This window comes from Medicago truncatula, chromosome 1 (genome assembly GCF_003473485.1).
Source record: "Medicago truncatula cultivar Jemalong A17 chromosome 1, MtrunA17r5.0-ANR, whole genome shotgun sequence".
Taxonomy (NCBI): Eukaryota; Viridiplantae; Streptophyta; class Magnoliopsida; order Fabales; family Fabaceae; genus Medicago; species Medicago truncatula.
This window is the reverse complement of record NC_053042.1, coordinates 40565082-40637170: the sequence shown is the minus strand read 5'-3', so window position 1 is coordinate 40637170 and position 72089 is coordinate 40565082. Positions and strand designations below refer to the sequence as shown.

The following is a 72089-nucleotide window of genomic DNA, read 5'->3' as shown; positions in this document are numbered from 1 at the left end:
TTAGGAACCAGATTTGGTACCAAAGATGAGTTCAAGGAAGCAATTACCAACTATGATATCTACAATAAGACTTGTTTGAAACGATTCAAAAACTAAAAGGACTTGTTTGAGACTTTTGAAACTTAAAGGACCACTTTCAAAAAAACGAAAAACTTAAAAGACCTTTAGATGCATTTGACCTAAATCTTATCACAAACCTATATTGTCTTGTTTAAAGGGTAGACGCAAACCTAAAGTTCATGCCCGCCTAAATATAGAAAAATAAATATAAGCAATCTACAAACAACAAAAAATAATCATACATCCTTAAAAAAAAAAAAACATACAAAAAAGCACACTAAAACATGCATATATAATAGAGACAGAACTGAACATAATTCTACAATTTCAATTTAGACTATCTTTAAAACATCTTCTATTTTTAAACACACACTTATGTACATGTAAATATAATCGAGTCGATTCATGAACAAAACAATGTGAGCTATATAGTTTAAATTCAACTTATTGAGTTAACGAATTTAATTTCAACTCTGGTTCAATTGATTTGGTTCATGAAACAATATTACACAAGATTGTTTTTAGGAAAACAAATTTACACATCCAAAATTTACTCTGTTGGATAAATGGTATTGAAAGACGCTCGTGGAGCAGATAAGTTTGTGTTTTAAGGTTTTAGTTGCTCGGTATGGAAGGAAGGCAGGCATGTGAAGGATGGAGGAAGGATGGAGTCAAGCCCGTGGAAAGAATTAGTGGATAAAGTGAGATTATTGTCTAAGTTATATTAGAAGTTAGCTGTTTCTGATTAGTTGTTGGTTGTTATATTAGTTACATCAGGATCACTATATACAATGATCCTACATTAACTCGTAATCAACAACGACAAACTATCAATTTTAAAATAGTTTTTCTATCACATTTTCCGCCTTTGTTGAACTCTATACAATGTATATGTTTGATTTTACTTTTAGAGGGACCATAATTGATTATGGAGGTGTAGAATTGATTTTGATATGTTTGGTTGTTGTCGAGTTGTATTAATTTTATCTTCAAAATGAATTCTACTTGAAGTTAGGATTTTGTAGCTTTTGATTATAGAATTGATTTTCGCACGTAATTAAATTACTTTTAACAAAAATCGATTATAAAAAACAATTGTATCAAAATCAATTTTTTTCAAAGCAGAACCAAACACACGCTATTATTCTCAATAAAATTTACATGTGTATATTTGCATATATACATATATATATATATATATATATATATATATATATATATATTATATATGTGTGTGTGTGTGGATATCACAAAATCCGCTAAGTAACTATAAGGCAAACATTACTCAAAAAAAAAAAAAAATTATAAGGCAAGCATAAATAATGGTTTTGTTATTCAACTGAAGCATGATAAATTCTTTTTTGGTCTTAGATGCACACATAATTGAACAAAATTAAAGAAAAAATAATTAAATGATATGACTAAATTCTTTTTTATTTATTTTCTCTACTTATGTGAGTGTGTCAAAACCCTTTTTATTTATATTTGTGCTCAAGCAAATTTTTCTCCGCCGAGTAAATAACACATTACTGCTATTTGTTGTAGATCCTCGTGTCATTCCAATTAGATTGTGTCAACGTGGTAATGTACCATGGGAACTTGAGCGCAATGTGTCATTTGGTAGGAACTTGACCATACTATCTTTCAGAGTAAATAGTTGTTGAAGAACATTTTTAGATGGTTATGTAGAATTAATCATAAGTTTTTAATGGTCGCAAGATCTCAGCAAAGGAAAATACTACTCCTCAGCAAAACATAAATAAGTTTACTTGACATTGCAGAACCTTTTAAGCTTTTTTTAACTTTATGAATAGAAGGATTAGTGTCTATTCTTGGCTGTAGAATTTGTTAGGAATGAATATAAACATGATGAGAAATGATATTTGATAATTTTTGCAACAACTTTTTTTCTCATACTTACATTACTTTTTACTTTATCTCTCTATTGCTATGATTTCCGTGTCAATATCACTTTTTTCTTTGTAAAATATGATTGTCAAATAAATTATCACCAAATTGATTGTTCAAATAACACTCCTCAAATACGAAGTTATTATGAATTGATGGAGTACAATGATTCTTAAATTATTATTACTTTTTAGTGTAACGTTTATAAATTCCTTGGGCTTATAAGTTAGGAGTGTTTATCGATTAATGTTCTGTTATGAAACTGTGGAATGAGAACATGTCTTGGACTTTCACAAAGGAAGCAAGACAGCATGAAACAGAAGAGTTGTCAGTCAAGGCTAAATAGTTATATTCTGAAACTTGGTTTTGTGTGTAATTAAAAAAGCAAGGAAACACAAAGGGACCTCTCAAAAACCCATCCCAATGGTGCTACTGACAAACTAATACATCCAATCACTAGACTCTAAAACAATACTGTACACACTTACTAGTAAAAGTATATGAAAACACTTGTAGAAACTCGAATACGTAGTACGGATGCAAATACAATACGAATATGTGGATGTGTGAAATTTGTGAAAGAGAAAAATGGGCAACTCATTCACCAAATCTCCCGCATATGTAGAGTCCGGAAAAAGGTCATATTATTATTGGATCAACAATCAAAAGAAATAACTTTTATATTTTTACTTTATGTGTTTAAATTACATTTTTAAGATGAATTTTCCTATTAAAGGATCTTTAAATAATATTTTTAAGACAATTGTGAATATAACCTTTAAAATTTTAAGTGAAAATTGTCTCCTCTCTTATCAGTCCTGAATCATTTTTTCTTTTCTTTTTAACTCATTCAAAATTAAAAATTTACGTAAAAGATATCTGTATAATCTTGAAAAGAAGAACCCCACCACCACAATGGGAAACACATTCCATAAAAATCCAAAGTTAATCAAAATGCTTTTAATTTTATATGATACAGGTTTGGTATTATATCATTTCTTTCACTTTTCTCAGCTCTCCTTTCTTTTTCTAACACACCTTTACTTGACTGACTATTCAGCTACTGTATAAGCTAATCAATCTTCGTTTTTGTAGCGCAACAAATGTATTATATGAATTGTAGTTTGTCTTTTTTCCTTTCATGTGGACAACTCCTTTTCATTGTTTGAACATGAACAAATTGTATGAAAGGAATAGAAGATTCGGGGATCAAAAGCAATCTATTTCCGTGGGTAGCTATACAATTTGCCTCTTGATCATCCTTTAATTAGGGCTGCTGCCACTCCACCAAGACATACAAACTTCTTTTTGAGTTTTTTATTTAACTCATGTCTTTGGATAGCCAATGATTGAACTTAGTATATATTTATTTTCATCGGTATGTATCATGAAAATTAGGATCAAGCTAACTTTTGTACTTGTGCTTGTTCTTTAGTTGTTAGGACACAAGTTAAGGATCTAAAAGAGGAATTAGAACATAATTTTCATATAAAATTGCATCAAGTAAAATAGTCCAACATAAGAACAACTCTAAATTTTGACAATCAACATGATTTTATATCATTTGTACTTGACACTTTTGACTTTCTAGCACCTGACGACCTTGTCTTTCTTCATAAAGTTCAAACAATCATGCAAAACAATATTAACTATTAAGTCCCCTAAACTTATGAATGTTGTACTTACAAAGATTTATGTTGTTATTCAAAAAGACTTAACGACGCAACATGTTGTTAGTTTGTCTTCCGCTTTTTGTAATTTTTTCTACATATATAAATTAATACATCTAAAAAATTAAGCTTGTTAATATGTCCTTAAAACAGAAGTTATCATCTTCCTTAAAATTATTAAGCTTGTTAATGGAGGAGGAAATTGAAATTGTCCCACATCCGCATCACCAATCCCCAAATTCAGATATTCCAGCTCAAATATCACTTCAGGCCGCATCTTTGGAGACTACCTTGGAGATGGATGCAGCGTCCCAATTCCAAGGGGACGATATTATTGACCACACAAATGACATCCCGGTTGTAACACCGACAATTATGGTAACTCCTATTTCTCATAGCCCTGCTATTACTTATAATACTTTTAGCATACAACTTGAGAATGTATCTGATGAGATAGCTAGAAATGATTTGGAGGAGAACCAAGAACATATTTTATCCCCAATCAAGGAAAAAACATTAGATGTCAGTAGTATTATGGCGTCGGATGGTGCTACTATAGACCCGGTGTTGCACAAAGACTTAGATTTTATGAAAACTTGGCTAGCAAAGGCTGCTGTGAATGAGGTGCCATTTAAAGAGGTAGTTTCTCAGAAGAAGAAAAAAAGAACCTCGCTCTCAGGGTCCTCTTCCTCTGTTTAAATGAATATTATTTTTTGGAACATTCGGGGGATTGGTAATAATGGTTCCCAGCTTGATACTACGTGGTTCACTACGTTGCCTTCTTCTTTGTTGGCGGATTTTACTAGGGAAAGGAATGGTATGCCTAATTATCGATTTCCTTAGCTATTTTGGTCCCTTGCTTTTCCTGTTTTTTTTTTTTTTTTTTTTTTGAGGGTTTTGGCCTAGTCCCCCTTATTGTAAATATTTTTTTTTTTTTTTTAATAATATTACGTATTGAAAAGGCGGTAGAGGATGGGGGCTTCTGTTGGGTGCCAACGTAGTTGGGATGCTTCTGATTCTCCCGGATGCTTAAGATAATATATCTATATATAATTTATGTTACATGATATTAAATAAAAATAGTTTTTTATGTTTAAGATAATATATCTATATATAATTTAAGATACGTCGTTGATCAATTCACCCACTTGAGTTCGTGAGATATTGGTTATTTGCCCACTTAACACTTTATTTGGTTTATAAAAGAAGACATGTCAAAGTAAAAGAAAAAAAATGGGAAGAGGGAAAAGAAATAAAAAGTTAGATGATAGTTTAATGAAAGTGAAAAAAAAAATAGAAGAGAGAAATAACATTAATGTATTTTCGCGAGAAAAAAAAAAAAACCAAGGCATTTGATTTGAGTAGAAAGGTAAACATACATTATCTATCAAGATTAGCGCAAACTTGTCCGTCTTTTTTGCTTTTTATTTTATTTTATTTTATTGTGCCAATGCTTGTAAATTATTAACGATATTTTTTATGAAATGTTGACTTTTATTACAAGAATAAAGACAATATGTTTCTAAATTTCAAACTATAACAAACTCGATAAATCATAGCATGTTTATTTACTAAACAACGTTAATTGCTTTCAAGGAAATTACATGCTGATATAAGATTTTCTTTTTGGTGAGAGAAACTCTGTCTTCTAAATTTTCTTCCTCTTTCACTCATCGAGGATCTAGAATCACCCCTCTGCATCTTTTTTCCCTTTCTTTCAATCTAAATAAATGATTTTCACATACATCAAGTTTTTCTTTCGTGTTTTTTCGTGATTTCTTCATTTTAGTGCGACGTTGTGTTGTTCGTCGTCTTGTGCAGTGTTGTTTGATTTCGCATCTTTTGTTGTGCGGTATTCGTTTGGTTCGTATTGAAAGATCGGCTTCAGACAATCACAAATTCAATCAATGATTTGGGCGTCAACGTTGCAGATCCAGAAACATGGGTATCCCGGTGATTTAGATTTCATCATATTATTTGTAGGCATTTTGCCGTTGTATGCTATTAACTTGGATGTTGTGAGTTTGTTCGCAGATTCACCCTATACGTTTTTAGCGATATTGATCATGTTATTGTCTCTGATGTATTCAATCAATTTGAATGAATGAATATCCTTTATTTTTGTCAAAAAAAAAAAAAAAACTCGATAAATCATGTTTATCTTTTTAAAAAACATCAATGATCTAACAAATATAATTTAAATTTTTATCTGTTTTAACGAAAGGAACAATATAACATTTTTCTAAGAAAGTTTGTTCAAAGAGCATAATTTGAATAATGAAAAAAAAATAAAATCCAAAGTCCTCTTATTTTTTTTTATATGTATATGAGTAATAATATTTTGACAACCAATTTCCAACAACTTTGGGTGACAACCTTTTTTCTCTTTTTTTATTGGACAATAACAATAGAAAGAGAAAAAGGAAGAGAGAGAATAAAAGTACAATAAGAGATGAGAGAGAGGGTTGTCACAAAAGTTGTTAAAAAATGGATGTTCAAATATCACAAAAGTTGTTAAAAAATGGATGTTCAAATATCATTACTCTATATATGTATGATAGAAAACGAGATGATAAAAATTATGAACCAACACTTCTAAAACATGTCATGTTAGATGGGAAAACACTTGGGTAATACTGGAGTGTCAATGTCATGTGATATTGACCAACCACAATGTTACAAGTGAAAAAAAAATAAAAAATTATGATTTTCTTCTCTCTCACTTACAAGGATTTTTTGTCTTTTTATACACTTGTGACATTGTGATTGATCAATGTCACCCAAGTGCTACCCCGTTAGATTTGACATTGTGGGATGACAATAAAGGTTGACACAACTTGTAGTTATTGTCAGCTATTTTATTTTAATTGAGTTAAATATGTTTTTGATCTCTATAAATATATAAACTGCTTGTTTTTTATCTCTAGCATAATTTTCAATCATCATTTTTTATCCTAACTTTTAATCTAATTGTTATGTAACTTTCAAATTTTTGAATGAAAATTTTCAAGAATGTATTGAATATTATGAGAATCTCTAAAAAAAAGAGTTTTTTTTTTTAACAAAACATGAATTAAATACAAATTTTTAAATTCGAAATGTTAAAAAAAAAATATTTAATTCATGTTTTGTTAAAAATGTATAATTTTTTAAGAGAGATTCTTATAAGACACTAAGGTATAGTGTGTTATATGAGGCTGAGTATGACCAAAATGGTCCCTCTTAAACGGAGGGGCTCTATGGCATGGTCATCTATATCAGTTCATGGTCCATTAAGCGTCAAGTTTTTTAAGATGTAGATGTTTTGTTCTTCATCAACCAATCCACATGTATAAGTCCTTAATGTAAAACTTGATTTGAAATTAATATTTTACTTACAAATTTGTCATTTATTTTTAATTTAGAAAGTATATTCATATTTTTTTCCATTATTTTTTCCACACTTGACAAATCCAAGCACATAAATGTATATAGTACTATGTTTGCAAGTTTGGACAGTGATCTTTGGAGGAAGGTTGTAAAGAGAAAAATAGAAAAAATAAACCATTAAAGCCTCACAAAGTCCTCTAATTTTTCCATTTGTTCCTTTTTTAAGGCAAATGCTAACATGTATTATTAAGGATACATGTTAAAAAATTCAATATAAAAAAATATATTTTAACAATTGTGCGTTCAATTTTTTAACAAGATGTAAAGTTGTTACATTTATATTCTTTAACGTGTGCTTTATGGAATAAGTTAATATACATTTTTTTTTAGTAAAGTCCGCCCATTTTAAGAGCATCTCTAATGTGGCGTCTTTTATTTAACGAGGACCTCAATCCATTAAAGATCCTTATTAGAGGAAGAAAAAAGTGGATTCCTATTAATTATCGGCAATTATATAAGGATTTTGATATTTCTCTTCAGCAACTAACGGGTTCACTGATTAAAGAATTAAAGTATATAAAAGTTGGTCCCATGATCTAAATGGAGGCCAAAATACTGCACCTAATTGATAGAGAAAAGCCAACGGGGATTTGATTTGTTGTTGAGTTGATGAACCCATGGTAGATGTAAGTTAGGCCGGAATTATGAGTTGCGATATAGACCAGACATTTCATGTGATAGCATATGTGTAACTAACACTACTGAAGCTCCAAAATAGTACAGTGCAAAATCTGACTTCTATTGGACGGAAAGCCTAAAGGGTGTAGCTAAATCTGCCACGCAACGCAACATTAGATATAATATAAACTCAAGATAACCGACTTTGAAAATATCGTGCATGTAACACTCGTTACCAAACTTAGGCACTACTACAGCATATTTAATCAAGATATAATCATTAATTTTCACACACCAAAATTGATTGTAACTCCTTTTAATCCGAAGATATTGATGTTATAGTGATTGGTTGTCGTTAGTACGTAGGATTTCACATAATTAAACTAAGAGTCAAATATAACAACAGTGTGAAGAAATGTGAATAACATCATATAATATATTTTTTATTTGACTAAGATATTATGTCATATAGGGAAATAGTGATGGGTGTTGAGTGGTGGTGGGCATAGAAAGTAAAGTGATGTCCATATCAAAAGGAATGAGGCACCTCTCATAGAGGAACATGTGTACTTGGGAGGCAAGCAAGGACTTGTTAGTGAAATCGGAAGGGTAGGGGGACGGGGACCCTAAGCAGAAAAGGTCAGGTTAGTACAGTGGAGTTGTTGGGTAATCACTTCACAGTTACAACAAAGTGCTTAATAATAATTTTATGAGAGGGAATTGATATTGAAGGGTCAAAGTGAGAAGGACCACAATACACTACACATAGCCGAAGCTAGCGGAATTGAATTATTGTACTCTACTGCTAACTGATAACCTCATGATACTGACACTATTTACATCATCAGGAGCGGTTTAAAGATTTTATTGGAGAGACTTTTCACTAGTAGAGAGAATAAACTCCCCTTAATATTGTACACAATATTTTTTAGGGTTAATTAAGTAAATGGTCTCTAAAAATATTCAGAATTTTATTTTTAATCCTTACAAAATAAAATCACACTTTTTAGTTTCTATAAAATTTTCTATCAGCATTTTTAGTCCTTATAAAATTTTTCCATCAGCATTTTTAGTTCCTATAAAAAAAATTCATCAACATTTTTGGTCCCTAAAATACTTAAAGAAATTGTCACGGAGACTAAAAAGTGTGATTTTATTTTGTAGGGACTAAAAACAAAACTGTGAATATTCATAGGGACTAAAAACTTAAATAACCCTATTTTTTATAATAGAAAAGAAACAATATTATATAATTTGAATTATAGATTAAGAAAAGGATATATGTAATTTTTAAATTATGTTTTGAAAAATCATTTTTATCAGAATGAACTCAAAACTTCGAATTCATTTGTTATAAAAGAATGATTTTAACATTTAACAATCAAGTTATTTATTGTTCAAAATTTAACATAATAGAAATCACATTTTCTTTAAGCATGTAAATACAAGGCACAACATAAATGTTATTTAACGGTGTTGTCTAGACTCCAAGAATATTCTAAAATCGAAGATGAAAATACATTATTAAAGTTAGAATAAGAATGAATAAAGAAGAAATACCTCCCAAGTATTTTCGTTTATGGTTCTTATTTATTGACTTAATAGGTCAATAAATAAGGGTTGAGAGCAAGCTTAATATGGTTGAGGCGGTATAGATCTGACTTGAATATTTAAATAAGGGTTGAGATAAGACCTAATTGGACGACGAGGTGAGCAGATATATTTTAAACAATCAAGTTAGTGTAGAGATATGACCTAGTCGGATGAAGTGAGCTGACATAACTCGAAAAGTCAAACAAATGATGAAATGACATTAGGTTGGGCCATTAAAGTCCATATTGTTACGATATTTAATTATTTTTTAATTGATTTGATTTAAATAATTATAGAACTATACTTACACATCAATTGTTCCATTAAAATGGATTAGCCCATAAGCCAGTCTAGCAAAGCCTGATAAAATGAAGCAAGTCTGTCAGTGCCGATATAGTACACATAATTGATAGCACTTGTGTAATATAATGGTATATACCATTGCCCACTATAATTGATCAATAGACACTTTAATGGTACACAAATGGAATCCGCATAACTATAACTATAATCCCTAAATAATGCAAGTAACATAAATAAGTTACATAACCTCTTGTAAAAAAAAAAAACATACGTTTCATAACCTCGTCATGTAACCAAAAAAACAAGTTACATTAACCTCACCTCTCACTCTCAGTACCTCACTGCACAGACAATATCGAAATTCTTGAGGTGAAGGAAAGATATTTACTGACTGAGTGAGTGGTTTTGAAGTCTCCAATGGAGAGTTTCAGACATTGATATTTGAGACAATGGATTTGACTAATCTGCTTTCCTTACCTTTATTTACTTTGAGACTGAGGGAGGTTCGGATCCAAAGGCAACTTTAAAGTTAAAGTGAAAATGGCAAACAAAGATACACTTGCTTGCTTGTAGCGGCTGGCTAATATTCTCAATTCTCACTTTTCTTTATTCTTTTGGGAGTGTGTGTGGTATGGGGAACATAGCTACCTAGCTACATACATTTTGTTTATTTCATGTAAGATTGCATATATGTGAAGTACTATCACAAAATTAAAGAAAAAAAAAGCTTAAAACATTCACCTTGCTTGCTTTTCACGATCACTACGTTGCAATGCAACATAAAATAATAACTTACTATAGGTGACCAACGTTTTTTAAATAAATAAATATATTAATTTTTTATTTTAGTAGATTACTCTAGATTCTTGAAAATATTCCCCAGGAACACAGTTGATATTCAAGTTCTATTCTTGTGAATATTTTATACAAGAAGCATACAAATGTTCCTTTTCAAGAAAATTTGGGAAAAGGAATCTAGTTTTATCAATGAAGGAAAAATTCCCCTTGCCAAATGCAATTGTAAAAGTTCTGTAGCAATTAATTACTACTCGCACCGACTGCTACAGAAATCTAAAACTTCTTGCAGTACTACTGCATTCCTTTGGGACGCATCCGAATGAAACTATTTTCTTGTTGATAGTTACATTTCCAAACTTTCTTGTCATTTTCTCACCATTAAGAAGTAGGAGTAACACGATTTGCCAACGTGAGGGTATCTGTAAAAATGTAACAATAAATAAATGGATCATAAAATAAAAAGTTTTTTTTTTTTGAAAGAAAAAAAAAACCATAAACTAAGAAAAAATTATGTTTGGATTTTTTCTTTCCAATATGTTTTTACAAAGTTAGCAGTGTGGTAGGGGATATTTTCATTATTTTACTACTATCCCTAGAGAGATTATTGTATATTGTGTGTATATTTGACTGTTATTGTATATTAATTAACGTGCGATTTCAGTGAGTGAATCCATTTTCGAAATCAAGACACGATAAACATAATAGTTCTAATTGTCAACATTAGTAAAAAAAGAAGTCAAATTGTGAACAAGAGAATATGTTGGAAACACACATGACTATATTATAAAATTAAAGTAAGAGTCTCAATTGGATAATTAGAGAAGGGAGAAGTATATTTTGTAAGTTTGGTTGAAGCTGCATCCTGCATGTGTCAAATTTGTTCGAATCTAAGCATGATGAGTCTATATTTGAACCTCGAGATCCATTAAAATATTCTGTCTCAACATTTTTGTCACATTCATTGGTCTTCTATTGTTTTATGGGAGATTCCTGTTTCTTATTAATTTATACAGGTGCATGTGATGTACATTTGGCAATGGAGCTTCATGCAGTTTGACATCTCCAATATGTCCGACAATTGAGTTGGTTCCCATAAAGGTCAACTGCTGAAGTGCTGGGTCCTTTTTTTTTTTTTTTTTTTTTTTTTTAATAAAACAGAAATTTATTTAAAAAGTTTATGTTTTTAAACATATGTTTTTCATACGCACACGCATTAGCCATGTATCGAACTCTGAATAGAAGAATTAAAAAATTTAAACATCCATGTTGAGCCTAATGTTCAACTCTTGTAATGGTGACTAATGACTATACACTTTCATGTTAGGCCTAGTCTATACAAATTTCAATTTCAAACAGACAAAGAGCTTTTTTTTTTTTACAAAGACTAAGATCATATTTGGATTTAGTATTAATAGGGAAAAACCTCATTTTGGATTTTCAAATCTGAAAAGTGAAAATTCAAGGGCCCTTTTGAAATTTAAGAAGGCATGTGAAAAACATGAAGGGTGGGAAAAGAAATTCCCTTTTATTTTCCAACATTGTGATATTGCATTAGCAATGGGCAAGGCCTAGGCTAAAAGCTATTATAACATAATGCATGATGGGTCTACTTTTTACCCCCTCTAAATTGCTTAAACAATGCAGATGTGTCTGAAACCCAAAATTTGAGGGTAGGAAATGTTGTTTTACATATCGCTGTTGTATGAGCAATAAGTTTACATGGCTATGCTCAACGTATATGTAGCATTATTCATGTAGTAACGTCTACATAGTGGAGTTGTATACTCAAAGTTTTCTTGTGATAATGTAGATCTTATTAGATGAGCATATGTTGTGATCAATCAAGCTCATTTTTTTTAAAGAAAATAATCAAGCTCATGTGATGTCAGAAAATATTCTATTACATTTTCAAGAAAATATTGGATTATATAATGATTAAAACGTGGATTAGTATACATTTGTAACTTAATTCATTAATTGCATTTAGTGTAGGAATTTTCGTAAAACAATATGCTTACTTCCCATGCACCTGCCAAATAAAAGGGAAATGATTAGAAAACTATTCATAACACTGTATTCACAGGTTCACAAACTCACAAGCTCAACTAACTAAAATGTTGAAATAGATAGGTCGGACATTTTGACCAGAATATGAATTTCGAATACTTTATTTGCATAAATATCTAATGATCACTGCCGTTTCAAAAAAAAAAATATTTTTTATTCATAATAATGTGATTGGATGTGTTGCTGCTAAGTTTTTCTGCATCAAGTCTATCCACTAAAAACTCAAGGTCGATGTAAGGTTAAGATCACCACCAAAACAATAGCCTTAAACCTAATTTTTTTGCAACGGTGAACTGATAGATGGACCAATAACAAATTATTTATAAGGTGCAGGGACCTAAACAAATAAAATAAATGCAAGGATCAATGTAAAAAAACTAATGAAAGTGCAAGGACTAATTGCATATTTAAGCCTAAAATAAAAATCAAGGCATCAACACTTCACTATTGCTCACTTGTGAGATTATTGGTTTTCAATACTATCTAGGCAAATTTGATCACAATAAAAAAAACTACAGTGTTTCAAATGGTAAAAATACTAAAATTGTTAGGTAATACATTATGACTGAGATTCGAACCCCAACACCTCCACATATATGTGTGTTTATAATAGCTCTGTCATTTTGTTTAACTACAAAAAAAAAAAAAAAAACTATCGTGTGTCTCTGTTGTTACAAACTAGTGATTTGATTGGAAAGAATTTTTGTGTGAAATTATAGATTTGAATCCCGGGAGGGGAGATGCAGTGAACCAGGAGCCATCTACATGTCTCTGTTGTTCAAGCTCTTGGCATGTCCGAAGATTCTCAAAATCATCCTAGACATCATGACCATGATTCAATTAACAACAACAGAGAAACCATAAGACCTGTTAATAACCACAATCGAGCTTCCATACTCCAAAGTTCATCTAGAAGGAGAAACGAGAGTTTTGAGGGACTCTCCCATACACAAAACACCTTCACAAGAGGGTAACTCTGATGAAGGCTCGAAACGATGAGATGGTACACCTTCTCGACGTCAAAACAACATAAGTCACACACCACTTCAGCGGTGTAAAATTCGAAGACCTACACCATATTGCGTAATCAAGATGGAGACACAAATAAGAAAACTCAAAGAAAGAGTAGTAGAGGCCCATAAAAATAAGAGGAATCAACCTCGTATGCCTAACAAAGAAAACAACTATGAAAGCTATGATGACACTTCCAACTCGGAAGCATAAAGTTGTTTATGCTATCAATTGATTTGGTTTATTTTTAGGGATAGATTTCTAACAAGCTTAAAACTTCGTAATTTTTAGTTTGAGGGGCAGTGTTTTGAGTTTATACCATGATATGTTTTTCGTTTTTTTGTTTGAGTTTATACCATGATATGTTTTTCGTTTTTTGTTTGAAAAACTCTCGATGTTCCCGTTGTTGTGTATTATTGGGTCTTTTAAACTTAAGTTTAGTCTAACCCTTTTTTATTATTTCATATGTAAAGCCATTGTCATTCTAAAAAAAAAAAACTAACCGTCTTTATTGTGTTATTTTCTCTTTTCCTCTAGAATCTATATTGTTAACAATGATTTCATGCAATGAGATATGTATATTGAATAAGATGGCATTGATTTGAGGTATAATATATTGAGGATTCTTTTTTTTTTTTTACAGGAATATATTAGGGATGCTTGATATTTATGTTTGCTTGTGTTTGACATTTTTTTTTTGGTACAAACTTGTGTTTGAAATACTATTTATGTATTTTAAAATCTTTTTTTTTTTTTTTTGAAAAAATGTATTTTAAAATCTTATATCCCGCTTATGTTGTAAATATAATTTTAGCCCCTATGTGTTTTTGTCTTTTATTTTAGCATGTTTTTTTATCCCATCATTAATAATTTTGATTACGGAATGCAGTGGTGGTTAGGATTCTTCGAATTCTCTCTATTCCCTTGTTGGATTAAAGATAAATATGAGATAAGAGTTCTATTTAAGTGACGAGTTCGTGGGATTTTTATGTCCCTCAAGTTGCACACATATTGATCACAATAAGGTTATACATGCAAATACAATGTACATGGTCGTCATTCCTACAAGGTTTGTATGCCTTCGTAAGGTTATTAAAGTAAGGTCTTAGTCTCTCAAAGCTAATTAAAACATAAACAAAGTTGGTACTCCTAAATTGTCATTTAAATGATCCACCTACGTCTATGAATCTTAGAAGTACATCAAATATCATGAATGATACTTAATAGATTAAATAGATAGGTATAACCCTATCTTACCAAGGGGTTAAAGTAATGTTTGTAATGCAACATTTGAAAAAGTTGACCAAAAATATCTTCTACAGCCCCCTGTTTCTATGTTCAGTTAAGAGCCTCTAGGTATGTCACACTCCCTAAAATTCGTAAAAGCATTAAGATCTTTGCATATGAAATTAAATAAATCTCAAAACATAACTGAATAAAAGACTTGAATTAAATTGATTCATAAGACAAATAGAGGTTTGTCTTAGAATCCTACCCAATTAGGGTAAAGTTACTCATAGTAACTAAAAAAATTACAAAAGAAATAAAACATACTCTAAGGATAAAAGTTGAGGAGAGACTCCTCCCTTGACCCTCCTAGTGCATGCCTTTCTCTTGAACCGCTTCATTCTGAATGAGAATGCAAGTAAATGATTTTGATTACGGAATGCAGTGGTGGTTAGGATTCTTCGAATTCTCTCTATTCCCTTGTTGGATTAAAGATAAATATGAGATAAGAGTTCTATTTAAGTGACGAGTTCGTGGGATTTTTATGTCCCTCAAGTTGCACACATATTGATCACAATAAGGTTATACATGCAAATACAATGTATATGGTCGTCATTCCTACAAGGTTTGTATGCCTTCGTAAGGTTATTAAAGTAAGGTCTTAGTCTCTCAAAGCTAATTAAAACATAAACAAAGTTGGTACTCCTAAATTGTCATTTAAATGATCCACCTACGTCTATGAATCTTAGAAGTACATCAAATATCATGAATGATACTTAATAGATTAAATAGATAGGTATAACCCTATCTTACCAAGGGGTTAAAGTAATGTTTGTAATGCAACATTTGAAAAAGTTGACCAAAAATATCTTCTACAGCCCCCTGTTTCTATGTTCAGTTAAGAGCCTCTAGGTATGTCACACTCCCTAGAATTCGTAAAAGCATTAAGATCTTTGCATATGAAATTAAATAAATCTCAAAACATAACTGAATAAAAGACTTGAATTAAATTGATTCATAAGACAAATAGAGGTTTGTCTTAGAATCCTACCCAATTAGGGTAAAGTTACTCATAGTAACTAAAAAAATTACAAAAGAAATAAAACATACTCTAAGGATAAAAGTTGAGGAGAGACTCCTCCCTTGACCCTCCTAGTGCATGCCTTTCTCTTGAACCGCTTCATTCTGAATGAGAATGCAAGTAAATGATTTTGATTACGGAATGCAGTGGTGGTTAGGATTCTTCGAATTCTCTCTATTCCCTTGTTGGATTAAAGATAAATATGAGATAAGAGTTCTATTTAAGTGACGAGTTCGTGGGATTTTTATGTCCCTCAAGTTGCACACATATTGATCACAATAAGGTTATACATGCAAATACAATGTATATGGTCGTCATTCCTACAAGGTTTGTATGCCTTCGTAAGGTTATTAAAGTAAGGTCTTAGTCTCTCAAAGCTAATTAAAACATAAACAAAGTTGGTACTCCTAAATTGTCATTTAAATGATCCACCTACGTCTATGAATCTTAGAAGTACATCAAATATCATGAATGATACTTAATAGATTAAATAGATAGGTATAACCCTATCTTACCAAGGGGTTAAAGTAATGTTTGTAATGCAACATTTGAAAAAGTTGACCAAAAATATCTTCTACAGCCCCCTGTTTCTATGTTCAGTTAAGAGCCTCTAGGTATGTCACACTCCCTAGAATTCGTAAAAGCATTAAGATCTTTGCATATGAAATTAAATAAATCTCAAAACATAACTGAATAAAAGACTTGAATTAAATTGATTCATAAGACAAATAGAGGTTTGTCTTAGAATCCTACCCAATTAGGGTAAAGTTACTCATAGTAACTAAAAAAATTACAAAAGAAATAAAACATACTCTAAGGATAAAAGTTGAGGAGAGACTCCTCCCTTGACCCTCCTAGTGCATGCCTTTCTCTTGAACCGCTTCATTCTGAATGAGAATGCAAGTAAATGATTTTGATTACGGAATGCAGTGGTGGTTAGGATTCTTCGAATTCTCTCTATTCCCTTGTTGGATTAAAGATAAATATGAGATAAGAGTTCTATTTAAGTGACGAGTTCGTGGGATTTTTATGTCCCTCAAGTTGCACACATATTGATCACAATAAGGTTATACATGCAAATACAATGTATATGGTCGTCATTCCTACAAGGTTTGTATGCCTTCGTAAGGTTATTAAAGTAAGGTCTTAGTCTCTCAAAGCTAATTAAAACATAAACAAAGTTGGTACTCCTAAATTGTCATTTAAATGATCCACCTACGTCTATGAATCTTAGAAGTACATCAAATATCATGAATGATACTTAATAGATTAAATAGATAGGTATAACCCTATCTTACCAAGGGGTTAAAGTAATGTTTGTAATGCAACATTTGAAAAAGTTGACCAAAAATATCTTCTACAGCCCCCTGTTTCTATGTTCAGTTAAGAGCCTCTAGGTATGTCACACTCCCTAAAATTCGTAAAAGCATTAAGATCTTTGCATATGAAATTAAATAAATCTCAAAACATAACTGAATAAAAGACTTGAATTAAATTGATTCATAAGACAAATAGAGGTTTGTCTTAGAATCCTACCCAATTAGGGTAAAGTTACTCATAGTAACTAAAAAAATTACAAAAGAAATAAAACATACTCTAAGGATAAAAGTTGAGGAGAGACTCCTCCCTTGACCCTCCTAGTGCATGCCTTTCTCTTGAACCGCTTCATTCTGAATGAGAATGCAAGTAAATGATTTTGATTACGGAATGCAGTGGTGGTTAGGATTCTTCGAATTCTCTCTATTCCCTTGTTGGATTAAAGATAAATATGAGATAAGAGTTCTATTTAAGTGACGAGTTCGTGGGATTTTTATGTCCCTCAAGTTGCACACATATTGATCACAATAAGGTTATACATGCAAATACAATGTATATGGTCGTCATTCCTACAAGGTTTGTATGCCTTCGTAAGGTTATTAAAGTAAGGTCTTAGTCTCTCAAAGCTAATTAAAACATAAACAAAGTTGGTACTCCTAAATTGTCATTTAAATGATCCACCTACGTCTATGAATCTTAGAAGTACATCAAATATCATGAATGATACTTAATAGATTAAATAGATAGGTATAACCCTATCTTACCAAGGGGTTAAAGTAATGTTTGTAATGCAACATTTGAAAAAGTTGACCAAAAATATCTTCTTTTCTATGTTCAGTTAAGAGCCTCTAGGTATGTCACACTCCCTAGAATTCGTAAAAGCATTAAGATCTTTGCATATGAAATTAAATAAATCTCAAAACATAACTGAATAAAAGACTTGAATTAAATTGATTCATAAGACAAATAGAGGTTTGTCTTAGAATCCTACCCAATTAGGGTAAAGTTACTCATAGTAACTAAAAAAATTACAAAAGAAATAAAACATACTCTAAGGATAAAAGTTGAGGAGAGACTCCTCCCTTGACCCTCCTAGTGCATGCCTTTCTCTTGAACCGCTTCATTCTGAATGAGAATGCAAGTAAATGATTTTGATTACGGAATGCAGTGGTGGTTAGGATTCTTCGAATTCTCTCTATTCCCTTGTTGGATTAAAGATAAATATGAGATAAGAGTTCTATTTAAGTGACGAGTTCGTGGGATTTTTATGTCCCTCAAGTTGCACACATATTGATCACAATAAGGTTATACATGCAAATACAATGTATATGGTCGTCATTCCTACAAGGTTTGTATGCCTTCGTAAGGTTATTAAAGTAAGGTCTTAGTCTCTCAAAGCTAATTAAAACATAAACAAAGTTGGTACTCCTAAATTGTCATTTAAATGATCCACCTACGTCTATGAATCTTAGAAGTACATCAAATATCATGAATGATACTTAATAGATTAAATAGATAGGTATAACCCTATCTTACCAAGGGGTTAAAGTAATGTTTGTAATGCAACATTTGAAAAAGTTGACCAAAAATATCTTCTACAGCCCCCTGTTTCTATGTTCAGTTAAGAGCCTCTAGGTATGTCACACTCCCTAAAATTCGTAAAAGCATTAAGATCTTTGCATATGAAATTAAATAAATCTCAAAACATAACTGAATAAAAGACTTGAATTAAATTGATTCATAAGACAAATAGAGGTTTGTCTTAGAATCCTACCCAATTAGGGTAAAGTTACTCATAGTAACTAAAAAAATTACAAAAGAAATAAAACATACTCTAAGGATAAAAGTTGAGGAGAGACTCCTCCCTTGACCCTCCTAGTGCATGCCTTTCTCTTGAACCGCTTCATTCTGAATGAGAATGCAAGTAAATGATTTTGATTACGGAATGCAGTGGTGGTTAGGATTCTTCGAATTCTCTCTATTCCCTTGTTGGATTAAAGATAAATATGAGATAAGAGTTCTATTTAAGTGACGAGTTCGTGGGATTTTTATGTCCCTCAAGTTGCACACATATTGATCACAATAAGGTTATACATGCAAATACAATGTATATGGTCGTCATTCCTACAAGGTTTGTATGCCTTCGTAAGGTTATTAAAGTAAGGTCTTAGTCTCTCAAAGCTAATTAAAACATAAACAAAGTTGGTACTCCTAAATTGTCATTTAAATGATCCACCTACGTCTATGAATCTTAGAAGTACATCAAATATCATGAATGATACTTAATAGATTAAATAGATAGGTATAACCCTATCTTACCAAGGGGTTAAAGTAATGTTTGTAATGCAACATTTGAAAAAGTTGACCAAAAATATCTTCTACAGCCCCCTGTTTCTATGTTCAGTTAAGAGCCTCTAGGTATGTCACACTCCCTAGAATTCGTAAAAGCATTAAGATCTTTGCATATGAAATTAAATAAATCTCAAAACATAACTGAATAAAAGACTTGAATTAAATTGATTCATAAGACAAATAGAGGTTTGTCTTAGAATCCTACCCAATTAGGGTAAAGTTACTCATAGTAACTAAAAAATTACAAAAGAAATAAAACATACTCTAAGGATAAAAGTTGAGGAGAGACTCCTCCCTTGACCCTCCTAGTGCATGCCTTTCTCTTGAACCGCTTCATTCTGAATGAGAATGCAAGTAAATGATTTTGATTACGGAATGCAGTGGTGGTTAGGATTCTTCGAATTCTCTCTATTCCCTTGTTGGATTAAAGATAAATATGAGATAAGAGTTCTATTTAAGTGACGAGTTCGTGGAATTTTTATGTCCCTCAAGTTGCACACATATTGATCACAATAAGGTTATACATGCAAATACAATGTATATGGTCGTCATTCCTACAAGGTTTGTATGCCTTCGTAAGGTTATTAAAGTAAGGTCTTAGTCTCTCAAAGCTAATTAAAACATAAACAAAGTTGGTACTCCTAAATTGTCATTTAAATGATCCACCTACGTCTATGAATCTTAGAAGTACATCAAATATCATGAATGATACTTAATAGATTAAATAGATAGGTATAACCCTATCTTACCAAGGGGTTAAAGTAATGTTTGTAATGCAACATTTGAAAAAGTTGACCAAAAATATCTTCTTTTCTATGTTCAGTTAAGAGCCTCTAGGTATGTCACACTCCCTAGAATTCGTAAAAGCATTAAGATCTTTGCATATGAAATTAAATAAATCTCAAAACATAACTGAATAAAAGACTTGAATTAAATTGATTCATAAGACAAATAGAGGTTTGTCTTAGAATCCTACCCAATTAGGGTAAAGTTACTCATAGTAACTAAAAAAATTACAAAAGAAATAAAACATACTCTAAGGATAAAAGTTGAGGAGAGACTCCTCCCTTGACCCTCCTAGTGCATGCCTTTCTCTTGAACCGCTTCATTCTGAATGAGAATGCAAGTAAATGATTTTGATCACGGAATGCGGTGGTGGTTAGGATTCTTCGAATTCTCTCTATTCCCTTGTTGGATTAAAGATAAATATGAGATAAGAGTTCTATTTAAGTGACGAGTTCGTGGGATTTTTATGTCCCTCAAGTTGCACACATATTGATCACAATAAGGTTATACATGCAAATACAATGTATATGGTCGTCATTCCTACAAGGTTTGTATGCCTTCGTAAGGTTATTAAAGTAAGGTCTTAGTCTCTCAAAGCTAATTAAAACATAAACAAAGTTGGTACTCCTAAATTGTCATTTAAATGATCCACCTACGTCTATGAATCTTAGAAGTACATCAAATATCATGAATGATACTTAATAGATTAAATAGATAGGTATAACCCTATCTTACCAAGGGGTTAAAGTAATGTTTGTAATGCAACATTTGAAAAAGTTGACCAAAAATATCTTCTACAGCCCCCTGTTTCTATGTTCAGTTAAGAGCCTCTAGGTATGTCACACTCCCTAAAATTCGTAAAAGCATTAAGATCTTTGCATATGAAATTAAATAAATCTCAAAACATAACTGAATAAAAGACTTGAATTAAATTGATTCATAAGACAAATAGAGGTTTGTCTTAGAATCCTACCCAATTAGGGTAAAGTTACTCATAGTAACTAAAAAAATTACAAAAGAAATAAAACATACTCTAAGGATAAAAGTTGAGGAGAGACTCCTCCCTTGACCCTCCTAGTGCATGCCTTTCTCTTGAACCGCTTCATTCTGAATGAGAATGCAAGTAAATGATTTTGATTACGGAATGCAGTGGTGGTTAGGATTCTTCGAATTCTCTCTATTCCCTTGTTGGATTAAAGATAAATATGAGATAAGAGTTCTATTTAAGTGACGAGTTCGTGGGATTTTTATGTCCCTCAAGTTGCACACATATTGATCACAATAAGGTTATACATGCAAATACAATGTATATGGTCGTCATTCCTACAAGGTTTGTATGCCTTCGTAAGGTTATTAAAGTAAGGTCTTAGTCTCTCAAAGCTAATTAAAACATAAACAAAGTTGGTACTCCTAAGTTGTCATTTAAATGATCCACCTACGTTGTTATACCCTGTTTTTGGACCTAAAAATACTGGGCCCAATTTCATTTCAAACTTTGTCAATTATCAAATTTCAACTGCACAGTTCAAATTGTCTCTGCCTCGCAGTATTTTCAATCACAATTTTACCTATGTTTTTCTTGCATAAAACTTTTCGAAATGTCTTTACTTGTCTTGTAAGTCATTCAAAAGTGTCTTTGAATCATTACATTGCTTTTTCTACAGTTTATTTCAAAATTTGCAAAAAGTCGTACAGAAGGGTATTTTGGTCATTTCCTGCAGTGGGACCCATTTTCATCCTTGTGACTGTCTCTGAGTCTTTTCAGATTGTTTTTTAACATTTCATCAGTAAACCTTATCAAATTCATTTCAAACTTGCATCCGAGTCAGTGTCAAGTCAATTTGATTCTGTTTAGGTCATTTTTAGCCCTAGGGGCATTTTGGTCATTTCACACAAAATTTTGGCATAGAGAGGTTACTTTGAAGTACCTCATTTAGGCCATTGGTTCGTTTTAGTCCGTTTTGTCAATTTTATTTTAGTTTCACTTTACGTTTTGTCAGGTTACCAATTTTATTCCAATTTTATTTTTTTTATTATTTTACATTTTGGTCCCCAAAGAGGTCCAAAATTGCATTCCAGTCCAATTTTCTTTCCAATTTACATTTCAGTCCTTTTTGGTTAATTACAGTTTAGTCCTTAAAGTTCTTATTTTTGCAGAAAGGTCCAAGTTTCATTTTTTTTTTGTCCAAGGCCGTGCCATTTTTTTTTCAGGTCCAGGTGTCACTTTCTCATTTGTTCAGAAGCACACATGTCAAGCTATAAAAGGTGTACAGTGCCACGCAAAGCCATAACCACACGCCAACTCAACAAACACTTTCCAACTTTCTCTTTCTACTCTCAAAGATCAAAGCTCAAAAAATTCCAGAAACAACAAAGAACACCAAGAACGTTCAACCCTAACCGTTTCCAAATTCCACCAGAACCATTACAAATCAACAAAAAGAATCACAAATCAGTGCAGAATCAACAAGATTTCTCACAATTCTCAGAGATTCTGCATCGAATCTTCATCACCGAATTGATTTCCTTCGCAATTCAAAGTGAGAATTCGCCATTGACGAACTCCAGCACCGATCACGAAGGATTTGAGAGTTTGAGAAGAAGAAGAAAAGAAGCAGAATCTGGACCGGTGAGGAAGAAGACGGAACAGCGCCAATCTATTTTCGGTTTAAAGCAAGAGATCAACGTGCAGTACCAGAGATTCAAGTGTCTCAAAGATCTCCAGTTCGAAACCTCCAACTAAACCAGAGGTAAACACGCAACTTTCACCTTTCTTTCTCACAAAAAAAGCATCAACGCAAGCAAATCGTTACAGATCAAGAAAGATAAACAAAGATTTGAGCCAAGAAGGTTTCAAATCTAAAAAGATTTTCAAAACCGTAACACAAAACTCTAGATCTACAACGATTCAGATCTTGCATGCAAAATCTAATGCCATATTCTTGCTTAGAACGAAAAAGGATGTTTTAATCTGCAAAAAAATTTGAAAACGGAGAGTTTCTCATCTCCGGCGCGGCGGCGCCGCCCTGTTGGGCCGGCGGACCACCACACCGGGGCGGTGAAGCTCACCGGAGAAGATGACCGGAAGAGAGGAGAGAGGTGAGAGCCTCTCTCACTAGGTTTAGGTTAGAGAGAGAGAGGAGAAGGAAGAATGAGCTGGACCGGTCCCCTAACCCTTTTATAACCAGCTGAACCGGACCGGTCCAGCTCTGGTTCACTTTCCCTCAATCTAGACCGTTGGATCTAGGGTTCCATCTCCTGGATCAATCCAACGGTCCCTGCGCTTTCCTGTGTTTTGAATATGGGCTTTGGGTTTGGGCTTAGGTTTCTTTCACGTTTTTGCTTATTTTCCTGCTATTTGCACCATATTTCTTTGCTGTTTGAACCCCTGCATGCTTAAAATTTTCTCTAAAAAATCTCCAAAAATTATCACATGTTTCTTGATGTATTTTCATGACTTTTTTGTATTTCTCAATGGTTTTAAAATGATAAAAAAGGGCATGTGATATTTTTTTTTGGTTAATTAGTGTGTTTAGACATAAACTTGTGCATTTTTTAGTAGCATATCCCTCATGAATTGTTGACATGTGATTTGAACTTTTGGAATGCAATCTTGTGATAAATTTGTTGCTGATTATATGTTTGATTTGCTGCTTGTATGTCTCAATTTCATCTCCCCTCTTGGCTTGCAATTAGTATGCATTTTTGCTAGTAAATAAAGTGCCACAATATTTTGAAAGTGTGCTATAAACTTTAGCATCAAATATGTTCCATTTTTTCACATTATGGCACAAAACAAGACTTCTAAAAAATGCCATGATGAAGGGATTATGGGTCATATCTATGCTAGAGCCTTATGACCATTCTCATGCACATTTTGTCACTTTACTAGTTTCTTTTATGTCTTTCCTCTTAATAATTTTTTGTGCACTCCTTTTATTCTATGCTTTATTTTACTAACTATTTCATCTCATGTGCCATACATTTCATAGCATTTCACTACCTCCTCCACTTTCTTTAGCCTAGCATTTATTTTTGCAAGTTTTAATTCATTTAGTGGTGTAATTTGTTATCATTGGTTTGTAGCTTGGCAAAGGGGCCATAGAATGTATTTAGGCAATTTTTGTAATATGGACTATGGACACTATGACGCACCGGCACGCACACACTCACCCTAGATGTATGCCTAGGATTGTATGGTTAGATGAATGCTTAGGTTTAAACACTTAGAGAAAATCCAACTCTTTCCAAAACATGCAAATAACCTCACTTAAAAAACCTTTTTTTAAAAAAATAAAATAGGAGTCAAAACTCCTTATTTCCCTTTTATTTTCTTAAGTAAAATTTCTAACAAATCTTAACTATACTTGGACTTCATTTTGAAAAAGCTAATTCCACCTCACTTTTTTTTTCAAATCTCATGCCCTTGAGGCCTCTCATCTCTATTCTTCAAAATCTCTTTTCAAACTTAAAATCAACCAACAAAAACAAAAACCATTTTTTGAGAATGAACTACGAACGGTTTTGATCCCTTAAAAGGGTACGTAGGCAATGAGTCAAAACTCCTCCAAGCCGAAATAAAATCAAATTCTACTTCTTCTCACCCCCATTCTTCACTAATCACACCTTCTTTTCTACAAGTAGACAATAAAAATAAAGCGTAGAAATCAACTTAGGAGAACGGCTCTTATGGAATACCATAATCGTTCCGGGTGCCTAATACCTTCCCGTAGCGAAAATGACCCCCGAATCTAGAACTTTTTAAGGGTTTTTCTCCTTTTACCCTTCCCAAGAAAAAAGAGAGATATCAACGGTCAAAAGGTTCAAGTCCAATTAATGGCTTGGCACCCAAAAACCATGATAACATACGTCTATGAATCTTAGAAGTACATCAAATATCATGAATGATACTTAATAGATTAAATAGATAGGTATAACCCTATCTTACCAAGAGGTTAAAGTAATGTTTGTAATGCAACATTTGAAAAAGTTGACCAAAAATATCTTCTTCAGCCCCCTGTTTCTATGTTCAGTTAAGAGCCTCTAGGTATGTCACACTCCCTAGAATTCGTAAAAGCATTAAGATCTTTGCATATGAAATTAAATAAATCTCAAAACATAACTGAATAAAAGACTTGAATTAAATTGATTCATAAGACAAATAGAGGTTTGTCTTAGAATCCTACCCAATTAGGGTAAAGTTACTCATAGTAACTAAAAAAATTACAAAAGAAATAAAACATACTCTAAGGATAAAAGTTGAGGAGAGACTCCTCCCTTGACCCTCCTAGTGCATGCCTTTCTCTTGAACCGCTTCATTCTGAATGAGAATGCAAGTAAATGATTTTGATTACGGAATGCAGTGGTGGTTAGGATTCTTCGAATTCTCTCCATTCCCTTGTTGGATTAAAGATAAATATGAGATAAGAGTTCTATTTAAGTGACGAGTTCGTGGGATTTTTATGTCCCTCAAGTTGCACACATATTGATCACAATAAGGTTATACATGCAAATACAATGTATATGGTCGTCATTCCTACAAGGTTTGTATGCCTTCGTAAGGTTATTAAAGTAAGGTCTTAGTCTCTCAAAGCTAATTAAAACATAAACAAAGTTGGTACTCCTAAATTGTCATTTAAATGATCCACCTACGTCTATGAATCTTAGAAGTACATCAAATATCATGAATGATACTTAATAGATTAAATAGATAGGTATAACCCTATCTTACCAAGGGGTTAAAGTAATGTTTGTAATGCAACATTTGAAAAAGTTGACCAAAAATATCTTCTACAGCCCCCTGTTTCTATGTTCAGTTAAGAGCCTCTAGGTATGTCACACTCCCTAGAATTCGTAAAAGCATTAAGATCTTTGCATATGAAATTAAATAAATCTCAAAACATAACTGAATAAAAGACTTGAATTAAATTGATTCATAAGACAAATAGAGGTTTGTCTTAGAATCCTACCCAATTAGGGTAAAGTTACTCATAGTAACTAAAAAAATTACAAAAGAAATAAAACATACTCTAAGGATAAAAGTTGAGGAGAGACTCCTCCCTTGACCCTCCTAGTGCATGCCTTTCTCTTGAACCGCTTCATTCTGAATGAGAATGCAAGTAAATGATTTTGATTACGGAATGCAGTGGTGGTTAGGATTCTTCGAATTCTCTCTATTCCCTTGTTGGATTAAAGATAAATATGAGATAAGAGTTCTATTTAAGTGACGAGTTCGTGGGATTTTTATGTCCCTCAAGTTGCACACATATTGATCACAATAAGGTTATACATGCAAATACAATGTATATGGTCGTCATTCCTACAAGGTTTGTATGCCTTCGTAAGGTTATTAAAGTAAGGTCTTACTCTCTCAAAGCTAATTAAAACATAAACAAAGTTGGTACTCCTAAATTGTCATTTAAAAGATCCACCTACGTCTATGAATCTTAGAAGTACATCAAATATCATGAATGATACTTAATAGATTAAATAGATAGGTATAACCCTATCTTACCAAGGGGTTAAAGTAATGTTTGTAATGCAACATTTGAAAAAGTTGACCAAAAATATCTTCTACAGCCCCCTGTTTCTATGTTCAGTTAAGAGCCTCTAGGTATGTCACACTCCCTAGAATTCGTAAAAGCATTAAGATCTTTGCATATGAAATTAAATAAATCTCAAAACATAACTGAATAAAAGACTTGAATTAAATTGATTCATAAGACAAATAGAGGTTTGTCTTAGAATCCTACCCAATTAGGGTAAAGTTACTCATAGTAACTAAAAAAATTACAAAAGAAATAAAACATACTCTAAGGATAAAAGTTGAGGAGAGACTCCTCCCTTGACCCTCCTAGTGCATGCCTTTCTCTTGAACCGCTTCATTCTGAATGAGAATGCAAGTAAATGATTTTGATTACGGAATGCAGTGGTGGTTAGGATTCTTCGAATTCTCTCCATTCCCTTGTTGGATTAAAGATAAATATGAGATAAGAGTTCTATTTAAGTGACGAGTTCGTGGGATTTTTATGTCCCTCAAGTTGCACACATATTGATCACAATAAGGTTATACATGCAAATACAATGTATATGGTCGTCATTCCTACAAGGTTTGTATGCCTTCGTAAGGTTATTAAAGTAAGGTCTTAGTCTCTCAAAGCTAATTAAAACATAAACAAAGTTGGTACTCCTAAATTGTCATTTAAATGATCCACCTACGTCTATGAATCTTAGAAGTACATCAAATATCATGAATGATACTTAATAGATTAAATAGATAGGTATAACCCTATCTTACCAAGGGGTTAAAGTAATGTTTGTAATGCAACATTTGAAAAAGTTGACCAAAAATATCTTCTACAGCCCCCTGTTTCTATGTTCAGTTAAGAGCCTCTAGGTATGTCACACTCCCTAGAATTCGTAAAAGCATTAAGATCTTTGCATATGAAATTAAATAAATCTCAAAACATAACTGAATAAAAGACTTGAATTAAATTGATTCATAAGACAAATAGAGGTTTGTCTTAGAATCCTACCCAATTAGGGTAAAGTTACTCATAGTAACTAAAAAAATTACAAAAGAAATAAAACATACTCTAAGGATAAAAGTTGAGGAGAGACTCCTCCCTTGACCCTCCTAGTGCATGCCTTTCTCTTGAACCGCTTCATTCTGAATGAGAATGCAAGTAAATGATTTTGATTACGGAATGCAGTGGTGGTTAGGATTCTTCGAATTCTCTCTATTCCCTTGTTGGATTAAAGATAAATATGAGATAAGAGTTCTATTTAAGTGACGAGTTCGTGGGATTTTTATGTCCCTCAAGTTGCACACATATTGATCACAATAAGGTTATACATGCAAATACAATGTATATGGTCGTCATTCCTACAAGGTTTGTATGCCTTCGTAAGGTTATTAAAGTAAGGTCTTACTCTCTCAAAGCTAATTAAAACATAAACAAAGTTGGTACTCCTAAATTGTCATTTAAAAGATCCACCTACGTCTATGAATCTTAGAAGTACATCAAATATCATGAATGATACTTAATAGATTAAATAGATAGGTATAACCCTATCTTACCAAGGGGTTAAAGTAATGTTTGTAATGCAACATTTGAAAAAGTTGACCAAAAATATCTTCTACAGCCCCCTGTTTCTATGTTCAGTTAAGAGCCTCTAGGTATGTCACACTCCCTAGAATTCGTAAAAGCATTAAGATCTTTGCATATGAAATTAAATAAATCTCAAAACATAACTGAATAAAAGACTTGAATTAAATTGATTCATAAGACAAATAGAGGTTTGTCTTAGAATCCTACCCAATTAGGGTAAAGTTACTCATAGTAACTAAAAAAATTACAAAAGAAATAAAACATACTCTAAGGATAAAAGTTGAGGAGAGACTCCTCCCTTGACCCTCCTAGTGCATGCCTTTCTCTTGAACCGCTTCATTCTGAATGAGAATGCAAGTAAATGATTTTGATTACGGAATGCAGTGGTGGTTAGGATTCTTCGAATTCTCTCCATTCCCTTGTTGGATTAAAGATAAATATGAGATAAGAGTTCTATTTAAGTGACGAGTTCGTGGGATTTTTATGTCCCTCAAGTTGCACACATATTGATCACAATAAGGTTATACATGCAAATACAATGTATATGGTCGTCATTCCTACAAGGTTTGTATGCCTTCGTAAGGTTATTAAAGTAAGGTCTTAGTCTCTCAAAGCTAATTAAAACATAAACAAAGTTGGTACTCCTAAATTGTCATTTAAATGATCCACCTACGTCTATGAATCTTAGAAGTACATCAAATATCATGAATGATACTTAATAGATTAAATAGATAGGTATAACCCTATCTTACCAAGGGGTTAAAGTAATGTTTGTAATGCAACATTTGAAAAAGTTGACCAAAAATATCTTCTACAGCCCCCTGTTTCTATGTTCAGTTAAGAGCCTCTAGGTATGTCACACTCCCTAGAATTCGTAAAAGCATTAAGATCTTTGCATATGAAATTAAATAAATCTCAAAACATAACTGAATAAAAGACTTGAATTAAATTGATTCATAAGACAAATAGAGGTTTGTCTTAGAATCCTACCCAATTAGGGTAAAGTTACTCATAGTAACTAAAAAAATTACAAAAGAAATAAAACATACTCTAAGGATAAAAGTTGAGGAGAGACTCCTCCCTTGACCCTCCTAGTGCATGCCTTTCTCTTGAACCGCTTCATTCTGAATGAGAATGCAAGTAAATGATTTTGATTACGGAATGCAGTGGTGGTTAGGATTCTTCGAATTCTCTCTATTCCCTTGTTGGATTAAAGATAAATATGAGATAAGAGTTCTATTTAAGTGACGAGTTCGTGGGATTTTTATGTCCCTCAAGTTGCACACATATTGATCACAATAAGGTTATACATGCAAATACAATGTATATGGTCGTCATTCCTACAAGGTTTGTATGCCTTCGTAAGGTTATTAAAGTAAGGTCTTACTCTCTCAAAGCTAATTAAAACATAAACAAAGTTGGTACTCCTAAATTGTCATTTAAAAGATCCACCTACGTCTATGAATCTTAGAAGTACATCAAATATCATGAATGATACTTAATAGATTAAATAGATAGGTATAACCCTATCTTACCAAGGGGTTAAAGTAATGTTTGTAATGCAACATTTGAAAAAGTTGACCAAAAATATCTTCTACAGCCCCCTGTTTCTATGTTCAGTTAAGAGCCTCTAGGTATGTCACACTCCCTAGAATTCGTAAAAGCATTAAGATCTTTGCATATGAAATTAAATAAATCTCAAAACATAACTGAATAAAAGACTTGAATTAAATTGATTCATAAGACAAATAGAGGTTTGTCTTAGAATCCTACCCAATTAGGGTAAAGTTACTCATAGTAACTAAAAAAATTACAAAAGAAATAAAACATACTCTAAGGATAAAAGTTGAGGAGAGACTCCTCCCTTGACCCTCCTAGTGCATGCCTTTCTCTTGAACCGCTTCATTCTGAATGAGAATGCAAGTAAATGATTTTGATTACGGAATGCAGTGGTGGTTAGGATTCTTCGAATTCTCTCCATTCCCTTGTTGGATTAAAGATAAATATGAGATAAGAGTTCTATTTAAGTGACGAGTTCGTGGGATTTTTATGTCCCTCAAGTTGCACACATATTGATCACAATAAGGTTATACATGCAAATACAATGTATATGGTCGTCATTCCTACAAGGTTTGTATGCCTTCGTAAGGTTATTAAAGTAAGGTCTTAGTCTCTCAAAGCTAATTAAAACATAAACAAAGTTGGTACTCCTAAATTGTCATTTAAATGATCCACCTACGTCTATGAATCTTAGAAGTACATCAAATATCATGAATGATACTTAATAGATTAAATAGATAGGTATAACCCTATCTTACCAAGGGGTTAAAGTAATGTTTGTAATGCAACATTTGAAAAAGTTGACCAAAAATATCTTCTACAGCCCCCTGTTTCTATGTTCAGTTAAGAGCCTCTAGGTATGTCACACTCCCTAGAATTCGTAAAAGCATTAAGATCTTTGCATATGAAATTAAATAAATCTCAAAACATAACTGAATAAAAGACTTGAATTAAATTGATTCATAAGACAAATAGAGGTTTGTCTTAGAATCCTACCCAATTAGGGTAAAGTTACTCATAGTAACTAAAAAAATTACAAAAGAAATAAAACATACTCTAAGGATAAAAGTTGAGGAGAGACTCCTCCCTTGACCCTCCTAGTGCATGCCTTTCTCTTGAACCGCTTCATTCTGAATGAGAATGCAAGTAAATGATTTTGATTACGGAATGCAGTGGTGGTTAGGATTCTTCGAATTCTCTCTATTCCCTTGTTGGATTAAAGATAAATATGAGATAAGAGTTCTATTTAAGTGACGAGTTCGTGGGATTTTTATGTCCCTCAAGTTGCACACATATTGATCACAATAAGGTTATACATGCAAATACAATGTATATGGTCGTCATTCCTACAAGGTTTGTATGCCTTCGTAAGGTTATTAAAGTAAGGTCTTACTCTCTCAAAGCTAATTAAAACATAAACAAAGTTGGTACTCCTAAATTGTCATTTAAAAGATCCACCTACGTCTATGAATCTTAGAAGTACATCAAATATCATGAATGATACTTAATAGATTAAATAGATAGGTATAACCCTATCTTACCAAGGGGTTAAAGTAATGTTTGTAATGCAACATTTGAAAAAGTTGACCAAAAATATCTTCTACAGCCCCCTGTTTCTATGTTCAGTTAAGAGCCTCTAGGTATGTCACACTCCCTAGAATTCGTAAAAGCATTAAGATCTTTGCATATGAAATTAAATAAATCTCAAAACATAACTGAATAAAAGACTTGAATTAAATTGATTCATAAGACAAATAGAGGTTTGTCTTAGAATCCTACCCAATTAGGGTAAAGTTACTCATAGTAACTAAAAAAATTACAAAAGAAATAAAACATACTCTAAGGATAAAAGTTGAGGAGAGACTCCTCCCTTGACCCTCCTAGTGCATGCCTTTCTCTTGAACCGCTTCATTCTGAATGAGAATGCAAGTAAATGATTTTGATTACGGAATGCAGTGGTGGTTAGGATTCTTCGAATTCTCTCCATTCCCTTGTTGGATTAAAGATAAATATGAGATAAGAGTTCTATTTAAGTGACGAGTTCGTGGGATTTTTATGTCCCTCAAGTTGCACACATATTGATCACAATAAGGTTATACATGCAAATACAATGTATATGGTCGTCATTCCTACAAGGTTTGTATGCCTTCGTAAGGTTATTAAAGTAAGGTCTTAGTCTCTCAAAGCTAATTAAAACATAAACAAAGTTGGTACTCCTAAATTGTCATTTAAATGATCCACCTACGTCTATGAATCTTAGAAGTACATCAAATATCATGAATGATACTTAATAGATTAAATAGATAGGTATAACCCTATCTTACCAAGGGGTTAAAGTAATGTTTGTAATGCAACATTTGAAAAAGTTGACCAAAAATATCTTCTACAGCCCCCTGTTTCTATGTTCAGTTAAGAGCCTCTAGGTATGTCACACTCCCTAGAATTCGTAAAAGCATTAAGATCTTTGCATATGAAATTAAATAAATCTCAAAACATAACTGAATAAAAGACTTGAATTAAATTGATTCATAAGACAAATAGAGGTTTGTCTTAGAATCCTACCCAATTAGGGTAAAGTTACTCATAGTAACTAAAAAAATTACAAAAGAAATAAAACATACTCTAAGGATAAAAGTTGAGGAGAGACTCCTCCCTTGACCCTCCTAGTGCATGCCTTTCTCTTGAACCGCTTCATTCTGAATGAGAATGCAAGTAAATGATTTTGATTACGGAATGCAGTGGTGGTTAGGATTCTTCGAATTCTCTCTATTCCCTTGTTGGATTAAAGATAAATATGAGATAAGAGTTCTATTTAAGTGACGAGTTCGTGGGATTTTTATGTCCCTCAAGTTGCACACATATTGATCACAATAAGGTTATACATGCAAATACAATGTATATGGTCGTCATTCCTACAAGGTTTGTATGCCTTCGTAAGGTTATTAAAGTAAGGTCTTACTCTCTCAAAGCTAATTAAAACATAAACAAAGTTGGTACTCCTAAATTGTCATTTAAAAGATCCACCTACGTCTATGAATCTTAGAAGTACATCAAATATCATGAATGATACTTAATAGATTAAATAGATAGGTATAACCCTATCTTACCAAGGGGTTAAAGTAATGTTTGTAATGCAACATTTGAAAAAGTTGACCAAAAATATCTTCTACAGCCCCCTGTTTCTATGTTCAGTTAAGAGCCTCTAGGTATGTCACACTCCCTAGAATTCGTAAAAGCATTAAGATCTTTGCATATGAAATTAAATAAATCTCAAAACATAACTGAATAAAAGACTTGAATTAAATTGATTCATAAGACAAATAGAGGTTTGTCTTAGAATCCTACCCAATTAGGGTAAAGTTACTCATAGTAACTAAAAAAATTACAAAAGAAATAAAACATACTCTAAGGATAAAAGTTGAGGAGAGACTCCTCCCTTGACCCTCCTAGTGCATGCCTTTCTCTTGAACCGCTTCATTCTGAATGAGAATGCAAGTAAATGATTTTGATTACGGAATGCAGTGGTGGTTAGGATTCTTCGAATTCTCTCCATTCCCTTGTTGGATTAAAGATAAATATGAGATAAGAGTTCTATTTAAGTGACGAGTTCGTGGGATTTTTATGTCCCTCAAGTTGCACACATATTGATCACAATAAGGTTATACATGCAAATACAATGTATATGGTCGTCATTCCTACAAGGTTTGTATGCCTTCGTAAGGTTATTAAAGTAAGGTCTTAGTCTCTCAAAGCTAATTAAAACATAAACAAAGTTGGTACTCCTAAATTGTCATTTAAATGATCCACCTACGTCTATGAATCTTAGAAGTACATCAAATATCATGAATGATACTTAATAGATTAAATAGATAGGTATAACCCTATCTTACCAAGGGGTTAAAGTAATGTTTGTAATGCAACATTTGAAAAAGTTGACCAAAAATATCTTCTACAGCCCCCTGTTTCTATGTTCAGTTAAGAGCCTCTAGGTATGTCACACTCCCTAGAATTCGTAAAAGCATTAAGATCTTTGCATATGAAATTAAATAAATCTCAAAACATAACTGAATAAAAGACTTGAATTAAATTGATTCATAAGACAAATAGAGGTTTGTCTTAGAATCCTACCCAATTAGGGTAAAGTTACTCATAGTAACTAAAAAAATTACAAAAGAAATAAAACATACTCTAAGGATAAAAGTTGAGGAGAGACTCCTCCCTTGACCCTCCTAGTGCATGCCTTTCTCTTGAACCGCTTCATTCTGAATGAGAATGCAAGTAAATGATTTTGATTACGGAATGCAGTGGTGGTTAGGATTCTTCGAATTCTCTCTATTCCCTTGTTGGATTAAAGATAAATATGAGATAAGAGTTCTATTTAAGTGACGAGTTCGTGGGATTTTTATGTCCCTCAAGTTGCACACATATTGATCACAATAAGGTTATACATGCAAATACAATGTATATGGTCGTCATTCCTACAAGGTTTGTATGCCTTCGTAAGGTTATTAAAGTAAGGTCTTACTCTCTCAAAGCTAATTAAAACATAAACAAAGTTGGTACTCCTAAATTGTCATTTAAAAGATCCACCTACGTCTATGAATCTTAGAAGTACATCAAATATCATGAATGATACTTAATAGATTAAATAGATAGGTATAACCCTATCTTACCAAGGGGTTAAAGTAATGTTTGTAATGCAACATTTGAAAAAGTTGACCAAAAATATCTTCTACAGCCCCCTGTTTCTATGTTCAGTTAAGAGCCTCTAGGTATGTCACACTCCCTAGAATTCGTAAAAGCATTAAGATCTTTGCATATGAAATTAAATAAATCTCAAAACATAACTGAATAAAAGACTTGAATTAAATTGATTCATAAGACAAATAGAGGTTTGTCTTAGAATCCTACCCAATTAGGGTAAAGTTACTCATAGTAACTAAAAAAATTACAAAAGAAATAAAACATACTCTAAGGATAAAAGTTGAGGAGAGACTCCTCCCTTGACCCTCCTAGTGCATGCCTTTCTCTTGAACCGCTTCATTCTGAATGAGAATTTGTGAATGAAGGCTCTTGTATTTATAGATTGATTTCCAAGTGGGTATGGGTTGATAAACTATTATCCCCCCAACCTGTATGAGAAAAACAACAAAATGTTGTTATTTCCCAGTACTGCATGCGCCTCGCACATGTGCGTTAAAATAGTGCTTTTTAGCACAATTTTGCACACCCATGATGCGTGGCAGCACACCCGAGACGCATAACACTTTCTTTCAATGCGTATTTTCCTTTTTTTTTCTTCTTCATCTTTTTGAGTGTTTCTTCCTTCAAACTTGTCTTCGGAATTGAGATAGAATTTCCTCAACTTGTAATATCTTCATATGCCTCTTGAAACATCATTCCATGACTTCCCAATTCTGCATGACGTGTCTTACTTTGCCGAATTACATGATTTTCAATGAAATACATCAAAAATACCTAAGAATTTCTTGGTTTTGGGAAGAACCAGGATTACATGACTCGATATGAAAACATAACAAAATGTCCCTTAAACCATTAACAAATGATTTAAACTCCTCTTATTTGAGTCAAAACATGTCTAAAATGACTAAAAAATATGCTAAAAATAACGAAATATGACTTGTCATCACTACCCCCAAACTAAAGTTGTTGTTTATTCTCAAGTAACAAAAAGAATTTGAATTATAAATTTGCATATTTTTCAGAGAAAATACCTTTTCAAATAGGTTGCTTTGATAATTATTTATTCCACTTCTAGGCTTGACTAACTTACCACTTCTATGCAAGCGGGACACTCTTAGATATGATAGTTAATGCTTTCAAGCATACTCTTTTCCAAGATACATGTATGTACCTTCTAAAATCAGTGGGGCTGGTCACGATATTTGTCCACTCTAGTCTTCATGTAAATGCATCTTGCCATAGCCTTGAAACAATTCTAAACATACATTCAAGATTATACTATGTATACACTTTAAGGTTTTACAGGTTATAACATGGCTTAAATTAAGGTGAGATATGTTTGGGAAAGTACGAGGTTTTCCCTTGTCTTCCATGCAATGCTAAAAGAGAAATAAACAAAATATAATTAAGTTATACTCCATCCATTTCAAAATACATGTCCAATTTTTGCAATGTGCACTATTCACTTGACTTACTTTGACCATACTTTTTAACTAATATATAAATACAAATATTAGCATGTAAGATGTTGTTTGATTTGTCTCGACAAATATTTTCAAAATATTAAATTTTTATAATTTTTTACTTTAGAAAATTAAAGATATTAACAGTCAAAATTATGCATTGGCATATGTGAAGTGGTTGACTTGGACATGTATTTTGAAACGGAGGGAGTATATACTAATAAATAATGATATGCGATCATCACCAATATTTTATGCGAATTCTTTACTATGGTTAAAGTGGTCGACTCGGTGAGTTTAAGAGTGAACATGACAATTTGACATATCTTAGAGGCATTTAACAAACAATTTAATTTTATTATTGGCTTCTTGCATCACCAAAGTGCTACGAACTATTTAATTTTATTTTACAAACTATATAATTTTTATATATAAAGTGAATAAACAATTTTCAAATTATTACATGCAAAAGGTTGATAATATGGCTGAAATTCCTAAATTTAGTTATACTTTGATAATCTTTATTTCTTTGTTTGTTGTTATAACTTGTTTTCGCAAGCCATTTAGTAAGTCACTTCTTCATAATTAGTATGCACCAATAATGTAAAGGTATTTTACAAACGCATTTAATGATGTATTGCCACATCATTTATTGCGTTTAAAAATATGTGAGGTGTCATATTTATTTATTGATGTGGCAACACATCATTTGATGCATGTGAAAAATGATTTTGTATTATAAATGTATACTAACTAAACTCTTCAAATTTTCTTTTATATCATACACACACTATTTTTAATAACAATTTTTAATTTTTTTTAGGGGGATAATCTTTATTTTTTATTTCTCATGCAGATCCAATCGATTGTGAAATTATTGCTGATTGTAAATATAAAGCATGTCATCGTCCTTTAACAGCAAAGTGCGTTAATTATAAATGTGAGTGTGTGAAGAGGGGGACTATTGTGGAAAATAATTATAGATTAATGCCAAACGTATAATTTTATGTGTCATTATAATATTGATACTATTATAATTTTCTTCACAATTTCATTTATGTTTCTATGATCTTTCCATTTCTTCGACAATCATAAAAATGTCTTATTATATGATTAAAGTATTTTTACATTCCTTGGCTCATAGAAGATAATGTAAACAATATTGTCACTATAGAATTATTATATAGCTACTTTTTCTAATAAAGTTTTGCCAATTTTTTTTTTTTTTTTTTTTACTAATAAAGCCATTACTTCGTTACATTGACAAATTATTTATTAACATTTTGAATTAAACATAAGATTGTCGAGTGATATAAACTATAAATATTGTATGTATTTAACATTCATTGATTGTAGACAAAATTGGATGACTGAAATCGAGACTTATGTTAATGTTAGCATCCATACGGCAAAATCACACTTAAGGGCATGTATGTGACACCATTCACTTTTTTATTTATTTTTTTTATAAAGCAATAGAGTGTTAAGACATCGTGCGATAGCAATGACATCCCTATGTTTTCATCTCATAACTAACACCTTTTATCTGCCCTCACTCTTAAAAAAATTATTAATAAAAAGAAATAAAAGTACAAATTTAGGGGGGTTAATAATTCAATTCCCAAGACAACACACAATATAAAAATTTATGCTACATTAGAAACCTTACTACGAAAAATTCAATGAGATAAAACTTTGATGAAGGAAAAAAGAATGCAAAGTTAACAAACATAGATTCCAAAATTAAAACAACAAAATTTCGAAGGTGAAAAAAGCATTGAAAATGGAAGATTGAATTGTGTTGGATTTTTCTGAAATTTTTTTCTAAGTTATAAAACAAAACAGAGCAAGTAAAGATAAACAAAGAAAAAGGATAAATCAACAAAAGTAATTATCCTGATTCACCCTATAATTAAAGGCTAGCTCAGTCTCCTTCATGTTCCAACCAAATTTCTATTATAATCACACAAGATTACAATTACCTAGACACACAAGTCTAAGATTTCTTGCCTCTCCTAGAGGACTTCTTGAAATCAGAGTTTACAACTAAAATTGTTTTATGTTTAGACCTAGAGAGTGGTAAACTAACTTAAAGCTCAATAGATTTGAAAACACTTAAGAAATCTTAACATAGAAAATTTATAAGAATTGTCTAAGTGTGTGCGCTATATAATTTATCAAAGTTTTGGCACTGTTTTTAAACGTGAAGTCTCTCTCTTTTTTAAACTGCTCATGGTTCTTTTTATAAGTGAAAATAATAGAATCGTTGTTGAAAAATTGCCAGCGCATAAGTCTTCCTTGAGAAGTTTTGAATAGATTTGAAAGCTTTGCTTCTAATGGATGACTATGTTGAATAGTACTAGAGGTTTCTTTTGCTTCTTTTGGAATAATCTGTTGCATTCTATTTGCCTTTGAAAAGCTTTGTTTTGCACGTGGTCAGAAGAAGACAAACAATATTGCAGAACTTGAAAAGCGACATTTCTTTAGAAGAGGACAAAACTGATCAGCGTCCATCAAAGTGTTGACCAATGACATGTCCATTAGAGTCTGCTTTCATCATAATCTTCAAGGCTTGATGCATCTTCTAATTAGAGCTTTGAATTTTGTTGAACTTTCTTCATATCATAGTTTTAGTCATCATAGCTTCTTCTTGAGTACCAAATGCATTCAAAGCTTGGTGTTTTAGAACCAACAAGTTGAATTCAGAGTCAGAATATAATTTTATGATCCTGCACACTTGAACACGCGTTAGAGTATCCAATTGTTCTTTCATACATTGTTATCATCAAAACTTTAGAGATATTGTTCTAAAACCCACTTTGGTTAAAAAATCCCCCCCTTTTCGATGGTTACAAACTTATGTATTTTAAAAAAGTTGATGAATGTTGTCTAGCATGGAATTCATTTCAGCTCGATTCTCTGACTGTTCTTGGGTTTGGGGTTGCATCTGAACTTGAGTAACTCTCTCATAAGCTAAGTCAACCATAACTTCAGTCTTTAAGTTCTTGAACTCAGAAGGATACACATATTCAAAGGATGCAAGAGCAGTAATCGACATATCTTCTACTCTGAGAGGGGTCAATGAAACATCAGGTGCCACAACTGGAAAATCATATACTTCATGAATTTCATCAACTTGTGGAGGTTATTTAAATGTATAGGTTTTTTTTCTTCTAAATGTATAAGTTATTAATTATTATAGATTGGTGGGAAAAAAAAGTTTTTTTTGTCAAGTAGCCTAATGGTTAGAACTCACACATATTAAATGTGTAGAAGTGAGGTGTCCAGAATTTAAACATCGACCCCTGCATATAATATGCAGTATCTATGTCAACTGAGCTAAGCTCACAGGATGGAAAAAGAAGTTATTTATTTTAGATGGATATAGATTATTTTTTCTTAATCAATTATTACGGATATACCATAAGCGTGATAGAGGTGCATGTGGATATAATTTAAGTAGCATAACTGTTTATTTATCATGCTTGTCTTGTCCGTACTTGAGTGAAGAGAAGAGTAATCTCGTGACATGAGAATGGATACTAGTTATGTATTATGGCTTAGAAAGTGAGTGTGGTAGATGAAAAAGACACCCCAATTCACCACTAATTTTTGCAGCGGGTTTTGATGGGAAAATCCATTTTCTCTCCTCTTACTTCTATAATTTTCTTATTTACATAATTGTGATGCCCAAATGGATGATAAAAAGAAATCATGAGGTCCAAATTTGTGGAAACGAGTCATAATAACTCATGCTACTAGTAACAACAAATTTGCAATGCTTTAAAACTTTGAAAGAGAATATGTTGTCTCTTGTGGTCTTTTGACAAACTTAAGTTTTGGGACGATAGAAAGACATGTGATTTCGAGACATATGATTGGCAGTCTTTCGTGAAAGTCAGGGATGTGTCACTTTTCTTCTTGTTGGCACTGGTAGTAGTAGTAGTAAATAATTCCCTCATTTTCACGTAGCTATGCTTTAACACAACCAAGGACAAACATTGATGTGTATAGTGATTCATTAATTGGAGTTGGCAGACTTAGATATTTATATATCGATACGAAAATCGGCATCAGAAAGAATCGGATATGAAACTCTGAGGAGTAGAACACTTCAAGATCTCAAACGAACACCAATATAGAAGAGATGTTAACCTAAGACTTTTTTGTTGAAGGGATGTTAACCTAAGACATATGATATGAGGGGCATTTGAGCTGTGTTTATGGTGATGGCTTAAGGTGCAAAACGGTAAATAAATAGAGCAAGCTATCTTAAGAATCATGGTGTCAACATCGATGCTGAAATGGTAACGTGGCCGTGACAATTGACCGTTTGTATAGTGATACCCTACCTTTTGATAATGTAGCTTATATTAGGCCCTAGGTGACCTTAATTCAATTCCATATATACCAATTTACTCCTTACTAGGAAGTTACAAAACCTATCAAATTCACTATGAGGTGAATATATGCAAGAGTTGTTATAGGCTTACAACATTAATAAATTACATATATACAAATTTTTTCTATTTATCGGTTCTAATTCATTCATGTGTGAATACCATTATATATATTTTGAGCAATCCAATCAAATCACGCTGAAATAAAAACGAGCAAGACAAAAAGATTAGTTATAATATATTACTTTGTTTAAGTTTCTTAATGAGTTCAATTATAGTTGATTTCACTATCCAAATGCAAGTACTTATTTTTGTCCCTTCTTTATCTAACCTTCAGAACCAAATGAAAAATATTAAAAACAAACCAAAACTAATGGTACACATAATAGAAAATTACTACGTAAAAAAACATGCACACGTTTAAGAATTGACTTCTGCCAATTTGAGTTATGCATGTGACTTCAGGGCATTATTATTGGAAGTGTCTGGTGGAAATGCTGAATTCCTAGTAGATGCATGGAAGTGTCTGTGGAAATACCAAATTGCTAGTAGATGCAAGGCACAGTTACCTAGTAAACTCATCTCATCCCCTTACTTCACTCTCACAAGTTAAATTGGTCCAACAGGGTTGACCCCTCCAAGCACTATATATAGAATATATAAATTGACTTATCTTCACCCTACCAAAAGCACAATTACCTTTTTGTTTTCTTTCTCCAAACAAAGAATAAGAAAAGACATGCTCCAAATCCAATTCTACTTTCACCAAAGCATACTTATGAAAATGTTATACTTGTACAACCCGTGTAACATGAGACATTAACGGCGGTATAAGGCAGCGTGGCTTAACTCATGTTGATATAAGGCGAACGTGACTTAAATCATTTGGGAATATTTTTGTCAGTTTGTAAGGGAATGATCATTTTTGGTTGTGAGAAGAGCGATTTTCTTATTTATATTCCTTGTATACATTTTGATACCTAAAGTCTTAAGCGACTCAGTAAACTATTATTGGCCTCAGCGCCCATATAACATGAGACATTTTGGAGTATCCGAACAATAGCCGTTAGTCTAGGCTAAGAAACTAAAGGTCTTCCGGCCTTTGTGTATGGCTAAGACACTCCTAGTGCTAAGATTCCGATTTAAAGCCAACTACATTGCTTTTCTGAGGTATTGTCTAATTTGGATCTTGTGCAAGTCCTCGCAATTTTGTCCTTAGTTAAAAAAAAGTAAGACTTTTCAGTGTACTAAAATCGAAATAAAATTACACGCCGTGAAACTTTGCATGAAATTAGGGGAATAATTGAAGGGAGGGCATGATTGAAAAACCCGTGCAAATGCTTCCAGGATTTTCTAATACAGAGAAAGAGACAATTCTATAGAAAATAACAACAAAAGAATGGACGAATGAAGTACACACCAAAAAGTCTAAAACCACAGATTAAATATTCACGAGAAAGATAGAAACAAATGCCATGTCCTCTTAGGCTCAAAACTAGCAATTACTTCCTTGCGATCCTCATTGTTTTGTTTACTACTATAAACAAAACCTCTCTCCCTTACTCTTTCCTCTGTGCCTTCCAATATCTCAACCTTCTTTGTGGTCACCAATGGAAGTTAATTCAAGTACCACTGTACCTGCAGGGCCACCAACTATTTCTACAAAGAACCATACTTTCATACACCATTACCATCACTTACATTCAGAAAAAGATTACCATAACCATGTTGGACATTTTCCCTTCAAAACCATTATTATAATCATCACAATGGTTGCCTTAATTATGCTCCTATTTACCATTTTTTTGGTCGTATGCTTGATCCGTCGCCAAAAGTCTTCTAGCAAAAATGGAGTTTGCAAAGATGATTGTGAGAGTAGAGTGCTTCATGATACAAGCAGAAGACACATTGCTCCAACAATTCTGTCCTTTGATTCTAGCCCAGGTAACTCCATGTTATTATCAATTAATTGCAACCATGTTCTTACTTGGCCAAACAGATACAATATATGCAAATTTTATGAGCTTCTATCTAAATTATAAGTGAGTATGGAGGTATGGTCAGAAGAGTGTCTTTACAATATATAGATAGTATCATTAGATGTATTCCATATCAAAAAGAGACCAGGAAATTTGAAATTCATGTCCATTAAATATTTAGCAAAGTTTAAAAAATTTCTTTAAATTTTCGTCGTCAATTAAAATTTTATAGTAAGTTAGATGACTGAGGCTTTTGAAGCTAATAAATAGTTGGTATGAAACAATGATTTCAGATGTTAAAGGTGGGTGTCTTTATGGGGGAAATTTGAGCAGGACACCACCAACACCTAAATTTCGAGGAGTGCAAGTTTTCACTTATAGGGAGCTAGAAGTTGCTACTAATGGTTTCAATGAAGCAAATGAGATTGGTAATGGAGGAATTAATGGTTTGATGTATAAAGGAGTCTTAAGTGATGGAACTTTGGCAGCCATTAAGTTGCTTCAGAGTGAGGGTAAGCAAGGAGAGCGTGCATTCAGAATAGAGGTGAGTGAGATATTATTAATATATCACTTTTTGTTATTGGTATGCAATGATTTAACATCTCTTGTTTGTTACCTGCTCTCTCTCAATATCTCCCTTTCTTGTTAACTCACTGTTTGTACAGAGAACAATGTTTTTGTCTTTTATCAAAGCTGAAACTTCTATATGTTGCCAAAGAAAATAGAAAACAAATGACAAGTCGTTACTAACAAATTTATTTTAAAGAGAAATGATATTTGTACAACTATTTCCTAATAACTTTTGAAACAACATTCTCTCTCATACTCGCATTATATTTTTACCTTCTATCTATTGCTTTGTTTTTTGTGCCAACACATACTTTTCTTTGTAAAAATATGGTTGTCAACCAAATTAATGTTCAAATAACATTGTTCTCAGATGGACTTACGCAACTTATCATATGACAGCCTTAATGTACACTCTTGCTCTTATCTTAATTTATGGCATCCCGTGTGACTAGAGCAATGTATTTGTTAGGGTGTACTATGAATTAGATTTTAATATATCTACAGTAACATTAAATGAAAATCATAATAATTTTATTCCTATAACTTTGAAATACTGACAGTAATATAGTATTTTCTATTAACTCTTGCACAGAATTCTCTGGCGTTTTGCAATCAAAATTGGGACCATGAGAATTGAAATGCAAATTATTTTATCTTCACATTACATTAGTCCTTCCTAGTTGCCAACTCATACTGTGATCTTTATTAAAATCTAGCACATGGGTGTGAAGACTAAATGACATTTATGGCAGGTCGATCTCCTAAGCCAATTGCGGTCTCCTTATTTGGTGGAGTTACTTGGCTATTGTGCTGATCAACACCACAGGTTATTGATTTTTGAATACATGCCAAATGGTACACTCCAACACCATCTTCATTCCCTCAACGATAAAACTCAGCCATTGGATTGGTGGTCCCGGATGAGGATAGCCCTTGATTGTGCCAGGGCCTTGGAGTTCCTGCATGAACATGCTGTTTCACCCGTGATACATAGAGACTTCAAGACTTATAATGTTTTACTGGATCAGAATTTCCGTGCAAAGGTGGCAGATTTTGGATTGGCTAATATGGGATCAGAGAAGAGAAATGGCCAGGTTTCTACCCGTGTGTTGGGGACCACTGGATATTTGGCACCAGAGTGAGTAATATGAGTACCCCATTACATCTATCGTTACCCACTCCCATTTCATAACTTGCAATCTCAAACAAAGAACTCATGCACATGGTCACACACCAGTCTCTATCAAGCAGCAGGCTGTTATTTTTTAAATACTAGCTAGCTAGGAAATTTGGATGGTCTGGCATCCGTAATCCCCGCATTCACGCAGTCAACGCATATCGGGGTCATTTAATCAAAATCGGACGGTTCAAATTTCAAATGACCACCAATGTTCCTATTGTATGAATGCAGAGGATTGCCGGCTGGAGACAATTTGAATTCCTAGCTAGTCTTTTATGATGTCACAAAGAAACCTAGTAATAATTTTAAAAAAATCATTGACTTCATAAATTATTCCATAAATTTAATTTGTCTGTTTAACTTGGATATGATAATGTAGGTATGCCTCCACGGGTAAGCTTACTACAAAGTCGGATGTTTACAGCTACGGTGTAGTTCTTCTCGAATTACTAACAGGACGTGTACCAGTTGATATTAAGCGGCCCACCGGAGAACATGTCCTCGTCTCTTGGGTAAGAAAACAGTACTTTGAAACTATTCAAGACTAGTTTGTTTAAAACCAAAGGGAAAAAAATAGTCATCCTTAAGGACCTAATTGAGCTTGTAATACTGACATTTCATTTTGTGACATCCTCCGACACTTGTTATTCATCAGGCTCTTCCAAGATTGACAAACAGAGAAAAAGTTGTGGAAATGGTTGACCCAGTTCTACATGGGCAGTACTCAAAGAAGGCTTTAGTTCAGGTCAGACCTGATTTCGTTTAGTCACTGTTATTCTCTTATTATCCTCATAATTATGACTTATAATTTGGATTGATAATATTTTTACCATCAATTAACTTACCATTTTACTTTATGTTGCTACGGGGTTTTACAGGTAGCTGCCATCGCCGCAATGTGCATACAGCCAGAAGCTGATTACAGGCCACTCATGACAGACGTTGTACAATCATTGATACCACTTGTGAGAGCCCATTCTCTTTCCAGTTCCCTAAGATTTCAGAAACAAATACCAAGTTATTAGGTGTGCATTATCTTCGAAGTCCTGTTTGAGAAAAGCACAAGCAGCCTAGAGAAAACTACTTTAACTTATTGGACTCAAATGGTTCATGGACAAATGTGGTGCAAAATTGCAATATCAGACTTGATGGGACATCCTCAATTGGTAACTTAGATATGCAGCATTCCTTCAGCTCTACTGAATGGCGAAGAGGTGAAAAAAGAGAAAAACAAAGACGATTCAAATAAGCCTAAAGGGCCAATAAGGATAGAAACATTTGCATTAGTTATAGATGCACTTTGTTCTAGATGTTTATGGTATTTTAATTGACGGAAAGATGGGCACTAACATGCTTGTCTATCCGCTTTTCTATTGTGTTTGGTTGTATATATATTTTATTGTATAATATGTATAATATTCATGACTAGTAGTTTGTTTCCGAGTTCCCTTAAACTACAGTGTAAATTTCAATTTGGAAAAAAACTGTTATTGAGGGTAAATTTGTCCAGGAAAAGGTTTGACCAAAATTAGTAGCTATTAGTAGTTAACTCGGAATGGAGTTCCCTTTATATAATGGTATAAATATCCATATAGAATATTAACATCTTTCTTAGATTGGTTTTGTTATGATAAACTTGCTAAGATATGGTACAAAATTAAGAGGAATGTGAACTTTCTAAAATTAAGGAGAACATTATATTTCTTATGTATTATAATGAAATTAATATCCAATCATTAAGAGTTTCGATTACCGACAAATTTTGTAATCCAAGAAATCACTGCCTGAAACCAAACTCAATAACATACTTCAAATTAAACTGAATATCTTTTGGTTAACGAAAAAATGACCTACAACATAAAGCATCAACTTAAAGGCAACGAAGGTGATCAATTGATCCCGCTTCTTTCTTTCTGGCTGTAGGAGAAGTGCTAAATTTTAGGCTCTAGCATAGGGTGAAATTGGACAGCTATATTGAAAGCTCCTTCATATTTCTATGAAGATAAATACTAATATAACATACAGACAAATAGATGTAAGGAGTTTAATGGAATAATGCTGACCTGTTTGGACTTGTTGTATACCGCTGAAGACGAGAGATTCCCAAAACGCATGTAAGCACAACAGAAATCACAGCAGGTCATATCAGCGGATACTTCTATCATAAAAATATGCAAGAAAATTTTATGCATCCTACCACACAAACCAAAACTCTGAGGGGAATTTTTACCTACAGTCTATTTGTAGTGAAATGCCCTACATATCAATCTCTGTGATATTTCTTGATGCAAAGGAGAAACTACTTTTCTAATAGCATCTTGATATTGTGTAAAGATGTAATATACACGAAACGTGAGCAGTAAATTCCTAGGAGATAGATCATAAGGAGATACATTTTTTTTATAATTTTTTTGCTTAGTTGAATATTATGTAGTAAGATTATAACTTCCAGAACCCTTACTGAAATCTGGGTCTAACTGTCTTTTTAAGCAAATGTCCTCTTGTAAACCTGCACAACCCAAAATTACCCTAGATATATATAGGGGCTGGGCAAGGAGTTCGTAACTGGTTCAGAAAATTGCTTAAAACTGATAGAAACAAACAAACAACTGAAATATTTTTTTGTTTGATATACAACAACAGAAACTATTATTGATGAAGCTCTTCCCCTCAATTCTGAATCAATGTGATTTTGGAATCAAGGAGACGACTGGGTAAACAGTGTACAGAAGATGAGAATATCTCTTGACCTAAGAACTTTGATAGGCCCTCCCTCTAAGTAACCATAAATTAAATCCAATCTTCATCATAGCGTTAAATCCTATAAGCCACCTTCTCTTCATTCCCATTCAGTTTAAACTTGTCCCAGCCAACTAAAAGTCCAGTTGTCAAATTACAACCAACCAACTAACTACTCCTTCAATTAGTAAGTGCAGCTGTTTCCCTTATAACACTCCTCGCAGAATACCGTTGGTGTAAAATCATGGTGATTATCCCTCTAGAACTCATGAAATTATCTTGCTTGAGGAAAAATTGTTAAACAACCACTGATAATATAAGCTGTAATTTTATGTCTCCGCATCTGATTCTCTGACAACAACTGTTTCTTCTTTCTCCTTCAATTTTGATGAGATGTTCCTCTTTCCAGCTCTTTCAGATAATTTGGCAAAAGCTACGGAGAGGGCAGATCTGACAGTAAACTCGGGTTCTTTCTTCTTACGTTTGCTTGCACTGTCTGCATCCTTATGTATGTCTTCAAGAGAAGAGGAAGATTCGGTATTGTTTATAACAGATGTATCTTGACTAGTTGGCTGATTCTGGACAGAAGTCTCTGGAATGGCTTGCCGGCTGGATTCCACACGCTTGAACGGTTCATGAAACGTGTCAAACAAGCGCTTGACCTGTTATCGGGAAACATATTAATATTTAGAATTCTTTTGGTCTATATCAATGGGCTGTGGTACCCTACCAAATTAAGCAACAGCCTCAAAAATATAACTATGAATCGTTGTCCTATTCCACTGGTAATATACCTTGCGCTCTCCTATGCCAGGGCAACGAGCTAGATCCTCCATGGATGCACCCATTATGTTAGATAGAGACTGAAAGGACAAGAATCCAGTTTGATCAAAATCTTTTGCGAACAAATCAATCAATATATGTATGTGAGCGAAAAAAACAAAACACATACCCCAAAGTTGGTACCAAGGGTAACTACATCAGTCTTGTTGACATGCCGAACTGTTGTTAGGGCATGTGTTAGCTACAGTTAAAAGTAAAATAGCATCAGTGCCTTTGATGATTATGCTTAGAAAATAATCAACTTAACAATTGCAACTTTAATACTTTTCTGGAAGTACCAAAATCCATAGTAAACTAATGTGTAGGAAGAATAAAACACAAGCATACCCGCGATAGATAGTCCGTATCCATTTGGCCTTGAATAATATCTGCAGGTTTGTTTTCGTAGACTTTTATGGTTTCCAAGTAACGTCCGCATTCCTCCAGGCTATAAAACAATAGAAAGAAATGATACAAAATAAATTAGACAGGTTAGAGGAATGCCAGATGCTACTGAAGACATTGAAATTCACACCCATACTACTTTAAATGGTATGAGTTATATGCTAAATATACAAAAGTTCCGAAGAAGCCACAATAAGCTTTTCTTCTCCTTGGTCCTTTCAAGATGTACATAGAAAAAAGTCTAAAAAATATCTATCGACATTAACGTTCTTCATTATGTCATAACAAAAACTTTCATCTTTAACAAAATATTTGATTTGTAGTCATTTAATACTTTCAAATAGGAATTAAGCAAGACCTTTTAAAAAAAGAATAAGAATCAAGTAAGAAGTAAGAAGTCCGTTAAGAGTATAGACAGCAGTGCTCTCATGCTCCTACAAGTTAAGGAAAAAAAATGCAAACACACAGTTAAAGGGAGTGTCAATCACACCTCCATCCACATAAGAGGGTACAATCATGAAGCAAAGCTGTTTTTGTAACTTCAAGTAAAGGCTTCACTACATCCTCCTGCAATCATTAATAAGAAAACACAGAAAATGTCACTTCATTATATAATATAATAACCGCTATATTTAAATTACAAATTTCTATATAGATCATAGGGAACGGTAAACTAAAATAGACAATATAAATTGAGTACATAGCAGGGTGCCTCACCACATCAACATGGCACAAAACTACACGAAGTTTGAAATTCTTCTGCAGCTCCCTTATTCTGTGATATAAGTAGTCTGGATGAAGCAGATGATACCGAAGACTGCATCAAAATCATCCACTTTAGTCAAGTTGTTACATAAAAATAACTATATTAAAACCATCTAGCAGCAATGACGTCTTCTCAGATGTCCAACTAAAAAACCACAAAAAGGAGACAGATAATGTAGAAAACAAGAAGCTCTACGATAAACCAGAAAGTTCCACATGAGTACCTAACATAGTAGATCCACTTAATTGAGAGACTTAATATGAATTAGAAGATGCTTATTGTTACGAGAGAAGTTTGACAAGAAACTTAAGAATCCATTGTGGCAGCATGTAACACTTACAAATAATAATTGCCCGCCCATTATCTCTCTCATGTATGGTCAGCCAAAATTTAATCGGTCAAATATCCTATTTTTATGCATTCTTCTATAAAATTTTCCTAACAAATCGAAATGCTGATATGAATATTATCATGCAATCATATCATATATCTAATTATGGCACATATAGACAGTAATGGAGGAAGAGAATGCACTGGGAGATCCGCCAATTACTCGCAATTTGATATGAAGGTAGTTTTTGCCGCACAAAGAGAACGGAAAGGGAGAGCTTTTTCTATTTTGTTTTTTTTATTCTATTATTTTTAGTGGAACCAAAATGTACTCCTATCTAACCTTTTATCCTGTTCTATTCTACTATTTATATGTTTATTGCACATTAGATCAAAACTTATATATCCTGTTTTCCCCTTTCTTTTCCTGTTTTCCCGTTTCTTTATATGTCTACCAAATGCTATAAAAAATTCAAGCATCCCAATATTTTTGCCATCTACATAATAACTAACAAATCATGCTTAGATAATAGAAAGCGTTTCACTTAAACAAGTTACTTGTCTGCAGAAACTAGCCAAAAAATGTCTTAAGATAAATGACAGTAACAAACCAAAATCAACCCACAAATTGCAAAACAATACCAGTTTGTTAAAATTCCGCTACGACTATAGTGCCACTAGAAAACCAAACATGGTGCAACAACTGGAAGTAGATTTGTAAAGAAAAAAATAACCTGAGATAGAGAGCACATGAGCTTTGTCCAAGCAAGAAATCACAAACAACATCGGCAAATGTCCATCTCACGTTCCTAATATGTTTCAGCAACGGATTCCCTTTCTGATAAAAATAAAAATAAAATAAAAAAATCACTTTCACACAAAGCACAAGATCATAAAAACCCTAATAAACTAATATGCATAAGATTAAGAAGCGTATACAATATTATTATAAAATGAAATTGACCTGTCTATTGCTGACAAGAATTGCATTACGATTTTGAGTAGGTTGAGAATTTGAATTTGGTAAATTTGGTGAAGCTGCAGGAGCATTATTTGTTGCAGATGATGTTGACGGTGTTGAAGATGAAGCGTTCGATGGAGCATTTTCCCTAATCAAAATTAAGAATACGAAAATGAAGAATATGATAAAAAAAAATATATATATATATATATACGAATTAGAAGAAGAAATGAGAAGTGCGAATACTTTGGAAGTGAAGGAGGTGGAGAGTAGAATTCTGAGGATTTGACGAACGCAAAAGCTTGAGAAAAAGTTTGAGACGGAACGAATAGAGATGGTGGAGTTGATTTTGTTTGTGAAGATTCAATTACTTCTTGATATGAAGGGATTCGTATCACAGTGGAACTTTTCTTGTTTATTGAATTGTTTTGCTTTTCTGCTTCATTCTCCATTTTTCTATTCTTCGCGCGAACAATGTAAACGTAGGAGGGTTGAGTTGTTGATGCAAGTGTGATTGGTTCAAGTTTGGGCTTTCTTGAATGAAGAACAAAACTCAATGTTGAGGAAATTACTTATTAGGCCCCTTTAATTGCTCATAAGCCCCTCAAAATCCAGATGCAAAACGTATAACACAAAATAGAAGGAGAATGTGACACAATGCATTTCCATAACACACTCAAACACACATGAAAACATTCAAACAAAACACATTCAAATTCAACATTCTACACTCAAAATTCATTTAACATTTAAATGACATAAAATTTGTTCGTATTTCATTCAACATTTCATAATGACATTTATTGTGGACTTACGATATACATCATTCATGAGAAATAAAATAAAAGAATATATAAAGTCATCAGAACGCCTCCTTCTACGTGCGACTTGATGTTGAGTGGCCAACTCTGTTTCTTCAACAATCTACTGAAGAGAACCCCACATATCATCGTACGCGATACCCATTTTCATCCTATCGAAGCAAATGATCCTAACCCTCCTGATTAGCTGCAAAGCATCCAAAGTATAATTGGCATTCTCCTCCTCTATTAGAACCTCCATATTTGCTGGCATAGAAGGATCTCCCTCGATTGGAGCCACTAATATGAGATGGGATATCATATAAAACCAAACAATGTAACTCAATGCAGATTGCCCATGTGACTCCATGAATAGATCCTGCATTTCCTCAGGTATAACATGCAACAAAAAAAATCTTGGAATGCATAGTCAATTTGAAAGACATTCATATCTGGTACGACGGATGGATGCTAATAACGGTTTGAATATGTCCATACTACCTCATCACACGCTTTGGCCAATGACGATAAATCATCTCGTGACCACGCTTTATCCATCTAGAATTTCAACATATGTCATCGAACAGGACGCGTCTAACTATGGTTGTCATAGGCGCTGAAGGTAATGTTAACGATAAATCACATAATGATGTGATGGTTTTTTCATCACATGTTAGGCATAGGTGTGGTGCGCTAGGTGCACATGCCAATACAATATGGATTGTACTAGCTGCTGAGTACTACGACAAGTACGTAGAGGTTTGCACTTTGCACTAGGCGTACAGACAATCACGTGGTCATTTTTTCCGGCTTTTGAAGTGTATATATAAAAGATCAAAATTTGTTCTTTTTGAACTAAAAGAGGAGACTATTTTATAGTAGATTGGGGAGATGCTCCATCTCTCAAATGTTGATTATTGTTCGACAAAACTAGGTAAGCAAATTCTTAGTTTGTTGCTTGAGGCTATTTAATTATTGGTTGTCATTGATACTTGCTCCATACTATTAAGTTATTCGTGTGATTTGAGTCTAGATTCACAATATAATTAACAAAAAAAAATAATTGTTTAATGATTAATGTTTTACAATAGTTAAAAAGTAATGTATCTGATATCAAGAGATTGAGATGCCATATTTCATCTAAAATATTATAATATTGAGAATATGAATCATCTATCTTATAAATGCAACATTTTGCTTGTTCATAATCGATGTTAAACTAACCACTTACACTTAAATGCAACAATCCTTCTCTCAAATGTCATTCTCTTGTATCAAATACTTGCACCGCTATTACAATCAAGAATATAAGATAAAAGAAGAAAGTTTAATACAAACTTGTTTTCGACAGATTTATAACGAAGAATTAAGTCAACATATATTACATTGACTTCCCTCTTCCTTTACTACATTAGATGATGTCAAACTAATAATCTCAAAATGTTTAATGATACCATATCTTCATTATAAAGTCTTATGATATTGAGAATATGAATTATCTCTCTTATAAATACAACATTTTGCTTGTTTATAATCTATGTTAAACTAACCCCTTACACTTAAATCCAATAATTTTTCTCTCAGGTGTTTGTCTCTTGTATCAAATATTTGCACGCCATTACAATCAAAATATAAGACAAAATAAGAAAATTTAATACAAACTTATTTTCGATGGATTTACAAGGAAGAGTTAAGTCAATATATATAACATTGATTTCCCACTTCCTTTATTATATTGAACGATGTCGAACTAATAATCCCAAAATGTTTAATTATCTTGAATATATATTATGCATAATGCTGAGCCATATAATCTAATTGGTTGGTGACTAAGAAAGATACATGAAACGGATAGCAAATGCAATAGGTGGATGGCTAAATGGCCGAAATTAATAATTTAATTGGGGATCTACGTGGTGTACAAATGCACATCAAATCACTACTGAATTTAGGTATGTGCAAAGAAAAAAACAGCCCAAACAAAACTTTAAACTAAACCATCCGTACACCTAAATGGTTTTGTTCAAGTTTATGTCCTGTTATTCATGAATACCTAATAAAAAGGGCGGAAAGTATTAGTTGGAAACTTTGAATTAAAAGGACCCCTTGTCCTTGACGGCTTGCATCATTTTGGAAAACAAATTGATATAATCAACACAACATAAATCAAGCATCAAGAACAAAGAAAGTCCATAATAATATAGATTTTCAAGTTCTTTGGCATATGTCCACAACGAAACCTGCTGGCCAATTAATTAAAAGTAACCATCACCCTTCACCAGGCCAACTAATTTGCATATTTTAAGCATTACAGTATACTATTACTAATGCATGCTTATGTTACAAAAAAACAAAAATATATAGGCTCTGTTTGATAAAAATAAGCTATAAGTTAGCTGATAGCTGATAAGTTCGCTGATAGCTGAAAAGCTAGCTAGCTAATGACTGATAGCTTATAGCTGAAAAACTTGCTTATTAAAAATAATGTGTTTGATAAAATTAGCTGTTGAAGTGGCTGATAAGTATAAAATGACATAAAAGGACATGTTTTTCTTTTTTAATATACATATAGACACACACATTTTTTTGTAATGTATTTATTTTTTAATATTTTTAATTATAGTTAAATATGTTTTTGGTCTCTATAAATATTCAAACTTTTGGTCTTAGTCTCCATAAAAAAATTCTTCGACCTTTAATCCTAAAAAAAATTCACCGACAATTTTGATCTCTGCTTTATGAATCCCAAAAAATAAGAGAAAGGTGAAAACAAAATGTAAGCTAGAATATATAAAATTTTACAACGTACAATAGACTAGTTATTTTTTCCTTTAAAAAAGAATAGGCTAGTTATTTTTTTGTGGTGTACAACAGATTAGTTATAGCAAAATATAAAGCGCTCCTTAAAAAAAACGTGGCATTTTTTTTAAGGGAAAAAATGGGGCGGTTATAAAGATGAACATGGATAGTTGTTTGATTAAAAAAATAATTAATTTAAATTAATAGGGTTAAAGTTGGAAGAAAATATAAAAAGCTACCAGCTATAAGCTAAAAAACTACTTAAAATAGCTTTTCGAAAAATGCTATAAGCTCATGAAAAAAGCTCGTTACCAAACACGTCACGTTTTCATCTAACGAGCTTATAAGTTAATCCAACAAACTATAAACTAACTTTTTTGTATTACCAAACACAGCGATAGTGTTTGCTTATGTTAGAATTGGTTCCCATCCCAAAATATCTACCGAACAAATGAGAGACTTTAAAGTCCAAAAAAAAAAGTATATTTTGTCTTGCAGCGTCTCACTTGGTTGGGACCTATAACAACCATTGTTGAATGTTTATCCACTTTAGGTTGCTGGCCTGGGCTAGTTGAGATGTTGGGACTGAAATATTTGAAAAGTTTCAAAGTGGAACTAAAAGAGCCGTATAATATATTCTTAATTAAAAGCAGCCATATGTCATGATGTCATCACCAATAATTATGAGTATATTTTGCTATTGACATGCTATTCTAGAAACAGAATTAGCTTTTGAGAAAGGGTCAAGAAAGTTTATAATTAATGAGTTGCTCTACATGACCGTCAATATATTCTGCTGCAAAATTCTAGTAGCGTTTTGCGTAAGGTATGAGGTGAGTGGGGTGACCCAAAAATTTCTTAGTATATATTAATTAATTTAATAGTTTAAAAGTCTAAAAAATTGCTTGTTAAATTTAACTATTTTATGGGTCCTCGTTAACTTAACTCAATTGATTTAAATTTAAATTCAGCCAAAAAAAACTATTATGTGGTGGAGTCTTGCTTACTTGTCTCCTTTGCAATAGCGTTATTGCACAAAGCACCTGATTCCTATTCTAACAAACATGCAAATTTCGGTCCACATAATAATAAAAAAGGGGACACACAAAAGGCACAGGATCAACACAGTCGAGGTAGATTCTAGGTGGGGACTGGGGAGGAAAAAAGACAATGAAAATAAATATTCTAAGCACTATTGATTCTTACAAGTTTGTTTTGAACCAACAATTTTGCATGATACTATTTTTTTTCATTTTCGTTGGGAAATAAACATTCATGCCCAAGGCATACAACTTCATGGTGTGTGAGAAGGGAATCAGAAAAAAAATATCATAAAAAATATAGATAAACAAATATTGAAACATAAAGAAACAACGTAACTGATTTAATGGTCTCAAACACATACATATGAAGAGCAGCATGGAATAAAAATTATTTTTGTTGTACTTTTTTCTTTTTGAAGAATTTTGTTGTACATTAATAAAGTCAATTGTACCTAACTTCTGATTTAGTCTAATAGTAAAAAGATAAATTTTGAATGTAAGTTATTTTCATTAAAGAAAAAGAGACAAACTTTACCTCAAGTGATTTGCTTAGATAGAAAGCATTATCCCACACCCAAAAAATGAAATAACTCCCCAATATTTTTGTTTGTATTTTAAGGTAAAGATGGGTTCTCCTTTTAAACACAAGTTTAGGTCACTCTCTAGTCTATTTAGTACAAAATATATGTTTCTCTCTATGTTCTTAATCATTTTATGGCATCGTATCCTAATGTTTGAGCTCTCACATTTTTGTTAGGCTAACACTAATTTGGTTATTTACATGAACCCACTAGATACTCCCTCCCTCATGATTAACAACCATTAGGTGAGATTTGTTGTTATGATCCTAATTGAAGAAAAGTCATGTTATCAAGATGTGATCACTAAAATGGTTAGGGATATAAAACTTGTTTAACCTGATTCAACATTAACGAAATAAAGCGAACTAGAAATATTTTCAAACTTTTTATAAAAGAGAACAATGATTGGAACGAAAAGGGTGTAGACGAAATTTGATGAAGTTACTCTTCACTCACGCTTATTTTATTTTGTCATGACTCTAAGTCGATGAATGTTGTGTTTAAAAGGATTGATTGTCCGTTTACATTCTATTCATTTGTAACTAACCATTGATATATATAAAAAAATATATAGAAATTTAACTCCTAATTAATAGGATATCTTTGTCTAACCTAAACTTGCATCAATATCCCATTTCTGATTTCTATATGGATCCAGCAAGGATAATATTAGTATTGTACTATATGGATGGATGGAAGCACCAATAAACACATACTGTATAGTTTTAAGTTTTTTAATTGAATGTTCGTAATTTCCACGGCATTCTAGTTTTCATTTCTAAGATACTATCAACTAAAATACTAATAATCATCATGAAATTGTCCAGTATATCATGACTATATTTATCTTAAATTAAAACAACAATGTGCTGGATTATACACTTTACAAAATTTGACACTAAAAACTAATTCGTGAAAAATAAACACTAATTCGTGATATAAAAAAATTTAAATAAATACAATGAAATTGTAAAAGGGAATGGCCGAAACAGACAATTAAACCGGTGGCCGTGGCGACTCAACAACCGCCGCCGTAGCTGCTGAAGCAGATGTACCTTCACCGGCGCTACTAGCCACCCTTGGTGACCTCATCGACGAGGCTCTTACAAGGAAAGGTGGCGCCATTGTAAAAACCCACCGGTCTGATAATAAACCCCGGTCCAACCGCCTTACAGACTTCCCTCTACTACTTCCCTCACCACCACCGGTTCGATAACCCCTACGTGAACTAGTTTCTCTTGGCAACACAACTAAGCTTCTAGCCCTATGCAATTCCGGGTTCTGTAGTATTTGTTTCCTCACTTCAACTGGTAGCCTCAAAGTGAACCGTTCAGTATTCTCACCCGGTTGAACCAATGAATGACCGGTTGAATGAGACCGTTGAAACCAACGTGGCCGACCAGACTGTGAACCTCTCGTACGGTTCCGGTTCAGCGTCTGGCTTACAGTCAGCACTTCTGGTTCGGTTGGGTCGACTTTTACAGAACCGTCTGCGTTTTGATGTTCATGAACCGATTCAACAGCGTCGTTTTGAGCTTCAATATCTTGTGGTTCGGTATTAATCGATGGGATACCGTGAACCGATTCACCCGGTTGAGGAACCAAATTAGCTCTGCAAACCGGACAAGTGGTATGTGAACCAAGCCATTCATCAATACACTCAGGATGAAAAACATGATCACACTTTGGAATCAAACGCAGCGTTTCACTCTCTTCAAACTCGTTCAAACAAACAGCACATTCCAACGCGCCTTTTCCGATTTTATGAATCTTCACAGTCGAGTATTCAAAGATCGGGAAAGTCGCAATCACCGAAGCGTCGAGACCACGCGCCGCCCGTCTTGAACGTCCGGCTAAACCTCCTGCCATGTTTCGGATGCTGTTGGAAGGTGAGTCGCCGCATCGACGGATGTAGATTGAGAAGAAACCCATGAGAAAAAGAGCAGCTACGAGGATTACGATTATTATAGCCATGGAAGGGCTTACACGGTTGTAATATGAGTTATCATTTGTGTTGTCGTTGGTTTGTGCTCCGGCGAAGGGGACGCCGGAGAAAAATATGAAGATGAAGAAAAAACATAGAGGGGTAGTTTTGTCATTTTGATATGAGTTATCCATAGTGAGTGAACTCTCTCTCTCTCTGTTATGGGAAGGTGAATGAGTTTGAATTAGTGAAAGGTTGGAGTTTATAAATGAAACGAGGTTTGTGTCTGAATCTGAAATAGAAAGAGAGGAGATGAAAGATGCTGTGTCGTGTGTTTGTTTAGGATAGTTGAATAAGGAAGGTACTGTCGTGTAACAGGGGTAAGCTCATAAAGTCAAGTGGAAGTGGGGTCTACATTACATTAACATTGATCTCTTGTGTTGTTTGGTCAGAGACGGTGTACAACGTGGACCAACATAATGTTGCGGAAACTTCTGAATAAGATTGACCAATCTCGTTACAAAAAGAATGCTTTATGTGTTTGTAATATTGATTAAATGAGTTATTTTTTTGAAGAAATCTATCATCTATAATTATAAAAATTAAATCTTATTTATCAAAATCGTCGACGAAATAAAATTTAATTTTTTTGAATTTTTATTACTCATAATGAAGATTATTGATTATTTTTTTATGAGTAATGTTAAAAATTTAATATGATTCTTATAAACAATGAAATTATGTTTTTCTTCTTATGAAATGATGTTTTCTAAAGGATAATCTTGACAAATAGCTCTTTACTTCCTAAAATAATCATAAATTTATCAATTTATAAAGCAAGGAGTACCGGTACACTCCAATTTATGAGGTGTACCGTAGAAGTTCCCGTGTGTAGATGTGCATTAGCATTAACTGTAAAAACAATACAAGATGTTCCATAGAAATAACTCCAAAATATTTTCAAGAGATTTTTTAATGTATTTTATGGTCGTTAAATAAAAATACTACTACTACTACTTATTATGTTTAATTTAACGTTTTTAAATATTCAATCCAACATGTTATTTTCATTTTTGCCATATATATCACTACTATAGAATCTATAAAATGGAAAACATGTGAGTACAAGGAGATAAAATAATGTCCTTAAAAATAAAAATAAAAATAATGAGAAATACGTGAATGAATAAATATCATAAAAAAAAAAAAAAAGAAACAAGATAGAGAGAGATGTGTAGCATAGAATCTATTCATACCTAATTAGAAGATGACTACCAATGCAGTTTAATACGGTGGTTGAGTGGTGGTAGAATGTGTCAGTTGATAACTGAAACGACGAGGTATGTACCTGCAGATACTCTGACCCTTAAGTCAGTATGAGATCAGAACGAAGGTTTAGAGGGAAAGTAGATTCTAACCTTGAGGACTACTGAGAGTCCCCTTTATATAGAAGTGAGTGTTTGTAGAGCCGTTGGAAGGTATACAAGTGCTCAGCAGTTACGAATTCGTAGGAAGTGTAACTACCAAGGAGAGATTCGATGGAGCCATGATAGTGATCGTTACTGTTCGTTTGAACATGTCTCCTTTGCTCCGAGTACCACCCTCACGGGGAGGGTGTGTGTTGCGACTAATATTGCCGAATGTGAAATTTGAGCTTTGAATGCAGCATTGTTTTCTTCGTCATTTTAGGACGACATTTTTTTTACTTTGTTGCTTGCGGTGTTGGTTTGATTTGTATTGACAAATCAATTTTGTTTCATTAATGAATGATTTATACATTAACATTACATATGAAAATATGAATATTTTGACAGTTTGATTTTATGACATTTGTATGCATTTTACCGTTTTATATTATTAACCTAAATATTGTGATTTAGTTCATAAATTCATCATTTTTAGTTCTTAAGATTTTGTGTTTTTGAAATGCTACACCAATTTGAATGAATGATTTTTTTTTTTTTTTTTTATTTTTATAAACATTTTAGCTAAGTGCTCGCAATTTACTTTCTTTCTCCATCATGTGTGGTTGTACTTTGAACTTTCATTTTCTATCGTTGTAAATTTAAATTTTTGTTGTAAACAATATATTGTAATATTTTTCTGGGGGTTGTATTATACCCAAAACCATAAATTCTACGATGATATCATAATATATTTAAGATTTATTGATCCATTTGCTATCATGTCACTCTGACATGCTCCAAATGTCTAGTTGTGAGGGTATGTGTGTTAATAATAGTCTCATATTAAAAGTGATATGATCTCAATTGGTGTTTCTAAATCAGGATCATACTCATTTTAAAAGTCGGTTTTTGGAGAGTTTTTTTTTTTTTTTTTTTAGCAAAATAAAGTTAACTATTATCATTAATCAACCAATATTCAATACAAGAAGGATAAGAATTAAAAATACGATGACTAGCCCAAGAACAGGCCGCCCTAGCTAAAGTATGCATGTTCGCTTGTCTCGTAACAAACTTCACCTCGAAGTTGGAATGTAAAGATAACTGATAAATAATACTAGAAACAATAACATAGAATTATGAATCATCATGGCCCGGAGACGATATAGCTTGCACTAGAGTTATAGAGTCAGACTCGAAGACAACCCGGTCCCATTTGTTCACATCAGCAAAGTGAATAACATTGAGTAAGACTACTGCCTCCCCCTCCAAAACTGCCATATTTACCCGTTGTCATTTTGTTTGAGCCCGAATAAATTGTCCACGAGAGTCTCTAACACAACACACAAAAGGTGTAAGATGGTTATAGTCATGAAACGCGGCATCCACATATTGCACTTCAACCATGTCTCGCTCGGTTTCTCCGAAACTCAGTTATTACCTTGCATTCTATTTTGGCCTTGTTGCACAACCGGTAGTGAGGGGATGTTTATGAACCTCTTGCCATTGCTGCCATGCATCTAGTGTTGTCCTTCCGATGTTTGTTGAAGTATGATGAACGTCATTCCAAATGACATCATTACGTGCAGCCCAAATTTGCCAAAGAAGTAAAGCCACCCGACCAGCAATGTCTCAACTTTCTGAACAACATATGTCAAAAACAAAATCTGTCAAACTGCTCTCAGTTCCAATTCGCGTTTGCAGCACAGTCGAAAGTTCTGCCCAATACCAACTTTCACACGCCACCGTACAACTCTCAAAAGCATGTCAATCGTCCTCAACAACTGTATCACACCAGGGGCAGATCACCTCACATTGTACATATCGTGATCGAAGTTGGAGACGAGTCGAAACACATCTCCTGCAAATCCTCCATAACAAATTACGTGTTTTATGAGGGGAGAGTTGTATTAGATTAACCATAAATTCTAAGATTTATCTTAATTAATATAGTTACTTTTCGTAAAGAATATTAATCAAGAGATGATTATTTTTTTTTATTTTTTTTTTGACAAAATGAGATGTACTACTTTGTTGTCGCCGTATAAGAGTTTGATTGCATATCAACAATAATATATCTAATACTTTTTTATGGAATCAAGAATGTATATTTGAAAAGTAATTAAAGACATGCTATAATAGTTGTAAAGTCAAACAAAATTCCATGTTTAAAGTAGCACCAAAAATATTAATTATAGGTCACAAATGAGACAAATATTGTACCTTATACCTTATTCCGTAAAATATTATATCTTACTCTTTTTTTTTTATTGGATTAATGAATTTTATTATTTAATCGAATTTGATATGCTACGACTTATTAATTTAATAAAATATATATATATATATATATATATATATATATTTACATAATACAAAACTTTTTCTTTTTTAGCAAAGCAAAATTAATTTTCTTATGTACATTAACACTATTAACAGAGCCTAAAAAATGGTTTTTTCTAGATTACCCTCGCTTATTTAGAGGGTATTTACCCTTTCATGATATCAACCAATTAAAATGTAAATATACATTGACAACATTAAATGTCATAAATGAGTCAATTTTTTCTAAAAAAAAATCAATTATAATCATAAGGTAACTTTTAATTTTTATTTAATTATAGACATGATTACATTAGAGGTCCTTTATCTTATTTATTTGTAAAACTTTGGTCCTTTATCTTTATTTTTTTAAAATATATTTTTATTAAAAATGAAAAAATCTATAAATATGATGAAGATGTTCATCATCTTCATCTTCTTCCTTTGAATCTTCATCATCTTCATTGAATCAAAAAAATTTCTACACAAATATCATGAATTAATGTTATATTCACCTCAAATCTTCTTTTAAACACAAAAATCAAAACTCTGTAAAGCAAGAGATTTAGTTTCATCGTAAAAAAAAAAAAGATTGTCACACCGTATATTATTATTATTTTCTAACTCAATATTCAAACCCAGCATAAAAATAACTCCAAAATTGAGAGCAACTTTGCACATCAATTTTGTTGTTTCCAGAACAATCTTAACTTTTGTAAAGCCTAACCCTTCAGCCAGTGACCAAGCCTCCACCATCCGCCTTGCAACATTTGTGAATTTAAGGTTTTAGTTTTTGTGTTTAAAAGAAAATTTAAGGTGAATATAACATTAATTTATGATTTTGGAGATATAGTTTAGTAGAATTTTTTATTTATTTAAAGAAGATGATGAAGATTCAAAGGAAGAAGATAAAGATGATGAACATCTTCATCATATTTCTGGATTTTTTTTCATTTTTTATAAAAAATGAGAAAAAAAGATGTATATGTGCTTCTAAGAGAGATAAAGGACCTAAACGGGAAAAAAATAAAATTAAAGGACCAAAGTGTTACAAATAAATAAGATAAAAGACCCATAATGTAATCTTGCCTTAATTATATTTAGGTGTTCAATCTTAATTAATTTAGACTACAGGACTGGCTTAGAACAATTAAATTTCACATCAAATTTCTTTCATCTGAATGTCCTTAAATTTATCAGTTATATTCATAAAATTTCTTCTTCCCATTTTGATTGTTCAATTTTGTCGTTCCCAACTGCCGCATTTTTCAATTTTCGTGAGAATCCTCGTCGTTCGTTTGATTCCAAATATCGTGAGAATTGTCGTTATTTCCAGTACCACGTCAGGTATGGTGACTTGATTTTTCTTTTTGATTTGATTTTTCTTGGTTGTGAAGTAGTTAATTATAACAATTGAGTAAGTCATCTGTTGTACTTTGAGGGCTGCTAGCAGCTGTTGCCGCTGTGATGTTGTGGGAGTCTGCTAGCATTTTTTTGGTTGCTGCTGAAATGGTTATCTGATGAGGTTTTTGTTCTTTTGTTTGGACTTAAAGGTCTTGGCTGATAGTGAGGCAGATCTATGTGTGTTATCAGATTTTATTAGGTTGGCTGCTTAAATAAAAAAAATAAGTCACGATACCTGACACAGTTCTAGAAACAACGACAATTCTCACTATAATTGAAAACTGTGGCAGTTTAGAACGACAAAATTGAACAATCAAAATGGAAAGAAGAATGAAAAAGAAACAAGAATTGATCAATAGGAAAGAATAAAGAAGAAGAAATTTGAATGAAAGAGATGTTTTTGTTCTCACGTTCGGGATTCTGGAATGGAAGAAATTTTATGAATGTAAGTGATGAATTTAAGGACATCCAGATGAAAGAAATTTGATGTAAAATTTTATTTATTATAAGTCTTGTGGTGTAAATTAATTAAGATTGAACACGTTAATATATAAAAGAAAATCAATTGCTGTTTCAAAAAAAAAATTAAATAAATTTTTTTTTGAACAAGAAAATTAAATAAAAATTAAAAGTATTATTAAAAGTTACCTTATGATTAAGATTAACTCTCCTTAAAAAAAAAAAGATCAATATTAACTCTTTTTATTTTTAGAAAAAATTTATTCATTTATTTGATATTTAATGTTACTTATATATATATATTATATTTTGATTAGTTTATATCATGAAAGGGTAACTTAGGCCTCACGCTAAAAAATAGTCGGAAAAGTTATAAAGATTTAATTGTTGCGAAGCTGAGAGCATACAATATCTTATTGACTTTTTGAATATGATTGATCTAGCCATTCAAAATATATACCTTTATGTCCTTGGCACTCATGGAAAATATATAATTTATATAGTTGAATAGGTCTAAATATGACCATGACCATACTTATTTCGTCTTTGTCAACTTTTTCTTCGAGAAGCAATGGATATTTGAGGTGAAATTAGCAACTTCGCTACTTACAGCAGCCACTCATATTTCTACAATTTTTATTTTGGTTGTGTTTACATCGATTTTTGGTAATGTAAACTTCATTATTCATTAATGGCTTAGGACTGGATAATGTCTTTTTAAAGAGTTCGTTCAAATCTCGCGGTTTATGATATCACTTCATGCATTCTTTAAGAACAAAGTTATTGTTCATTTTTATGTTAGAATTGCATCCAACATCTTTTAATAATAAGTTGTCTCATGAAAACATAATAGAAAATACTCAAATGAGCATTCAAAAAAAGAAGAAAGAAAAGAAAGATAAGAAATGCAAATTGCAAAAGAAAAAGGAAAGTAAAGTAAGAACAAAGCAATATTAAATTGCACATGGAATGTAAAGGGTGGCTGGAATCTGTCAATCTGTCCAATCCTGAACCCGTTGGCTCCCATGGTGTGGGTGTTACTAAGTTTTCAAAAATCAAGAAACCAACATTTTGTTCTTATTACAAACTCATATATATAGACCTTGTAGGAAAAACTACAATTAAATCCTACGGTTTAAATTAAAAGTAGAAATAACTTCCTATAACTTCCTAAAACACTAGAAAATAACTTCTATGCACTTCAACCTTGTTTCTGCCATGCTCCACTTTGCCTTATTGCACTCCAATTATAACTTCAGATTATTTCTCCTTATCTTTGGTCGAAAACCATATGCATGCAACACATTAAGTTACTTGGTTGAAGTTGCGGTATGTCGAAGCCATGTGAAAATCTCTTTGCAGCATGTAGAAATAACCCATCTAACTTATCGAAAATATAATCATGATTTCGACCAAATATTTTATTTTTGGTATTAACATATAAATACCTATTTTTCTACAAATTAACACAAGAACTTTTTGGTAGACACCCATTTCCTTGGCGCGATCTAATAGTCAGGCATGCTAGAAATGAACTGTATTAGTTAAAAAGTTAAATTACATAGTCTCATAATTCATAATTCAACTAGTAAAAATATCAAAATTGTTAAGTCGAACGTCATGATCAGGTTACGGACCCCCAGTACCTTCAATTTGCGTGTGTGAGTTATTGATGACTTTACCATTAGGGATGTAAATGGATATAGATGCGGATAGTGTGATATCCGTGTCCGATCCGTTGGATAAATATGAAATTCGTACCCTATCAATATCCGTGCGGATATCCGTTTAGCGGGTAGTCCGCGGATTTTGACATATCCGCAGGTTCATACAAATATTCATGGATAACATTTATAAAAATAAAATAAAAAAATTTGTTTAATTTTTTTTAACTGAAATTTAGAAACAAATGTTCTTCACATGCATTTTCTTTTCTTTTTAGCAAAACATAATATCCACACATTACAATAACAACAAAGATCATTGACTCAACAAAAACATAAATAAAGTCTCTTACATTTAAGAAAAATAAAGTTATTTGATTTAACAAAAACACATGTAAAGTTCATCATATTCAACAAAAACAAAGCTCTTGCTTCAACAATCCCAACCACTTTCACTTCCTTCACAATACCTAGGTTTTTTCTTAGGAAGTTAAATGATATTAAGATTATTTATGTAATTTACTCCGTTTATTTTATCCATGTATGTCCATGAAGATATCCGCTCCGTGTCTGTGGCGGATTTTATCCGCGGATATCCACGGATGCGGGTTTTTTTGCCATGCCTGTTTACCATCTTGTTTATGTACAAAAAAAAAAGTTAACCTGCAGTAAAATTTAGCCTAGTTAAAATTATCCCGGTAGGTAGTTGGAGTGCAAGGAATGTGGCAGATAACATGTTTCTATGGTTACCAAGAAGGACGTGATTCTTGGAATTTGTTGCATCAGCTAGAAAATGAATCAAGCCTACCATGATGTATTATTGGTGGTTTCAATGATATTCTTTCTTTTGATGAAAAAAGGGGCAGGGCGGATAGATCAAATAAGCTCATCAATATTGGTTTCCGTGAGGCATTAACAAATGTGGGTTTGATTGATTATTTGAATATGGAGGGGTAACTCGACCATACAATGACTATAAACAACTGGTGTAGTATGTTTTCAGAGTGCTTAACTATTACTGCTTCCTATCATTATCCTTTATTGCTCTCTTGTGAGCCGAAGAATGTTCCATATTTTTAGGAAAAATATTTCATGTTTGAAAACTCTTGGTCAGTAGAACCTGAATTCCACCATTTAGTGGAAGGATGGGGATCTTAACACCAAATTCCTCCATGTTGCTACTTCTAGGCGGGGTGTTAATAAGATTACAAACTTGGAAGATGCCAATAGTGGGAATGTGTGTAGATCATCAAAAGCTATTGCTCATGACTACTCTAGCAACCATTCCAATGACAATGTCAATTAGTGGTGGGGATAATGCAATGTTGGCTTTGCCATTCAATATAGGTCAGTTTAAAGAAGCCAATTTTTCAATGAAATCAGATAAGTGATCTGGCCCATATATATGGTTTCAATCTGGAAGTGATTGGCTACTTTCTGTAAGTTTCCCTGCTAAGCTAAACACAACAAATATTGCTCTGATTCCAAAAGGTGACACTAAAAACTCAATGAAAGACTGACATCCTATTGATTTGTGTAATGTTTTGTATAAAATAGTGGCGAGCGTCCTAGCAAACCAGTTAAGAAGGTCCTTCATCAGTGCATCTAAAAAAATCAACCCACTTTTGTAATTGATAGATCTATTCCTGTATGATGCGATTAATGTAGTCCATTTCATGGAATCCAAAACAATGAGAGAAAAGGGATAAGATTATCTGAAACTTGATATTAGCAAAGATTTGATAGAATTAATTAGGCTTATTTACGTGATGATATGGTAAATACGAGTTTCTTATAGCAATGGATAAGTTGGATCATGCTCTGTGTTGAGAATGAGGATTATTCAGTTATTGTAAATGGGGATAAAGCAGGTCCAATTATATATATATGGGCGAGGGCCGAGGCAAGGAAGTATGCTATCTCGATACTTGTTCATCTCGTGCGCTGAAGGATTATGTTTCAGTAAGAATGATGGGGGTATCAAAAACCATTATGCTTTCAATTATGCTATGCTCTAAAAATAAAAAACTTGGAAATTACTGTCAAACCAAAGTAGTCTTATCACCAAATCGTTCAAAGATAAATACTATCCAAAGGGTATTTTTCTAAGTTCTCGTCTTGGGCATAATCCAAGCTAAGCTATGTGTGATGAAGCACCTGGAGTTTGAAGTTTGTTGTTGAAGATAATTATAGATGCTTTAAAGCGAAATTACTATCTTAAAGCATGCATAGTTTCCAACACAATACCACACTTAAGAATTGAACTCGGGACCTTTATAAAATAATTAGGAGTATCGGATACAATTGAAATTTGAAGGAGATCTTACGAAAGGAACAATGAAGTTTGTCAATAATAACATCCTATACTTAGTATGGGGACAATATGAAAGGATTAAATATAATTTAACTTGCACTATTATGAATGGATTGAAGCTATTACTTACTTTTTTTTTTTTTTTTGTCAAGTTAGTCTAGTGGTTAGAGCTCACACAATTTAATTGTGGAGAAGTGGAGTATCCGAGATTCGAACCTTGGCTCCTGCATATAATATACAATATTCCTATCAACTGAGCTAAACTCACGGGAATGAAACTATTACTTACTTATTTACAAACTGTTGGAACACATGGAGTGTTATGGTGTGAATTAAAAAAAGGTTTAAATGTGTGTTTGGTCCCTGCATTTTCATCTAATTTTGGCTTTGGTCCCTGCACTTTTTTTATTTGGTATTGGTCCCTGCACTTTATAAAACTTTTGGCATTAGTCCTTCTGTTAAAAAAAAAAACCAAAACTAACGGTGTGCACTTTGGTATTGATCCCTGATTTTTTATTTTTTGTTTTAAAAAACATTCAATGAAATTATTATGTTTTATTATTGTTTTGTTCATTATTTTTATTGGAATAATCATAAAAAAAATAAAATCAAAAAAATCTTTTTTAAAAAATTGATTAAAGCTTAATAAAAGATCAATAATTTTTTTTTTTATTTTAAAAAAGTTTTTTTTTAAAAAATGGTTTTAAAGAGCAAAATATCTTACTTATACGATGGTTGTCAATGTCTTACGCACCTCTCTCATTTGTTTATGTTGGTTATTCTACTTTTTTAAGTAAAATATATTATTGGAGTACAAATTGTGTTAACAACATTTATATTTATTAAACTTACTTATTACAAGTAAAATCGTGACTTGTAAGCAAAATATAATGTTATACAATTGTTATTTTTCAAGTTAAGTTTTACTAAATTTTCTTATTTTTTAAAAAAGATTTTTTTGATTTTTCTTTTTATGATTATTCTCAATAAAAATAATGAACAAAAATAAAACATAATAATTTCATTGAATTTTTTAAAAAATAAAAAATCAGGGACCAATACCAAAGTGCAGGGACTAATATAAAAAAATGTTGAAAGTGCAAGAACTAATGATATTTTTTTGTTAAAAAGTTGATTTATTTTTTTAATTTTTTTTTATTCTTTTTGTCTTTTAGCGTGCCACGTGGCGTGTCATGATTGGTCCATGTGGCACACCGTTAGTTTTGGTTTTTTTTTTTAACAGATACTTAACAGAAGGACTATTGCCAAAAGTTTTATAAAGTGCAGGGACCAATGTCAAAAAAAAAAAAGTACAGGGACCAAAGGCAAAATTGAGTAAAAATGTAGGGATTAAACACACATTTAAACTTCTCTTGTCAACTTTCTCAATTAGTGCTCATTTATGATGCGAGATCAAGCCATTGATTTTCTAACGGTCAATTAATCCTAGCCATTGGATTTGTAACTTATCTTTGGCTCTTCACCTATAAATTGAGCTCCCCTCCCTCACTTCTACTCACACCAAAAGTTCTTTTGAGTTGTCAAATAACTTTTCTCTCTTCTCCCTCCTTTAGCTTGTGTTGACGAGCTATTCTTTTCTTCTCCCTCTTTTTCTGTCCCTTCGGATTTAAAGAGTGTTCTTAAGGCCATAGTCCTTTTGGTTTATAATGTCCCTTCGAAATTAAGAATGGTCTTAAGAATAAAGTCCTTACGGTAAATTTTGTCCCTTCGAAAATAAGAGTATTCTTAAGATCAAAGTTCCTTTCGAAATAAAGTGTCCCTTCGAAAAATAAGAATGATCTTAAGAATATAATCACTATTTTATGTTTTATGCCCTGGGAGAAGTTAGAGGTTAGAGTGGTGGAAACACCATATTAAAGTGGTCTTAGTACCATATAAGAATGGTCTTAGTGCCATAATAGAGTGGTATCAATACCATATTAGAGTGGTCTTAGCACCATATTTGAAGGTGTATTTCTAGAACATATCCTATAATGCAATAGGACTTTGATACAATTATAGCTGGGCTGTTTTATCTTGGGGGCGTCGTGGTTGATTGTCTGCTTGCACAATTTTGGGTAGTGCCATAAAACGTCTTAAAGAGAGCGACCTAGTCCATGACTCAGCCTAGTAATCTCTTCGGTGACAAAAATATTTTTTTAACTAATTTTGACTATTGTTCATCTCACTTTTCAAATTGCTCTTTTCGTCAACTGTCGTTGACCTAGTGACAGTTAAATACCGTTCGGCTTTTCAACGTCAATTAACTGTCGTTGAGCACTTTTAAGATTGGTTAAACCGACTTGAAAAGTTATTAACGTCATCAATACCATATTAGAAGTGAAATTACAGTTAACTGTCGTTAGCTATCGCTGTAAAGACAAACGAGAGTTAACTGTCGTTGGGGTGTTTTTTTTTAGCAATAGTAGAAGTGAGATGAGCAATTTCCCTTGATAAACGTCATAAATGGGCCACGAACTTTTGCCAGATCAAGCCCATGGTCACAACAATAAATGAGTGTTGCTGTTTTCACATCCATTGCTTCCTAGAAATATATGGAAATAACCAAAAAAAACCCAACGGTAGTTAACTACCACTGGGATGTTTTTGGTCATTTCCATACGCTTCTAGAAAACAACAAATGTAAAAAAAGGAATTCTCCCAATAAATACGTTCATTTCATTATTGAGTAAATAGTCAATTTCCCCCCTAAAATTGTAGGTTTCGTCAATTACCCCCCTGAAATTAACAAAACTTCAATTACCCCCCTGAAATTGCATAACGTTAATCAATTTACCCCCTCCGTCAAATTTTTCTGTTAACTGTTTACGGTTATGATCAAATACCCCCCTGAAATTTTGCACTTATGTGCAAAATGCCCCCTAAACTTGAAAATTTATATTTTTTTTTATGCTTGACTCAAAAGATATTAAAGGCAAACAAATTAACAATTATTGAACATATAAATATGTATGGAATGCATGTTTATGCAGCTATTGGTCATATAAATCTTTATGGAAGGTATGTTACTCTCATGTGTTTTAAATATATACATATATATGACTTTTTTTACACAAGTTGGTAATTATGTTAGAGCATGCAGTCATAAAGTACACAAGTCTTTGATAATTGTGTGTCCATAGGTTAATATCTGCAGAAGGAAGAAGAAACAAGACTTGTTGATAAATATGAAATATGAATGAAAAGGCTGCACATGACAAAACCATGATTTCTTTGGCATATATTCATTCATTTTCTTGTGAATAGAATTTTTATGACAATAGGTACAATATACTACTTGAAGAACTAAATGTATGATTTTGGTAAGAAAAAAAATCTAAATTTTTAAGTTTAGGGGGCATTTTGCACATAAGTGCAAAATTTCAGGGGGGTATTTGATCATAACCGTAAACAGTTAACAGAAAAATTTGACGGAGGGGTAAATTGATTAACGTTATGCAATTTCATGGGGGTAATTGAAATTTTGTTAATTTCAAGGGGTAATTGACGAAACTTACAATTTCAGGAGGGAAATTGATTATTTACACCTTCGTTATTTTCTTGATCTTGAACTTTTTTTCTTACAAGTTCTTGATCTTTAACTTTTTTTTCTTTGAAAGACATAATCGTTAATCGTTACACTATTTGATTATTGATGAAGTGGAAGACATAATGTTTGCTGAATGCTCGATAACTTGTGATCTAACAATTGATTCTTGCATTTCCAATGTAACTTGGGCTTTGTTCAAGTGGTTCTTTGCCTATCACTGCGTGAAAAGCTGGTTTCTTTCGACCAAAAAAAAAGGAAGCTGGTTTCAATTATTAAAAAGTTAAAAGACAAAAAGAAAAAAAATACTAGTCTGCACAAATTAAATCCTAAGGGTTACCCTTACTCCTATTTGTAATCACGAAATGCCTTTTCACTTTAATGAACAATATGCATGCAGCTGAATGAAAGTGTGGAGTTTTGAAAGAAAAGTAAAAATATAAGGTTATTATTTTTCCCATTCTATGAGTTTCTCGCGCACACATATTCTAAAATTTAAGATATTTTGACATGTTTTGTAGGTTTTTGAGATGTTTATGCCATTTGAATTCTTTTGTCTAAACTATATAGGACGCGTGAGAAATCAATAAAGTGGAAAAAAAAAACGTAAAATATAATTGCAATGTCAACTTCAGTATGGACCCCTTAGTTAGCAGTAAAGGTGCAACATGAAATGGACATGTGTATCGCAAAATGCTTCCTCTAGGCCTTTTCTTTTTCTAGCCTCACGCACGTAGTTTGGAATTTTGTTTAGGTTCAAAGTAACAATTATTATCCGCATAATTGTGATGATAAGCTAGTAACTAAGGACGAAGCTGGGAGTATAATTTAACTTGCACTATAATGGATGGATTGGAGCTATTAGTTACTTCATTTACAACCCTTTAAAAAATTAAGTAGAATAATTCGATATTCCATTAATCATGACAATTGATGTACGTATTCAAAGCCAAAATATGATAACAATAGTCATTTAGATAGAAGGTGTCTAGTTTTTTTTTACAAGAAGAGGGCAGAGCTCAAGAAAAGAAAAAAAAACTAAGCGATTAAACGAACATTTTGAGGCATGTAAGTACCAGAAATATCATAAAAAAGGAGACATTGAAACTCTCTAGGAGGAGTCTCAATAACATGTAAATCAAAAGAGTCCAAAGATTGACTAAAATTTGCTAGCCATTCCGCCGATTTGTTTCTTTCACGCCATGTATGGTTGATTTGAACTTGACAACTCATGTTTTTTAGATCACAAATGTGCCAAATCAAGGTAGGAACATTTCCCGTTGATGTTGCATTTCTTAGTTACCATGTCGACCAAGACTTTGGAGTCGCTCTCCACTTGTAGGTGTGTGATCCTCTGTCTTCGAGCCATATCCATACCAATATACATGCCCCAGATCTTTTAATTTCAAGCTGGAAAGTGTCTAGTTATTCCATGAAAAATATGATTTCTACTATTCATGTTATTTAATTTCAAATCAATCATTTAAGCCTAATGTTACATTTTTTTAATTAATAAAAAATATTATCAATTTCATATTTTTTGAAAAATCTACATAACAATGAATCCTTTTATTGACTTTCACGTGTAGTGATCGCTTGTAGAGATAGTTAGATTAAAG

At 32.5% G+C, this 72089-nt stretch overlaps 3 protein-coding genes across 3 annotated transcripts; 1 reads left to right on the top strand and 2 right to left on the bottom strand.

The window, feature by feature from the left end:
- Nucleotides 1-41853: 41853 nt before the first annotated feature.
- On the top strand, nucleotides 41854-45688 carry LOC11406434 (probable serine/threonine-protein kinase PBL7). Its single transcript, XM_003591028.4, has 6 exons — nucleotides 41854-42402; nucleotides 42731-42981; nucleotides 43760-44145; nucleotides 44567-44699; nucleotides 44843-44932; nucleotides 45066-45688. Exons 1-6 carry the CDS (start codon nucleotides 42069-42071, stop codon nucleotides 45210-45212), a joined length of 1341 nt encoding a protein of 446 aa, XP_003591076.1. The 5' UTR covers nucleotides 41854-42068; the 3' UTR covers nucleotides 45213-45688.
- Nucleotides 45689-46633: 945 nt separating this feature from the next.
- On the bottom strand, nucleotides 46634-50716 carry LOC11412075 (DNA excision repair protein ERCC-1). The gene is made up of 9 exons (XM_003591027.4): nucleotides 50457-50716; nucleotides 50214-50358; nucleotides 49984-50087; nucleotides 48871-48970; nucleotides 48644-48720; nucleotides 48097-48196; nucleotides 47879-47950; nucleotides 47721-47789; nucleotides 46634-47588 (listed from the first exon to the last, which is right to left on the bottom strand). Exons 1-9 carry the CDS (start codon nucleotides 50660-50662, stop codon nucleotides 47256-47258), a joined length of 1206 nt encoding a protein of 401 aa, XP_003591075.1. The 5' UTR covers nucleotides 50663-50716; the 3' UTR covers nucleotides 46634-47255.
- Nucleotides 50717-56244: 5528 nt separating this feature from the next.
- On the bottom strand, nucleotides 56245-57701 carry LOC11412074 (E3 ubiquitin-protein ligase ATL6). The gene has a single exon (XM_003591025.4). It carries the CDS (start codon nucleotides 57549-57551, stop codon nucleotides 56430-56432), a length of 1122 nt encoding a protein of 373 aa, XP_003591073.1. The 5' UTR covers nucleotides 57552-57701; the 3' UTR covers nucleotides 56245-56429.
- Between the last annotated feature and the right edge of the window lie 14388 nt (nucleotides 57702-72089).

Excerpts from the sequence above, each read along its gene's own strand:
- LOC11406434 (XM_003591028.4), top strand. The coding sequence starts at position 42,069 with ATGGAAGTTAATTCAAGTACCACTGTACCTGCAGGGCCACCAACTATT. Across the intron at positions 42,403-42,730 it reads GTCCTTTGATTCTAGCCCAG|ATGTTAAAGGTGGGTGTCTT; the intron begins GTAACTCCATGT and ends CAATGATTTCAG. Across the intron at positions 44,933-45,065 it reads CAAAGAAGGCTTTAGTTCAG|GTAGCTGCCATCGCCGCAAT; the intron begins GTCAGACCTGAT and ends GGGGTTTTACAG.
- LOC11412075 (XM_003591027.4), bottom strand. The coding sequence starts at position 50,662 with ATGGAGAATGAAGCAGAAAAGCAAAACAATTCAATAAACAAGAAAAGT. Across the intron at positions 50,359-50,456 it reads CCACCTCCTTCACTTCCAAA|GGAAAATGCTCCATCGAACG; the intron begins GTATTCGCACTT and ends AATTTTGATTAG. Across the intron at positions 48,721-48,870 it reads TTTTGTGCCATGTTGATGTG|GAGGATGTAGTGAAGCCTTT; the intron begins GTGAGGCACCCT and ends TAATGATTGCAG.
- LOC11412074 (XM_003591025.4), bottom strand. The coding sequence starts at position 57,551 with ATGGATAACTCATATCAAAATGACAAAACTACCCCTCTATGTTTTTTC.